This window comes from Medicago sativa, chromosome 5 (assembly GCF_051527215.1).
Source record: "Medicago sativa cultivar Bolivia chromosome 5, Bolivia_mono, whole genome shotgun sequence".
Taxonomy (NCBI): Eukaryota; Viridiplantae; Streptophyta; class Magnoliopsida; order Fabales; family Fabaceae; genus Medicago; species Medicago sativa.
Window position 1 is genome coordinate 12726760 of NC_140753.1, and position 65491 is coordinate 12792250.

The 65491-nt window shown below is 33.4% G+C and overlaps 7 protein-coding genes and 3 pseudogenes across 11 annotated transcripts in view; 5 read left to right on the forward strand and 5 right to left on the reverse strand.

Moving 5' to 3' along the window:
• LOC146920144 (uncharacterized) overlaps positions 1-1010 on the reverse strand; it is a 3265-nt pseudogene extending 2255 nt beyond the window's left edge. The window contains exon 1 of the transcript XR_015011692.1: positions 1-1010. This exon is cut by the window's left edge and continues 366 nt beyond it. The product of XR_015011692.1 is annotated as an uncharacterized LOC146920144 (transcript).
• A 4782-nt stretch (positions 1011-5792) lies between these two features.
• LOC146920145 (protein NUCLEAR FUSION DEFECTIVE 4-like) lies at positions 5793-9860 on the reverse strand. Of its 2 annotated transcripts, XM_085713569.1 has the most exons (4): positions 9472-9860; positions 7970-8784; positions 6754-7255; positions 5793-6243 (listed from the first exon to the last, which is right to left on the reverse strand). In XM_085713569.1, the coding sequence occupies exons 1-3, from the start codon at positions 9799-9801 to the stop codon at positions 6787-6789; spliced, it is 1614 nt and encodes a 537-aa protein (XP_085569695.1). In that variant the 5' UTR covers positions 9802-9860; the 3' UTR covers positions 5793-6243; positions 6754-6786. The 2 variants fall into 2 exon arrangements, with proteins under 2 accessions (XP_085569695.1, XP_085569694.1); XM_085713568.1 differs by lacking the exon at positions 5793-6243 and having other exon boundaries at positions 6685-7255.
• A 1832-nt stretch (positions 9861-11692) lies between these two features.
• LOC146920146 (thiosulfate sulfurtransferase 18-like) lies at positions 11693-13174 on the forward strand. The gene is made up of 5 exons (XM_085713570.1): positions 11693-11952; positions 12413-12492; positions 12621-12691; positions 12770-12823; positions 12955-13174. Exons 1-5 carry the CDS (start codon positions 11801-11803, stop codon positions 13030-13032), a joined length of 435 nt encoding a protein of 144 aa, XP_085569696.1. The 5' UTR covers positions 11693-11800; the 3' UTR covers positions 13033-13174.
• Positions 13175-14220: 1046 nt separating this feature from the next.
• On the forward strand, positions 14221-17805 carry LOC146920147 (MLO-like protein 4). The gene is made up of 15 exons (XM_085713571.1): positions 14221-14477; positions 14563-14620; positions 14712-14938; positions 15280-15396; positions 15509-15569; positions 15684-15793; positions 15887-15961; positions 16048-16133; positions 16337-16386; positions 16513-16553; positions 16656-16826; positions 16929-16964; positions 17039-17106; positions 17226-17286; positions 17388-17805. Exons 1-15 carry the CDS (start codon positions 14349-14351, stop codon positions 17733-17735), a joined length of 1638 nt encoding a protein of 545 aa, XP_085569697.1. The 5' UTR covers positions 14221-14348; the 3' UTR covers positions 17736-17805.
• Positions 17806-19776: 1971 nt separating this feature from the next.
• Positions 19777-21107, reverse strand: LOC146920148 (F-box/kelch-repeat protein At3g23880-like; annotated as a pseudogene).
• Positions 21108-27336: 6229 nt separating this feature from the next.
• On the reverse strand, positions 27337-28096 carry LOC146920149 (F-box/kelch-repeat protein At3g23880-like; annotated as a pseudogene).
• Positions 28097-33715: 5619 nt separating this feature from the next.
• On the forward strand, positions 33716-37134 carry LOC146920150 (protein FAR1-RELATED SEQUENCE 5-like). The gene is made up of 2 exons (XM_085713573.1): positions 33716-35087; positions 35522-37134. Exons 1-2 carry the CDS (start codon positions 34205-34207, stop codon positions 37039-37041), a joined length of 2403 nt encoding a protein of 800 aa, XP_085569699.1. The 5' UTR covers positions 33716-34204; the 3' UTR covers positions 37042-37134.
• A 2391-nt stretch (positions 37135-39525) lies between these two features.
• LOC146920151 (uncharacterized) lies at positions 39526-43874 on the reverse strand. Its single transcript, XM_085713574.1, has 9 exons — positions 42749-43874; positions 42429-42656; positions 41924-42183; positions 41661-41837; positions 41297-41554; positions 40967-41209; positions 40496-40682; positions 40280-40405; positions 39526-40188 (listed from the first exon to the last, which is right to left on the reverse strand). Exons 1-9 carry the CDS (start codon positions 43763-43765, stop codon positions 39652-39654), a joined length of 3033 nt encoding a protein of 1010 aa, XP_085569700.1. The 5' UTR covers positions 43766-43874; the 3' UTR covers positions 39526-39651.
• A 1031-nt stretch (positions 43875-44905) lies between these two features.
• Positions 44906-50987, forward strand: LOC146920152 (26S proteasome non-ATPase regulatory subunit 4 homolog). 3 transcript variants are annotated; one of them, XM_085713575.1, is made up of 10 exons: positions 44906-45016; positions 45106-45219; positions 45570-45675; positions 46781-46895; positions 46981-47190; positions 47301-47598; positions 48523-48646; positions 49762-49865; positions 49949-50017; positions 50615-50987. In XM_085713575.1, exons 1-10 carry the CDS (start codon positions 45005-45007, stop codon positions 50657-50659), a joined length of 1197 nt encoding a protein of 398 aa, XP_085569701.1. In that variant the 5' UTR covers positions 44906-45004; the 3' UTR covers positions 50660-50987. The 3 variants fall into 3 exon arrangements, with proteins under 3 accessions (XP_085569701.1, XP_085569702.1, XP_085569703.1); XM_085713576.1 differs by having other exon boundaries at positions 50618-50987; XM_085713577.1 differs by lacking the exon at positions 50615-50987 and adding an exon at positions 50079-50120.
• A 4209-nt stretch (positions 50988-55196) lies between these two features.
• Positions 55197-60701, forward strand: LOC146920153 (protein EARLY-RESPONSIVE TO DEHYDRATION 7, chloroplastic-like). Its single transcript, XM_085713578.1, has 5 exons — positions 55197-55648; positions 55728-56224; positions 57549-57715; positions 59123-59207; positions 60179-60701. Exons 1-5 carry the CDS (start codon positions 55232-55234, stop codon positions 60384-60386), a joined length of 1374 nt encoding a protein of 457 aa, XP_085569704.1. The 5' UTR covers positions 55197-55231; the 3' UTR covers positions 60387-60701.
• Positions 60702-65491: the final 4790 nt, after the last annotated feature.

Genomic DNA, 65491 nt, shown 5'->3' on the forward strand with positions numbered 1-65491 from the left:
GCCAACAAAGGTTCATGAATCTGTTTTTCATTATCAAGACTAGGTCTAGTTTTGAACATGAAGAAATATAAAGGAACAAGAAGCGGCGCAACTAATAGCATCAAAAGTCCTATTGTGAAAACCAATGAAAGAACATGTTTATGTGGTCCAGAGATATCAAATGCCAAGAGATAAACAACTATAGTAACTGCACTCACGTTGAACACATTGAAAAACTGTGTCTCTAGATTTTCTTTTGTAGAAGTGGAAGCTGGTGGAGTTTCATGAAGGAAAGTAGCAGCAAAGAGGCAAATTATAGCAGGAACATAGATGGGTCTGAGGGAAATAGAGCAGTGCATATGTCGGTGAAGATTGCTGTGATAAGTCCTACATTACCCTTTAGAATGCCAGAAATTGGACCACGATTTTTTGGAAAGTTTCTCATGCAAGTTACAAGTCTTGTTGTGTTCATCCATGTTATGTTGTTTCCTCCCATACGTAAGAATACACACATGTGTAAAATAGTTCCAAAGTAATCAAACAAATTGTTTTTTGAAGTCCTGGAAATGTTGTATTTATCTAAGGCTCTGTTTGGATAAACAACTTAACTAAGTGCTTATTATATTAATGCTTATGTATAATGCTATTTTTATAATAAAAAATAAAATAAAGTCAAATTGCTTCCATGTAAACTATAAGTTATTTTCATACACTGTCATAGAGCTTATGGAAATTAGTTGAAAACATCTAAATAGACATGTCATAAAGTGTTTCCATAACATCTCCCCAAACTGTCTCAAAAGTATTTTGCCAGTAGGTATAGAAGGCCATTCAAATAGGCCTATATCAACTACAAATTTTATTCATCTGCAATAAAACAAATCGATTAATGAATTTTAGTTAAGATCGAATCAAATAAGAGCACTCGAGTTCGATCTCTTACCAGAATACTCATTAGCTGAATTTTACATGTCTCCCGTAAAACTCAAGATTTGAGACACTAAAAAAACTACTTAGTCATTACCCTTTTACCCAAGAAGTAATGGAAAGTTGAGACAAAAAAAAAAAGGTCAAATGCATCTAAAAGTCCTTTTAAGTTTTTCGTTTTTCCTAAAGTGGTCTTTAAGTTTCAAAAGTCCCAAACAAGTCCTTTTAGTTTTTGAATCTTTTCAAACAAGTCCTATTATAGATAGCATAGTTGGTAATTGCTTCCTTGAACTCATCTTTGGTACCAAATCTGGCTCTTAACACCCACTTAAAATTATTCATCTTTTTAGGCATGGCAAATGGTGGATAATGCTCTTTGTTGCTATCATCTGAATCATCACCATCATCCTCTAAAAGGACTTGTTTGAAACGATTCAAAAACTAAAAGGACTTGTTTGGGACTTTTGAAATTTAAAGGACTTGTTTGAGACTTTTGAAACTTAAAGGACCACTTTAGGAAAAACTAAAAACTTAAAGACCTTTAGATGCATTTGACCAAAAAACAATATACAATCGACTTTTGGCTTAAAATTAACCACCTACTAGCTTATAATATTGTATATATTTCTCATATCTATACCATTCTACACAATACTACATACATAGTGGAAGAAAAAAAAATTGCCGTTTTGGCTGGATGGACCACATCAATCGCATAAAGAAACCTAGTAAACTAGTGGACGAGTCGCCTCCGTCACTGGTATCATGATCGTCACTAACATCGTGGTCCATTCACAAATCACGAAGTCAAGTTTGCAAAGTGCACGTTGTTGGCATGGATATTCTTAGATGTGAGATCATGCCTTAGCCAAAAGCCAAAATGTAATCGAACAAATCTATAAGAAAAAATTCATCTTTTATCTATCAGAAGAAAACCTTTATTCATCAACTTTTCCACGAATTCTCTTTTCTTTCCACTAAAACACATTCTATGCAACACATTTGAATACATGTTAACCAATGCATTCAATGCCTCACGGCTATCTTCAAACTCAAAAATATAATAAGAAGAAATCCATCTTTTGTCTATTAGAAAAAAAAAAAACTACATTGATAAATTTTTCTTCTTACAACAAACTCAAAGAAATCTAATATGAAAAAATTCATCTTTTATCTGGTAGAAAAAAACTTCATATATCAACTTTTCCACCTTCATTTATCAACTTTTTCCACGAATTCTCTTTTCTTCCCTTAAAAGACATTTTATCCGACATATAGAAACTTTGTAACCACAGCTTTTAATCAAAGGAATCACAGACGAACTTAGAAAAACATCAATGCGACCCAGCCAGCCAAGAAAGCCCGTAGCAAATGACGAAGACATTTACTGCATATGTTAGAAGAACGCATACAATTAAAATTAATATAAGAAAATGTTAGAAGAAAATATAAGCCGGAGAAGATGACCGGAAACTCACCCGTCGTGTCTCTCCGGTGAAGGTGCTTGGAATGAAAGAACAAGCAGTTCACCAGAGAGAGCTCCCAACGAATAACACAACACAGATCTGGTGTTTGTTTTCCTTGAGATAAGTACAAGGTTGCCGGAAACGGCGCTGGTGGGTTTTTGTAGATGAGGAAGAGATAAAGTGATTTCTAGTTCAAGGGCTGATGAGAGAATGCGGTGGTGGTGGTTAAGTGATCGAGATTTGAGAGAGAAGCAGGGTTGGGTGATGAAGTGTTGGAGTGTAGCAAAAGAGTGAGAGTGAACAATCTTACATATTTCTCGAGGAAATGAGGGATAACAAGAGAGTGAAAGCGAGCGAGGGAATTTAGGGTTGATTTTTGCTCTCCACCCAGCACATTTTGCTCGCACCCTGCACTGCTTCCAAATATACCCTTGCGTTAGTTAAGTCACGCAGCGTGACTTAACTATCGCACGTTGTAAGCCATGCGTGACTTAACTAACGCAAGTTGTAAGCCATGCGTGACTTAAGTCACGCACCACTGGCCTATGCGCGAGTTAACTCACGCACGTTGGCCGGTGGTCTGTGCTCAAGAACACAGGTTTTTGTGGATGGTGGTCACATTTTCAACCTTCAATCTACACGTTTTTTGCAACCTTTACACGTTTTTTTTTACCACATTTATGGTAGTTACAACCTAGGCTCCCATTTCTACCTATAAATACCTCTCCATACTTCCCTAATTCCTCACACCATCTCACTTTCTCCCCCTCCTCACTCTCTCCCTCTATTTCTCTTCTTTCCTTTTTTTTTCAATATTCTCTTTGGGGTAAAAAGTGATCAATTTTTGTGGGGTAAAATAGTGAGTAGCCGACTTGGGGAAGTGATCGACCCTTGGGATAATTTTAAACCTGTTTTTTTTAACCGCAGAAACTTTTTACCTTGGGTAAAAAGAACTTCTTGTGGTAAAAAAAAAACAGATTTAAATTTAGCCCAATGGTTGATGATGTATTTTCCCCAAGAAGGCTGCTCACTATTTTACCCCACGAAGATTGTTCACTTTTTACCCCAAGGAGAAAATAAGTAGATTTAGTGAATAAGTTCAAACTTATTTTATGAATTATTGTAATGTAATGTATGAATTATTAATAAAATGAGATATTATTTAGGAAAATGCTACTTCTCAAGAAAAATAGCTTCAAGAATTTTTCAAGACACGGTTGGCAAATTTTAATTGGATGATTTATTTGTCCACTTCCTATTTTTCAGCCACACCTCCTTGAATTGTGGCAAATAGTGCATTGTGATTGGCTACTCTTTATTCTTGAAGAATTCTTGATGTTATTTTTCTAGAGATATAACATTGCTCTATTATTTATGCCTCAATTTTGTTCCTTTGTTTTATATTTGCTTTTAGTTTCTAATGTTGTATTTACCTTTATTTATATTTGTATTAATTTAAAGAATAATATCGAATCAATAATTTAAAATAAAATTAAGAAAATAATTTAGATTAATGTAAACAAAATAATTTCAAAATAAAGTTAATAAAATAATTTAGAATAAAGTTAATAAAGTTATGAAAATAAAATAATTTGAATAAAGTTAATATAAACAAAATAATTTTGAATAAAGTTAATAACATAATTTGAAAATAGTAAATAAATTTAAAAAAAAGTAGCTTTGCGTCACTTAACTTGCGCAGCGTTACATAACATGCGCATTAATTTACACTTGCGCAAGTTAACTAGCGCAGGGGCCTTTTGGGCATGGCTGCAGGGTGCGAGCAAAATGTGTTGGGTGGAGAGCAAAATTCTTTAGGGTTTAATATGTTGCTGGGCCATTTTTTACCGGGCCTGCATTGTAATTGTAATGGAGACTTTCTTTGAAAATTTTACCATATACCCCTACAATTATATTATATTCACCTCTACAAATTATGTAAATACCATCCTTTCATTTTTATCATTTGACTTCACCCCACGGAATATTCATAGTAATAGTAAGTAAAAGTCATCAAGAATTGAATGTGTTGTATATCTTGCAAACTCAACGATACTTAATCTTAGTTCTCCAAAGAATTGGGTAGCAAGCAAATTACTTGCCTCACGATGTTTTTTTTTGTGGTGTGCCTTGAAAATTAATTAAAAAGGTGACAATGGAGTATATGAAAAAATATAAAAAAATATTTAAATACTAAAAATAAATAAAAGATAAAAGGCTTGCTCAAATTTATGTAAAAAATTATTATCATTAATTTTTTTTTTAATTTGTTTTAATGCTAAGACACACCTAGTGAGGTTAGTGAAATAGACAAGGTGTTTGGAATTTCAGGAAGAGAATTGGTTTGGTGAATGCATGGGGGAAAGGAGAGTTAGTGCAACAATTAATTGAAAATGATCAAGAAGGTTGATAATACAACTAGGGAAGGAGGAGGAGGTCAAGAATGCAGTGGTCCAAGAAAAGGGGCATTAAATGTTGTCATGAAGCTTATTAGTTTTATTCCAATTGATCAGGAAAATTAATCCAGACATGTTGTGTGTGCAAGAAACCAATTAATTGAGTTAGACAGGAAACAATGTGAAGGTTTATATGAGGGTTAAGTGAAATGGATTTTGCAGCCAAGGCATCATATGGAAGGTCAGGTGGGCTATTAGCAATTTGGAACTCAAGAATTCAGAGTGCAGCAAACTAAATTGGTTTAGCTCATAAATTTTGTCATGGTCACATGGAGTTTATGGATGAGTAGAAATTTGAAGGTTCAATGCAAATATATGTAATAAATAAGTGCGCATGTTTGTGCTATACTCAGAGACCATCGGAGTATAGCGCAAATGGTTGGTGAACAGTTTGCATGTCGGTGTTGTAAACCTTAGTACCTAGTTCAATTTTTATTCATAAAAAAACTATAATTATGGACAAGTTTTTGTTTGGCATGCTGTTGTTATGTATAATCAAATATGAAATATGTAAGGTACTATGCTTGTACTAAAGTAGGTCAATTCAATTCAATTCATCTCATGAACTATGTGCCACTGTTCGATTCTTTTCGGTTGTTTTTCATTATTGATAAAAAGTCCTAATATTGTAATTGGTTAGCTTTGTGTTTTTCTTGACAGTCATAATTATCAGTTAATAATAGCAATTTGGCACAGTCCGGTTCACAAAGAATCAATTCAATTTTAAAAAGTACATTTCAATTTTTTGCGATAGTAGTATCAGTTCGGTATGAAGCCACATAACCAGTGCACTAAACCTTTATACCAGTTCATTTTCAGTTTTATCAAAAGGTTGTAATGGTTCATTTTGGTTGGTTTTCCTTCCTAAACCAAACCATGAGAAGTCCTAGCAGTCGCAATCCTTGATAGTGCAAACAATCAATGTTATATGCAGCTAATGTGACCTAATCTACAGCTGCAGAGATATCAAAAACCTTAAATCGCTGTCACATACTTTTTCTTTTTGCTTTCAAACTTTGGTTATAATGACAAAACAAATAATATATGAGAATCGAGGAAACTGTAGTGAATAGCGAGCAAATCTGAAAGTAGTATTCAGAGAGTGCACCAGAAAGAATGCATCCAACATCTTTGCCTCAACTTCATTTTCAAGATGATTGCTCTATCTGTCCATTGCTTTGTGCCTAGTACCTTCGTTGCAAGATCACACTCCAGCTCTCTCTCCATCTTATGTGGCATAACCTTTCCCCTATTTTTTAAAAAACTTCAATCCTGTCACGACCCTCCAATAGGCCTGCACCCCAACCATCACTTCAATCTTGTATCCTGCCTAGGATGACTACTTTGCCGCATCCGCACGTAGTTTTAGTTCTGATTTCCAACCATTTTTGTAGCGGTCGACAAGTGTTCAATTTCTGAAACTTAAATTACTTAAAAGGGCAACCCGGTGCACTGAAGCTCCCGCATACGCAGGGTCCGGGAAGGGGTCCCACCATTTGGTGTATTGTACGCAGCCTTACCCTGAAACTTAAATTACTTAAAAGGGCAATCCGGTGCACTGAAGCTCCCGCATACGCAGGGTCCGCGAAGGGGTCCCACCATTTGGTGTATTGTACGCAGCCTTACCCTGTTTTTAATGTACGCATCCTTACCCTGTTTTTAAACAAGAGGCTGTTTCCAGGACTTGAACATGTGACCTTACAGTCACATGACAACAACTTTACCAGTTGCGCCATGGTTACCCCTCTGAAACTTAAATTACTTCTCATTATAAAAATCAAACATCATAAAAATATGGTGAAACTACGTTTGCCATTGCAAACTCAAGTTTGAGCTTCCCACAATAGAGCCAAACAAGCAGAAAAACAACTCATCTATTACTTCTTATATACTACATATTAACAATACATACACATTGACAATACCTATGCGGAAAAAATTCCAGAAACACCATGATCTCAGTGTTGAACTTGAGAATTGACAAGATTTCTGTCTATATGTATCTTGGAATATACATTCTTTGTTCTAAATGCAAGAAATAGGTCCAATCCACACCCCAATACACAAGCGAAAGCCATAATCACATACACAAGCATGAAACAATGTGCTCCACTGCAAGTGTTTCCGCCTCCTGGTACACTAGTGGCTTCAATATCATAAAGGTATCCGGCAATGAGACCAGAAAAGATGAATGAACCAATAGGAAGGTTAAGAATGAGGATGTTGTATAATAAACCATAGTATTTGAGACCAAATAGTTCTGAAGCTGCTGCTGGTGTTATTGTAAGACGAACTCCATAACATATTCCTACTAAGATTGAACCAATATATAGTGATCCTGGTAAGGCCATTGCCAATGCAATGTAACCAAAGAACATCAGAATCTGAGATGCTGCATTCCAAACTAACCTTGGCATGCCTGATTTTCTGCCATATAAAATTAAACATTCAAGGTCAATAAATTTGAACTTCTAAAGAGATATGAGTAATGAGATATACCCTTCCTAGTTATAAACTTACAATCAAGATTTTAAAATGTGGTCGCCTAGGACTATTAAAAAAACCAAAAATAGAACTTAACCAAATAGAAAGAAGAAGAAAAACTGTGACCGAGAGTTCAAGACAATTCAATTCGGATCGTTCAATTCATGAACTATCCATCACAGTTTGGTTCTTCCGGTTTGGTTTTTTTAAACAGTTCTAATTTACAATTTTTTTTTTCAACTGACCTAATTATATGTTAATAACAGCAATTCAATACAGTTCGATTTGAAAAAATAGAGTTTTTTTTTTTTTTTTTGCAAATGTAGTTTTAGTTCGATTCTGAACTATAGGATTCATGCACAAAACCTTTAACACAAGTTAGGTTCAGTTTTATCAACTCTTATAACAGTTTAGTTTGCGTCGATTTTCCTTCTTGAACCGAACCATAAACAGTCCTAGTGGTCGCGATCCTTTACATTGCAAATAATCAATGTCAAATGCAGCTAATGTGACCTAAACTGTCATTGCATTGACATCAAAAATCTTAACTCATAGATCAGGGCGTGCATACCTTTTTCTTAAAACTATGTTTATATTAACAAATCAAATAGTCATGTATATGGGAATTGAACAAACAGCAATGACTAGGGAGCAAACCTGATGTAGTATTCAGAGAGTGATCCAGAAAGAATGCGTCCAAAGAAACCCCAAATGCTTATGAATGAAATGAACAAAGAAACATCATGGTAACCAAGTGCCTGTCCCATTTGTCCCAAGTTATTCATCACACATAGTCCTGTTCCAACACCACAGAGAAATGACACAAACAAAACCCAAAAATCAACAGTTTTCACCATTTCAATGATAGTATGCTCTTCACCTATCACCGGTTTTCTTTTAATCTCAACTTCTTCTACCTTGGTGCATGTCTCTTCCTTTTCTTCTGAAACCTTTTGTGCCAACAAAGGTTCATGAACCTGTTTTTCTTTGTCAACACTAGGACTAGTTTTGAATACGACCAAATATAAAGGAACAAGAAGTGGCATAGCTAATAGGATCAAAAGTCCTACTGTGAAAACCAATGAAATAACATGTTTATGAGGTCCAGAGATATCAAATGCCAAGAGATAAACTGCTACTGTAACGGCAATCAAGTTAAACACATTAAAGAACTTTGTCTCTTTATGTTCTTCAGTAGAAGTTGAAGCTGGTGGAGTTTCATGAAGGAAAATAGCAGCAATGAGACAAATGATAGCAGGAACAATTGTGAGCATTAGTAGAAACTTGGATGGGTCTGAGGAAAATAGAGCTGTGCATATGTCAGTGAAGATTGCTGTGCTGAGTCCTACATAACCCTTTAGAATGCCGGAAATTGGACCGCGGTTTTTTGGAAAGTTTCTCATGCAAGTTACAAGTACTGCTGTGTTCATCCATGTTGTGCTGTTTCCACCCATACACAAGAATATACACATCTGCAAAATAGTTCCGAAGTAATCAAATAAATTGGTTTTTTCCTTCTCAAAATGTTGTATTCATCCAACACCCTGTCTAAATATACAACTTAATTAAACATATCTATAACAAAAGATATTATAAAGTACTTATGTATAGAGATATTTCTATAGCAAAAGATAATATAAAGTGAAATTCTTGGAGAGTTTATGGAAATGAACTGAAAACAGCTTATGGACGAGTCATAAGTTTTTTCCGTAAGCTCTCCCAAACAGTTTCACAATCTTTTATGCTAGTAGATAAGATCAAATAAGTAAATCCAAACAAGCCTAAAAATTATCAGGGTTCGTTTTCCTTAGGAACTAGAGAGTTAAACAAAAAAGAACTACACATAGTTGACTTTTGGCTTGAAATTATAGATTTAACTTGTATGTACTATTGTTAGTATATAGTTTCTTTACACTACTATAATCTTTGGTTCATGAAAAATGTTCAAGTGTATGCAACTCTGCCTTTAAATGGGGCCCCTCACAAGTGGACGGTGGGATTGGTCCCTTCGGATTAATCGATTCTTGAATCAAATACCGAGTTTTAAAAAAAAAAAATTAGTAATACACAACATGATTTGTGAATGGCAGGTTGAAAATGTAACTTTTTATAAGAATGCATCAAATTAAACTCTAAATAAGGAACAATGTTATGTTTACCAGCCAATAAGGAAGAGGGGATATTCTTTGGCTAACAACAAGCCATTGAGCTCCATAACCAATGAATCCCATAATAGCACCAATCATAAGAATAACTGAAGTTGGCCAACGATCAGAAACAAGACCTGATAAAATACCAAAAGCTTTACCAACATCTTTAGCAACAGAGAGATCATTAAGCTGCATCTGAGTCAAAGCCATTAGAGACTTTAACACATCTGAATAGTTTGCAAATGTATAATTGTTTCCACATATTGCTTGTACCCATATGGCTGTCACAAATCCTAGCCATTTTTCAGCTGCAAAATTATTATTAGAGAATAACAACATAGTGATTAATTTGAACAAAGAAATTACTATTTGAAGGTTTAGAGAACATATATGACTTTGCTTGGTGTTACGTACTTAGTTGCTATTTATATGTTCTCTTTCTTTATGATATGAATTATTTGACACATGGTGTTGTTACTATCACCAATGACAAATGTTATGCCACTTAGGCATATTGTTTTTTGGAGTGAATTGATGGTGATTGGTGGCGTGATTTCTCTTGAAATTAATTAATTAATGTGACAAGTCAGATATAATATAATGAACATGGTTTTTGCAATTCTATGTGGTACATAACATTTGCTCAAAAAAAAAAAAAAATGTGGTACATAACATACGCAAGTGGATTGTTTTCTTTTTAGGCAAATTTCCAAATTAAAATATTTAACACTTGTTGCATGATTAGAGAGGATCAATGAATTATATATAAAGTGTTTTAATTATTGGGTCCATTTGAGAGTTGGATGTATAAACTTAGAGAATATAAAATAATAAAGGTCGTTATTTGCAAGTATAATATTTAAAATGTCGTTATTAACCGTTTCAACTCCACGCGTAGAGTCAAACAAGCTACAAAGTTGCCATGTATTAATAATAAAGTGTTTTCGGCACAAACCAGTTATCTAAATAAAAAGAAAAAAAATATATAAAACCAGACATTGATGGTATATATAATACCAAGATCAAAACAGGGTGAACTCCTGAATGAAGGATCCTGTGTCCTAAATCAGACGTTGGTCCATATCGATTAATATTGAGATAAATAAATACTCCTTCGGTCACTTTTCATAATCATCCATTTTGGGAATGAAAAATGAAAAATTATGTTTATAAAATGGGAAGAAGGGAGTAGTATAAAATAAAAATAAAAAACATAACACATAAATTCAATATTGTGGAGATTTTATTTCAATGTCTCTTACAGTTAGCCTTTGTTTCGTAACATTATGAGAAATTGTTTGTGTGCATAAAAGGGGTTAGTTTTCACAACATAGCCAATGAATGTATGAATTTTGACTAAAAAAGTGGTCATATTTAGTTTTGGACCTATCTCAAACATGATTAAAAAGTGTTTATATGGTCTTTTAATGCTAAGTTGATAAGTTCAGATTTACCGCTCTAAAAATTATGATTCATAAGGGTATTATTCAGTCTTGATTAGAAATTAAATTGATCGATTATTTGATTTGTAATAATGTTGATGAAATACTTATTTGTAAAATTAAGTTTGAATTAGAAAACAAAAAATAAGAAAACACGCATAAGTAGTTATGTTTGATGTTGTACGCCAAAAAAAAGTTATGTTTGATGTCATAAATACTTGTTAAACATGTTACCTCAATCTTAAGCGGTCACATAAATACTTTTTCAACAAAATTGGATGAAAAAAAAGGACAACAATTAATGTAAGCATTTGATGACTCAATCAACCAATTTGCTACAATTTTTTTAAAAGATTAAAAAAGGTGTGAAGAAACAATAATCAACACCAAAAGAAAATTAAAATATAAACTTAACCCTCCAAAATTCAACTCACTAATACACCCTTAAAGTCCAACAAAGTATATTCGATCTTTTTTTATCCTGTTATAGGATATGTCTTGCCCATTATGTGCAACTTACTGTTTGTTAAAATGTTATTAACTTTTTTATATTTATAGTATAACCAAACTAATACTAGTAGGGAAATCGTAATCAACAAACCGTGCACGTCCTTCTCAAACAGCTAGCTGCAGCAGCACACCATAATACCATACCATTTATTCATTCTGTTTTTTATATTCTAAGGAGATCATTTTCGAGTCATAAACCAAGCAACAGAGACACCAGATTTCAAACCAAACCAACATGCTTCTTACATATAAATAAACTTACATTTATTGTGTTTTTCATATAGTTCAATTGAACTTGAATGCTTTAGTCAAAATCACTTTTCATTTTTCAACATTAATTTGCATTTAGGATTAACTAGCTTGCAAGTTACAAACCATAAACAATAATGGCTGTTTCAGCGAACTTGTTACCTCGTTGTTTGGCTTTTTTTCTTCTTCTTGTTTTTGTCTTGTGTAGCTCAGGAGCAAAGGTTGTCACCATTGATGTACATGCAGCCAAGAATCTCATCCAGACCGGTCACATTTATCTTGATGTTAGGTAAACCTACAATTGTTTGTCTCTTTGAGATTTGTTAATTTTTTTGTTTGATAAGAAAATTATATTTAGTAGAGTACAAGGGTACTCAAAACCCACTACAAAAGGACAATCTCAAACACTTTGGATACATGAAAGTGGGTTAGTCTACCAAATCGAAAAAAAATAAAACTTTTATCACAATTTTTTATGTAGATAAATGTTTGATACGGTCCACCACCTCTAAAATATTGGTCATTTTTCATTAAGCAAAATGAGGCTTCGTTCCAACCAAATATACCATGTTATGGTTAGTCAAATTAGATGAGACATTTTCTTGTCTTTCTTCCCTTTGGATAAAGAATTAAAAACTGCATATTTCTATAAATAAAAATGGCGCATAGATTAAAACAAAATTCTAGTTAATTAAAGACTAAAAACATATTAACCTCAAAGCTTAATCTAAATTTTTGGTGATTTGTAGGACGGTAGAAGAGTTTGAGAAAGGGCATGTAGATGCAACTAAGATCATTAATATTCCATATCTGTTGGATACACCCAAGGGTAACAAACTTTTCAATCTCTCATAGTTATAATAAGATAATTATAAATATGTCTTTATTTATCAATATGTTAAGAATATTACAAATTTTATGGTAAAAAGATTAAGATATTGTGTTTTTGTAAACCAGGTAGAGTGAAGAACCTAAATTTTGTAAAGCAGGTTTCATCATCTTGCAACAAAGAAGATTGTCTCGTTGTGGTAACTATCATCGACTTTTTTGTTGGGTTATTTAAATTTTCTTATTATTTTGCTTACAAATAAAAAATACAATTTCAGGGTTGCCAAAGTGGGAAGAGATCTTTTTCTGCAACTTCTGAACTTCTAGCTGATGTAAGTCATGTTTCAAGAAATTGAAACAAATTTAATCCCTCGTTTAATAAAGTTTTTTCATACATGAAATTTTAGTCATTGGTTTCAAATATATGTAATGGTTTATTGTGCTTCCTTTATTGAATTGATAGGGTTTTAAGAATGTGCACAACATGGGAGGAGGTTATATGGAATGGGTTAGTAACAAGCTTCCAGTGATACAACAGTAGCCAAAGAAGAACAATAATAAGTTCTTATTGATATGATCATCCATTTTTTTATATTCTAAATGGTTTCATCATGGAGAATGAGATACCACATTTGTAATAATGTAACAACTTTAAGAGAGTTTATAGATTTTATTTTATTAAATACATGTTTTAAAACAGGGCAACATGTTGCTATTTATAACCTATTCACACCAGTGATGTGATCAGTTAAATATTGTTCTTCATGTGTGCATAAAAAACACCAGTGATCTTTATAGTTAATAATTCTGTCTAACGTGAATAAAAGATGGTTTAATGTCACAGTTTGTTTGTACTAATAGAGCCAATAAAAGTTTATATAAAGTTGGATAACTAGTTTTAGGCCACAGATATGTTATTGTGCATCATTAGTTGAAATTGCCTAATCATCACTTTAATTGAATTGAAATAATTAGATCATGGCTATCCCAAGTTATCGAACAACTTATCCTTTCATGTATCAAGCAATAGTATTCTGATGCTGTTAGAAATCAAATCACAGATCATATAGCTACTGGATGGATTAAATTATACAATTATACAGTTGTACACAACCTGCGTGTCTAAAAAAAACTGGTACGATATGATTAATTTCTAACATTGGGTCAATGTGTCTAATTCTTCTTCAATCAATATCAAAGCAACAGATGAGCTTTACATTTTTTTTTTTTTTAAAGATTTAGGGATGTTATAAAAATACATTGTTTGTAATTATTAACTTAACTCGAAAAAAAAAAGATAAAATAATGAAATTGTATCTAATAAATATGGTGTTTGCACTTGAAAAAAAAAAAATTAAAAATATAGTGTGTGATACCTTTTCTATACGTGATTGAGATTGTATAAACTAAACATATGTTTAGTATCACGGTGTTACATCAAAATCACAGTGATTTTTCAAAAGCTACATTGTGTAACTTCTGTATAATCATGGTGAGTCATCATAATTTTTACATAACGTACATTTAAGAAAATGTCTACTGAAACAAAAAAGAGAGTTAGCCAAGCCAATGGTGAATAGCCAAGCCAATGGTGAATAAGTGACATGTCATGCAACAGATCCAACTTGAAAATGACAACTCAACCTAAACTGAGACAAGTAGTTGGGAAAATCAGTTAATAGAATCAACTAGTTCGTGACAACAATATTAATTCTCTTATGACACGGTCTCAACATTTTGTCACAACACAAATCCACCACCAACCACATTAATGCCCAATGTTCTTAATTCATGAGACCATAGCTAATTTTGATCTAACATTTTTTCATGATAGTGGTGTGTTGTTTTTGATCAAACATGGTGGAAGAAAATAGAGAAGAAGGTAGATCCTTAGCTGAGACCCCTACTTGGGCTGTTGCAACTGTCATCACTCTTTTGGTTTCTCTTAGTTTCTTGTCTAATGGCACATTGAAAAAACTGGTTAAGGTACATACATACATTATCCTTTCTTTCGAATTTCTCACATTCATACATAAGTTTCTTATACATTGAATAATAATTAATGTCACAGTGGTTGGATAGAACTAAGAGAAAATCCCTTCTCTCCGCTTTGGAAAAAATGCAAGAAGGTAATGTAGTTTTCACATTACTAGAAAAAGTTGATTATAAATGGAAATTATAAATTGAAAAATTGCTGATTTTGATATCTATTTCAAGCAGAATTGATGCTTTTTGGACTTTTGTCATTGCTGATGGGCCATTGGATTATTTTTGTGGCAAAGATTTGTGTCAAGTCATCAGTATTAAGCAGCAGATTTTTTCCATGTGCATTGGAAGAGAGTTTTGGAATTGTCAAACATAATGTATGGTCCAATTTAGAATATTCAAATAAAACAATTCTCAAAGAGCAAGTGAACAATGATGGTCTGCATAATTTTTGTCCTAAGGTAGTTTTTCTACTTTTCTATTCCTTTCAGATCACATTTAGGATTTTTTTTTTTTTAATTGGAAATTTGTAACGCAAGCAAACTAATATTATCTCAGTGATTCAGTTCTGATCAATAGTCCAATTCTAAAGTGGATTTAACGCTGAAACTTCAGATTGAAGACGTATCTGGTGTTCGACACTGATACGATACGACACTAACACATGTAGCTCCACTCAATCACTTTAGTTTCTAAAAATTATAACTAATGTCTACATGTTAGTGTTTATGTGCGGTGTTTGTATCCGTATCTGTGCTTCATAAGGTTCACAATGAACTGAAAACTCTCATTTGCTTCACAGGGTCATGAATCATTTGCTTCTTATGAAAGCCTTGAGCAGCTTCATCGCTTTGTGTTTGTTCTTGGGATCACTCATGTTTCCTATAGCTTTGTTGCTGTTGCACTAGCCATGATCAAGGTTAAAATAGTCATGATATCAAACCTTCTTCCTATTCTATTTTCTATGGGTTTTCAGACCAGTAATTTCTATGGTTACACACACAAACTTTCTTATTTTCGAGTTTATTCAGATATATAGCTGGAGAACTTGGGAAAATGAAGCAAAGACTATGGCTATACAAAGCTTACAAGGTTCTGAGAATCTTGTAACTACAATGAATCAATAATTAGTTTATTTTGCAGTACATTAGTTTTGTGATTGAATAATAATAATAATTCTGTTTTGATCAAATTGTCTTAGTTTAGATACTTCACAAAGTACTTCAACTTCAAGCATAAGACTGAAGCGGCTTAACACGTTCATTTTTCACCACACATCTCATCCTTGGAGTCATCACAAAATTCTTGTTTGGCTGGTACATCCCATCCTTAAAGTTTCTTTGTCAACTTTTCCAACATTTTCATATCGTTATTAGAATACTGATATGGTTGATGAAAATATGCTGCAGCTATGTTTCAGTCGCCAATTCTGGAGTTCCATTAGTCGCACTGATTACATGGCATTGCGCTTAGGCTTCATTACTGTGAGTATTATTTTTTATCACAACATAAGTATAAGATACATAAAAATGGATATATGCCTTTTATAATTTTTTCTGGTGTTTTACAGACTCATGACCTTCCTCTAACATACGATTTCCACAACTACATGCTTCGAAGCATGGATGAGGAATTTCGTGACATCGTAGGTGTTAGGTATATTTTATTTCTTCAAATGAATTTGTTGGCTTTCTTAATATTCTAATTGAGATAATAAATTTGTTACAATAGTACTAATTAGACTGCTAATTAAATTGAATAATGGCGAGTCGATGCAGTCTTAGTTTGCTACTTTTTCGTTGCACGTTACTTTATTATGTTCTGATTAATTTGATAGTTTATCTGATTTTTTTTTACAGTGTGCTTCTCTGGATATATGCCATATGCTGTATTTTTCTAAATTTTCATGGTAAGTTGCTGCTTGTTTTTAAATTAAGTTCATTAGTATGTTGGTAAGAACTTCAGATACAGTCTTAAGCAAAGCAACTTGAGCAAACTTAACATTCAAAAAACTAAACTTATAATTTTCATTCAGGAAACAACTTTTACTTTTGGCTTTCCTTTGTCCCTGCGATTGTAAGTCCTAATGACGATATTTACTATGACTTCTTTACATACCATTTTTTACCGGTAGTTACACTTCACTAATGATTTTTCATGTACTCACTTGCCTTTTAGTTGATCCTCATAATCGGTACTAAATTGCATCGAGTCGTGGTAAAATTGGCTGTTGAAGTAATAGATCATAGTCCGTATATGAAGCCTCATCGGTTTAACTTAAGAGATGAACTCTTTTGGTTTGGAAAACCAAGGCTTCTATTGAGATTGATACAATTGATATCCTTCTTGGTAAGCAACATATTGGATTTCCATTTTACTTTTTCTTTCTTTCTTTCTTTCTTTTCTGATACACTTGTTTTGACTTCTTCGTCGTCTTTTGATATCTTGCAGAACGCATTTGAAATGTCAACATTCTTATGGTCCTTGGTAAGAAACTAGAATTGTATCCATGTTACTTTACCAAACTCATGCTATAATCATTGTCCTTATTTTGAGTACAGTGGGAAATTGATGATCCTTCTTGCTTCATGGACAACCGAACATTCATTGCGATCCGCTTGTCGTTTGGGTATACATTTGTTTTTGTTTTTGTTTTTTTTAGTGTTATTTCTAAAAAAAATACCTGAAACACAATTCCACAAAAAAAAAAAAAAAAAATCAGTTTTTTCGCGTATTTTATCGCTGCAGGGTCATCTCGCAAGTTTGGTGCAGCTTCATAACTTTTCCTCTGTATGTTATCGTCACACAGGTGAAGTTTCTTCATCAATATGTTCGAACATTAACTACTTTATTCATCGACAGTTAAAATATGTGAGTTTTGCACTCAGAATCATGGTTATATAAATGCAGATGGGATCAAGATTCAAAAAAACTGTGATATCTGAGAGTGTAAGGAAATCATTATCTAAATGGCAGAGAAGAGTGAAGGAGAAACAAAGTTCCTCTTATGAACTCCTTAATACATCAACAACAACATCATTGGAGTCTTTGCTGCATGGAATGGACAATTCAAATCACTCTGCCTTAATCAGTGAGATTGAGGAAGGAAGTTCCTCAGGAACAAAAGATATTTGTGATTCTAACTTTGATGATGTGTCAATGATTCAAAGCAATGCAAAAATTCCAAGTTATGATGAAGATTACCATGACCATGATCATAATGTAAAACATGATTTGCCTCCCCCTCCACTGTCTTGAGAGAATGCTTTGCTTGTATTGTAGACAACATGATGAATTGATTTGGAATATTTATTATGACTTCCTCTCATACTATTTATAGTTTATAGTAAACTAATTGTTGCATGGTTAAAAGATAAACTATTTATAACAATAAATTCAATTTGTATGCATGCACTACAGTAAGACCTCGTTATTTAGATATTTGTACAAACCACGCCAAATGTTAGCGCAACTCGGACAAGACAATTGTTTTAATTGAACTTTCAAGTTTCAACAATACTGATAAATAACAATGCAAGAGATGGCAAGGGTGAGGCTTCACCAAAAGACTCGCACCACATATTCTATGTTACTAATGTTGATCCCAAAAGTTCCGAGGCAAAAGACAGAGACATACTGGGTAGTAATGCAAGCAAAACTTGAAAGACTCCTCAAATGCCATATTGTTAGATACCAGACTCTCATGGTAAACATGTAGATGCCTAAAATCCTAGGATAATCAAGCATTCCATTATTAGCATCATATTGAGCTAAATTGGAATGCAAATTTTTCTGCAAAAATAACACCATTATCCGCAACACATTAGGGTTTAAATGAAGGCCGCAATCAAGGATTATCCGTTAATTGAGTATTTTTCTTTCAATGAGCCATATCAAAAAATTAATAGGAGAAAAAGTTACACTTGAGTACACCCACTGTACAAGATGAGCTACTAATAATTGTTGCATCAACAAAAATTTGATTTATATTGCTGGAGCCAAATTTGGAGTGGTAGCAGCTTGTTAACTTATCTTAACAATGTATGAGGATCCCCTTCCCAGATATGACAATAACACCCTTGTCATCTGTTGGGTCCTTCAATACCAAATTTGCAGCCTACTACTAATTGAGGTGTGTAACAGATCGGTTCAGTTTGATTTTTTACGAGATAAAAAATCCAAATGAATGAAAAGTGTTCGGTTTGGTTCAGTTCTTGATAAATTGTCAGAAGACCCGAATCAAACAAACTTGATGATAATTACGAGTTGGTTCGGGTGATCAGTTCAACTTAAATTATTTTTTGAACAAGCAGTTCAACTTAAATTATTAAAATAAAAATTGAACAAAACAACAACAAATTATGAAAAAAACAAACAACAAATTATGAAGGAGAATGTGTGTGAAAGAGCAGAAGCAGCATAGAAGGAGTGGACGGCATAGACACAGTGAAGTAGAAGGTGTGGGATGACATGATTGTGGTTCGAAGAAGGAGGAGGAGAAGCCTGTGAAATGTGAGGATTTTGTTTTTGTTAAGACACATATTACTTACATTAGGCAGTACCTTTTAAGGAAACGAATCTCCTCAGGTGGGTGGGTTCATGAGTAAAACCTGTCACACGTACCTATTGTGTTTGGTTCTTGACAATTTCAATCTGGTTTTGACCCGAACCAATAAACAACGGGTAATTTACGGTTGGTTTGGTTTGTCGGGTACAATGGATTTATCCGGGCCACTTACACCCCTAATTACCAGCGAGTAATTATGCAGCAGTCTATTACAAAAGGCAGCAGCCAGCAGTCTTTGTAGACACAAGAAGTCAATAACTAACCAAAAGCAGCTAGTCTAACTAGTGCCAACGCAAAAACACAGGAAAAGTAACATCGCGGACCCAATTTGTTCTTTGGCTGCAAGATTAAAGCAAATCCACTGCCTAGCATCTCATTATTAACTTAGCTACATTGTTGAATATCAATTTAATCATAGTAGATCTCTCCTCAGTAATTTCATTGAGCATTGTTTGGGAGCTCATATAGTCATGTATAAATTTTTATCTACGATATCCTTTATCCACTAAATAATATGTCAAAAAGGAAAAGAGTTATGCGACACTTTTGTCAAACACATCAACCATTGTCATTGTGATTACATGTATGAAGCAACGCAAAAAGACTTGATTTTTCCAACAAAGTGATTGTGATGTTGATAATTTGTAATAGTAACGAGAAAGGCATGCGGATAGCATTAAGCATGCATATATTGTTAAACTTATATAGACAAACAAACTACTCTTGCAAGTGTAGATGGAAATTGCGAGTCTATTGTTTCTGCATGTAAAGTAAAAGCACCACTAATTAATATCATATAAGTCTTCTGAATAGAATAAAATGAAGATCACAACAAACATTAATTCAATTCCTTCTAAGCAGTGACGTTAATCTAACCATCAATGTCACTGAAAATTAACAATACAAGTTATGATTTACATAGCAGACTCTCATGGTAAATATGTAGATCCGCTTTAACTTTGCCCACTTTGCCAAGAATTCTAGGATAATTCAACTCACCACTATTTAAGTTATAAAGAATAAATCGGGAAGATGATGTGTTCAGTAGAAGAACAACACCATTTTCTGAAATGAACAACGGCATAACATAATAGCGCATTCTATTCAAATTTAACAACTTTTCATGAGGGATGGTGATCAACTTTGTCCATGACTCAACAACTCCGTATTCTTTCATCATCCACAGAGCCCAACAACATTCTTCAGAGTTATTAAAACAAACGGCAAGGCAGTTACTTAAAATATACTATACAGGTCACACTCACTGTAACCATCATGTTGGGGAAGCAACACTTGTTGATAAGTCTCCTTTACAATATCAAAGGAAACAATCAGATCATCTTCATCAACCATCCAATTCAAAGTGCCTCCCGGGAAACGTACAAGGAATTTCCGGGAAATCTTCAACAGTTTTCAAAAAATTATCACCAAAGGTATAAATTACAGTCTTAGTTTCCCAATCACCACCAGGAATAATAAGTTGTGTAAGAAACTTGTACTTGTCATTAACATGATCGTAGCCAAACCCATACCAACAGATACGCTCATCAAAGGTTGGAGATCTTTTGGACTTCAGATTGATAGAAGGATTCCACAACCTGACATAAGTGTGGTCGAAATTAGAAAGACACAAAAATCCATTGCATGAACCTAAAATCTTATACTGCTGATGTCCCGTTCTGAAGGTAACGGGTATAACAGTTGTTGATGAGTTTTGTAACAGTGACTCGATAGGATAAGATTTGACTTCCCAGCTTCGAGAAGTGGTAACAGAAGTGACCAATCGTGGATACGCAGTTGAGCTCAGAAGGTTGTTATTTGCGAACTCGGTATCTGAGATTAGGGTTTTCCATAATTTGCAAACACACTTGAATTGAAGGAGGGATTTTACGGGAAGCTTCAAAAGGATTTTAAGGATGAGTTCTTCTGGTAAGAACGGTGATGGATTGTTGGCGATGGTTTCTGGAATGGATAGATGCATCCTGGAACGGCAGCGTGTGAGTGTGCGTTTAGCATCACCCATTCGAAAGTGACTTGCAAAGACACGATAATTAATTTGAGAGCAAATGCTCACTTTAGTCCTACTCTCTTGCACCTAGTTGTCCTATCACATATGCCCCGACTCAGGATTAAATACAAAGAAGTGTCTGATTCTGCACTTCCGTTATCACTTTAGTCCATGACGTTACATAATAGGCTTAATTGCAGTTTTAGCCCCCTAACTTTCCCAAAGTTGCGATTTTGGCCCCCTAAGAAAAAAAAACAACAAACCGCCTCCTAAGTTTTGCAACTGTAGTAGTTTTGGCCCCCCAAGGCAAAAAAAAAAAATATAAAAATGACACGTGGCACCTCACTTAGGGTGCCACGTCAGCGTAGACCGAGTCAAAATTGGCATTCGGGGCCAAAACTGCCATAATTGCAAAACATAGGGGGCGGTTTTGTAGTTTTTTTAGGGGGCCAAAATCACAACTTTTGAAAAGTTAGGGGGCTAAAACTGCAATTAAGGCTAATAATAAGTAGAAAATGGTTACTTTGATCCTTAAACCAAAAATCAATATCTCCAACTTGAATCTCAAATCTCTAAATCCCTAAATGCCATCTCTAAATCCCTTAAAATCAATATCTCCAACCTGGCATTAGGGATTTACATATGACATTTAGGGATTTAGGGATTTGAGATTTAAGTTGGATATATTGATTTTTGGTTTAGGGACTAAAGTGATCATTTTTTACTTTCACTTTAGTCCCTGTGACACACTTAACATAATTATTTAACGGCATGACTATTGGATTAGGATTTTAAAGGACAGTTTTTGCTTAAAAAAGTCACAGATTTTAAAAGATTTTGTAGGATTTTAATGACTTTCATGATTTTAAAAGACTGTCAGGATTTTCAATTTGGATTTCAATGGATTTACACCATAAGATTTCAAAAAATTTTATGAATTTTAAGGACTCATTGAAAAGAAATGATTACAACACATTCTCTATCATATTTCTCAATAGAGACTCCTATTTTTTATTTTTTTTATGAGATAGAGAGAGGGGAGAGGGGGGAAGAGAGGAGAGAGAGAGAGAGAGAGAGAGAGAGAGAGAGAGAGAGAGAGAGAGAGGGAGAGAGAGAGAGAGAGAGAGAGAGAGAGAAGGGAGAAAAGAGAGAAGAGAGAGAGAGAGAGAGAGAGAGAGAGAGAGAGAGAGAGAAAAAGAGAGAGAGAGAGAGAGAGAGAGAGAAGGGGTAAGAAAGAGATAGTAAACTTTTAAAAGAAAAACAATCCCAAGAAATCTCATGTCTTCATGAAAGACTTTTTCTTGTTAAAATTTCACTAGAAAATCCCACAAATTCTATCAAACTCCAATTTATTAAACAATCCTTCGAAATTTGAATGATTTTGAATACCATAAGACTTTTTTAAGTGATGAAAAGTCTTGATTGAATAATATCTCAAGACTTTTTTAAAATGACAAGGAGTCTTGATTGAATACCACAAGACTTTTTTAAATTGCAAAGAGTCTTGATTGAATACCACAAGATTTTTTCATAATTAAAAAGTCTTTTAAAATCCCTTAGAATCTTAATCCAATACATCCCCTAAAAGTGATAACGGAAGTGCAGAGTCGGGGACTTCTTTGTATTTAATCATGAGTCAGGGACCTATGTGACAGCGAGGTGCAGAGTCAGGGACTAAAGTGACCATTTACTCATTAATTTGATGGTTTTTTTTTGTGGTGGTCGGGGTTTGAACCTCGGACCTTGCATATTTTATGTATTATCCATACCAACTGAGTTAAGCTTACGAGGACATAAAAAATAATATATTTAATTCATATTTATTAATTAAAAATACATAGGTAAATTGGGCTTGATAAGATATACGTATTTGAATTATTTTATAAAATAGCATGTTTCGACGTTGACTTTTTTGTTATTCCAGTTATATCTTTAAACATATTTTCCTATAATAATGTTATATTGTTGTTGTTATTAAAAAAGATCTGAACTTTTATTATATTTTTTATATTATTGTTGTCAATATGAAAAGATAAACATGGTTTGTTGAATTTGTTACATTTAAAAGTTACAAATATCCATACTTATAATTTTAGTCTATATAAAGAAAAGTATAAAAAAAATATTATTTGTAATTTTCACGCAAATTTTTATAATATAAACGTGTTAGCGTAATAAAAAAAGCAGAGAGACGGACACGTGATAGCCCTCGCTGATAAAATAAGTACAAGGTCATGTGAAAGTGATGGTTATCAAACAAGTCTTTTTTAGTCAAATAAATTTATATGACATATAAGCTACTTAGATAATGACAATTGCTCGATATCTCTATAGAATAGGCCCACCAAAAAATAGTATATATATGTATTTCATCATTCTAATTATCTTTTTGAGGAAAAAATCATATGTATTTAATTAGTTTCACTGCAAGTATGAGGACTATAGTTCCGAAAAGTTTCGCTTTAAAAAGTGAGTTTGAACTTTGAAGTAACTGGAATTGTCGCTTTTCATTTGCAGATATTTTCTATACCTATAATCTTGAATAGACTTATATCCATCTTCATTATCACTTATCACATATAACACTAGATGACATCTCCCATGAGAATGACTATTTTATATGAGAATGACTATTTTTGCTAAGGCCAAAGAAACGTAAATTAAACCACAAAATGTGCAAGAATGGAACAATTGTTTTAATTAAATCAAAGGTTACATCATGAATTTGGGAATTTGGATGAAGACTGGAATCAAAGGTTTCGATGTCAACATGTTTGGAGATCCCGAAGATATAAAATAAATGGATGGATGCAATGGTAGCAGGCTAAAGGAAGTTATGGATTGTTGGATTTCAGGTGAATTTAATGGTGTAAACATGGCAATGGAGGCACGGTAGACAAGATGATCTATTTAGACTGGTTCTAAAGTTGTAAAGCAAAATCAGATTTGCAATCATCCAAACATTAAAATTGAACTAGGGCTGAACGTGATTTAGTATTGATGGTCAAGAAGGTAAATATAAGTTTTGCTTTCTTGGGATAATTATGATGAATTTTATAATGCTCTAGCAAAGTATACAAGCAATATATTTCAGCATTGTTGAGGAGTTACTGCTGGAGTTTTTTCCTAAGTGTCAGCATTGTTGATGACTGGTGTTAGAATACAGTCTTGGGTGAACAAAAATGTTGTAATGATTCCATTAATTGAATATTTCTTCTTGCCCACTGCTTGTGCTTGCTCTACTAGAACAAAAAGAATATCCGCTCAAATTCATACAAATCACTTTAAATCACTCAAACATAATTTCTTAATATCTGCCTCCACCTCTATCACTTTGATAATCACTTAAAGTACAAACCAAACTAATCACACACAAAAAAAATACAGACCAAATCAACTATCAAACATGAAATCATCTTAAACATAATATCTTCTCTTAGAATATAAATCAATTTTTTTTAGCAGCTTAGAAATAAACTTAGCAAGGCACATAGTGGTGAGTGGTGACTATGGACTATCATCATTTAGCTTGCTTTTACATCTTTCAGGAATGGTGTTGTAGCTTGATGTCCTTCTTGTGTGGGATAAGTTACTTGTAAAGGAGCACTTCCTATAATACTTTGATTTGTCATTGTCATTTTTCTCAAATTGAAACCACCAGTAGAAACAACAATAAAGTAAGCAAAACAATTAGTCAGTGGCTTGATTTGTTCAGACAAAACAGTGAAGAAATAGCCAAATCAAGCAGCAAAAACAGCCAAATCAAGCAACAAACTAGCCAACTCAAAGCACAAAACAGTGAATAAAGACAAATCAAGTAACAAAAACAGCATATCTAGATATAATAAAGCAACAAACTTGCCAAATCAAGAAAAAACAAACACCAAAACTAAAGAACGAATATGAAGGACGGCGCAGACACAATGATTGTTGTGGATGATTGCGAAGGAGAACATGTTGGACGGAGAAAGAGAAGGTGTGGTCGTCGAACAAAGAAGTCAGAGAAGGCGTGGGACGACATGATCGTGGATCAGAGAAGGAGGAGGAGACGGCTGTGAATGTGAGGTTTTGTTTTCGCTAAGACACAGGTTACTTACATTAGGCAGTACCTGTTAAAGAAATGCATCTCCTTAGGCGGGTGGGTTCACCTGATAGTCCGTTTTCAAAAGTAAAACCCGTCACCCGTACTGTTTGGTTCTTGACAATTTAAATCTGGTTTTGAATGGATTTATCTGAACCACTTACACCCCTAACTATGACTATGAGCAAGTAACTATGCAGCAGTCTATTACAAAAGGCATTGGTCAATAGTCTTTGCAAACACAAGAAGTCAATCCCTAACCTAAAGCAAAAACACACAGCAAAAAAGTAACATCACAGACCCAATTTTTCCTTCAGCTACCAGATCAAAGCTAATCTACTGCCTAGCATCTCATTATTAACTTAGCTACAGTGTCATTGATCACTTTAATCATAGTAGATCTCTCCTCAATAATTTGATTGAGCGTTGTTTCGGAGCTCATATAGTCATATTCAAATGGAGGCCGATAAAACTTTATCTAGGGTAAGGCACCAAATATCATTTTTTATCTAGATATTCTTTAACCACAAAATAATATCAGCCTATAAAAAAAGAAAAAGGAACTATGTGATACTTTTGTCAAACACATCATTCATTGTAACGCAAAAAGATTCAATTGTTTCAACAAATTGATTGTGATGTTGATCATTAGTAATAGTAACGAGAAAGGCATGCATATAGCGTTAAGCATACATAGATTGTTAAGCTAATATCGACAAACAAACTACTCTTGCAAGTTTAGAAGCAAATTGTGAGTAAGTCTTTTGAATAGAATAAAATGAAGATCACAACAAATATTAATTAAACATCTTCTAAGCACTGACTTTAGGGCCCGTTTGTTACAGATTAAAATAAAAGTGATTTTCACATAAAATAATTTAGAGATTATATTTTAGAGATTTTGTGAAAAATCAGAATCTATTTTATGTTTGTTTACCGTAAAAAAAAATCATTTTTTTAAACGAATAATCTAGTTTGTTTGGATACAACTATATAAAAGGGATTTTTTGTTACAAAATTAGTTCAATCTTTTAAATCGTATTTTCTCTCTCCTCTAAAAAAAATCTATTTTTTAAAAAGCTGCTCATAACAGCTTCTCATTTGAAGCTGTTTTTAGATTTTTTTTAGATTCTGATTTTTTTAAAAATCTGTAACAAACGGATGCAAAACTCTTAAAAGTGATTATTTGTTTAAAAAAAGTGATTTTTTTTCTTAAAAAAGCTATAACAAACGGGCTCTTAATCTAACCATCAATGTTATTGAAAAATAACAATACAAGATATGATTTAGCATTGCGGTGATAGAAGACTCTCATGGTAGATATGTAGATCCAATTTAGGTTCGCCGTAGTAGATATGTAGATCCGATGGAAGAATTCTAGGAAAATACAACCCACGACTGTTTAAGTCATACAGAATAAGTTGGAATGATGATGTGTTCATGAGAAGAACAATGCCATTTTCTGAAATGAATAAAGGTTCAACACGATACCACAACCATATATTTGAAATTAACAAGTATTCATGACGGATGGACATCAATTTTGTCCATGACTCTGCAACTCCATACTCTTTCATCATCCACAGCTGCCAATGAGAGTCAGTAACGGTGTGTTTGGTTTAGAAGAGAAGTTCTGAGGAGAGAAATTGGTAAGAGAGAGTATAAGAAGGGAGAAATAGATGAGAAATAGAGTAGATTTGATGTATAGTTTGGTATAAAAGAAAGAGTGAAGAAATTGAGAAGAGAGAAAGATAGTATTTTTTTGAAATGACAAATAAGCCCTTGTTTAAAAACATATCTAATCAAAAATATATTTCAACTTAAATAATAGGTCTTTTGTCAAATTTAATTTACTTTTTGGTAAATATATTATTATCTTTGTTTTAATAAACGTAAGTATATTATTTTCTTGCTTATAAAAAAACACAACGTGAAGCAGCTTGTGAATTGCAACAATTCATTCTTTCATTTCCATGTTGAAAAAAAAACTGAAAACATCATTATTTTCCAATTGAAAGCAGGGGCAAAATTGTATTTGTCATAATTAATCAGCTTTGTCCACCCTTTCTTCGCTGCATAGGAGAGAAAGCAAAAAGGTGATATTTGATCTCTCCAATTTCTCTCTCCTTAACTTCTCTCCTCCACCAAACAAAAGAAAAACACTATCTCTTCCCTATTTCTCTCTCCCCTATTTCTCTCTTCCTTATTTCTCTGCAAACAAACATAGTGTAAAAGAAGTACAAACACAAATGCAGTTACTCAAAACATACAGGCCAGGACTGTAGACGGGGTAACCGTGTAGAGGAAGCAGCAGTTGTCGATAAGTCTCCTTCTCAATATCAAAGGAAAGAATTGTCGCTCTAGCATCACTTTCATCAACTATCCAATTCAAAGTGCCACTCACAAATTTCCCTAGGCGCTTAAGATTATCAAGATAATAGGTTTTTACAAGAATTTTCACCAAAGGTATAAATTATAGTCTGATTTTTACGCTGAAAATCATTAAATACTGCAAGCAACTTGTACTTGTGATTAACTTGATCATAGCCAAAACCATAATATGCCATAAACCCGTAAAAGGTTGGAGAGCTCTTAGATTTCAAGTTGATTGAAGGATTCCACAACTTGACACAAAATTGATCGGCATCATAAAGACACAAGAATCCATTGCATGAACCTAGAATAGTATACTGCTGATGTCCCGTGCTGCTCAAGGGTTTAACAGGAGTTGATGAGTTTTTTAACGGTGACTCAATAGGATAAGTTTTGATTGTCGAGGTTCCATAAGCGATACCAGATTCAACGGCCAATTGTGGATACGCTGTTGAGATCAAAAAGTGGTTGTTTGCAAACTGCGTATCTGAAATTAGGGTTTTCCATGATTTGCAAACACACTTGAATCGAAGGAGTGATCTTACCGGAAGCCTAAGAAGTATTATGACGATGAGTTCTTCTGGCAAGAATCGCAGTGGTTAAGCCTGGCCCTGAGGGGGTGCAAACAGCTCAACAGAGCTGGGCCTCAAAGAAAAATTTAATACTCACTAGTACTACTGCCCTCCAATTTTTTTTAATACCCCCAGCCATTTTCTGTCCCCTTGTTTTAGCCTTTTAGGCCTATTAGAATTAGATCCTCTTGCTTATGGTGTTAGGTGGGGGTTCCTCATGTATACGGTAGTCATTTTCACCTTTGGGTGTACCGCATATATACGGCACCTTATATTTATCTTTTAAAAAATATAAATAAAACATTGCTCTTTTAAAAAAAATACGTTTTGATTTTATCCCTGGCCTCTTTCCATTCCCAGAGCCGAGCCTCCGAATTCTTAGGGACGGCCCTTCTTGGCGGTGGTTTCAGCAACGGGAAGAGTCTTATAGGTGGTGTTAAAATCTTCACCACCCATAATGCGATGTGTAGCCTTTTACTATCTCTGAGTCCGGTTAGGGAAGGAGAGAGAAAAGAGAAATTATATTATTCTATTGCATTATACAATTATTTTAGATATTTATATTTACAGAGAAATACAATTTATATCTTAAGTGTTAAGTATTTAATTAATTTAATAGATTCTTTCAAAAAAAAATTAATAGATAAATTTAAAAAGATGTCATTTAAAAGATAATTAAAAAAAATAAGGAGGGTGTATTGAGTTAAGATTTGAAGGGGTTTAAAGGACTTCTTTTTTTTTTTCTTTCGCACCGGTTTCCGACCCACCAATGGTGGACGACTAATCCGGCTCGTGCGTAGAGGCATGCGCACTGGCCAAGCGTTGTTCCCCTGAGAATCGAACCCGGTATTCCCCGGGTACGTCCTATTTTAAAAGACTTTTTAATGATAAAAAAATCTTGTGGTATTCATTTAAGACTTTTATAAAACATAAATAAATCTCATGGTATACAATCAAGACAATCAAAAATTTTTATTCAAAGCAACCAAATCACATGGTATTCAATTGAGATTTGTACCAACTTATAAAATGTCTATTGGTATTCAAAAATCTTCAGATTTTAATGGATTCTTTTGTAGAGTGGATTTTGTGAGACTTTTTAGTTAAAAATACACATGACATGTTCATTCAACAATCTCACAAAACCTTGACACTTATTGAGACATTCACAACTTTTGTTTCATCGTTGTCTCATAGCCTCTACTTATTCCTTCAACCTAATTATTCCAAGTTCACACCTTACACTTTTTAACTTTTTATATTATTGCTACTCATTGTTGATGTGCACGTTCCAGTTAAAAAAATAAAAAATAATGTTGTTGTCCATGTTACCTTTTTTTTTTTACAAAAATAAACGATATTCATTCATTCAAATTGAAAAAGTACATCGATACAATACAAATCCAAATTCGCTAAAAACAAAAAGGATAAATCTGTGAACAAACTCACAACATCCATGTTAATAGTATAAAACGGCAAAGTACCTATGCCTACAAATATGACTAATAAGACTATATTCAAGTCTCCGGAATACTCATGTCTCCGGATCTGCAACGTTGACGATGCCAAAGTCATTGTCATTGATCGGATCTGCACTTGCTCAAAGCTAATCTTTCAACCTGAATCAAATAAACACCGCACTAAAACGGGAAATCAAAAACACACCGCACAAAGACGGGAAATCAAAACAAACAGAGTCGTTCAGAGACGACGAAATCACAAAAGCAAACGAAAGAAAACAGAAAATATGTGATATCACTTATTCAATTAGGATAGAAGGAAAAATAACTCGGAGGGGTGATCACCCCTCTAACAAGAAGAAGAAGAAGAAGAAGAAGAAGAAAGGGGTGACGGCTAGGGTTTGAGAAAGAGAGAAGAGAGAGAGGAAGCCTATTCATGTTACTTGTATTTTACTATTGCAAATTCATAAGTGTAATTTTTTTAAGTCAATTTGTTTTTCAAATTTATTATAGTTATTTGATTTTGTAACAGATAATTTTTGTTGACATGTTTTTTTTTTTGAACAGACAATTTTTGTTGACATGTTATTTTGTTTAACCAACAATTATTATTTTTTTTTTGACAAAATAAAAGATATTCATTCATTCATTCAAATTGAAAGAGTACATCGATATAATGCAAATTCGCTAAAAATAAAAAGGATGAATCTGCGAACAGGCTCACAACATCCATGTTAATAGCATAAAACGGCAAAGTACAAATGCCTACACATATGACTATATTTAAATCTCCGGAATAACCATGTTTCCGGATGTGCAACGTGGATGGCGCCAAAGTCATTGATTGGATCAGCACTGGATCGAAGCTGATCTGACAATTTGAAGCGATCAAATACCTGGGAGAAACAAGAAAAACAAACAACGTCGCACAAAGACGACGAACAACCAACGTCGCACGAAGACGACGAAATCACAAAATAAAACAAAATAGATGTGAAAATCACTTATTTCAATAAAAGGGAAATAGAAAAACGAGTTAGAGGGGTGATTTTGGGTCAAAAATTGACCCTAAATCACCCCTCTTTGGTGGATGAAGGAGAAGAAACTAGGGTTTTTGTGACGGCTCACAAGAGAGAAAGGGGAGAGAGAGAGAGAGAGAGAGAGAGAGAGAGAGAGAGAGAGAGAATGAATTAATTAACAATTATTATTATTATCATCACCATCATCAGCTTCATCATCATTCAATTTCATATTACAATTTCATAAAAAAATTCATTCACTCATAATATTGAATTTTTCTTAAGAATCATATAATTCTTTCAAATCTTAAAATCTCCTAAAATCCTTTAAAATCTTAAAAGTTTATGTTACAAATCCATTCAAATCCTGATTGTGAAAAGTCTTTTAAATAAAATCTTTTAAAATCCCACAAAATCAATACAGTCACACAAAGTCTTTTAAAATCTTTAAGATTTTTTTTGCCAAAACAATATTTCAAAATCTCAATTCAATACATCCCCCTAAATATAAAAGTTAGTGGACATCTACTTATGATATTCGTAACTTTCTCTTATATGTTTATGTCTCGTTAAAGCCTCATTAGAGAAAACCATAGCGGAAATAAGTTCTAGTGAGTGAGAAATAGTATAACATTCTTTTGTCTTATAATTTGTTTCGTTAAAAATCTTATCATAAAAACTCAATATGATATATCATTGTTAATGGGGAAAAAAGTGCATAACACATATTTGTTTTAATTTTAAATTGAAGAGTCAAAATCAATTTATATGACCAAAATCACACAATTTTAAAACTTGGAGGGAAAAAAATTAAGCCTTAATTTTCACTAGTGTTTATGTTGTTTATCTAAGATTAGCATTGTGTATGACCCCTCTTTTTATTGTGTTAATGCATATGAATTACGAATAATATTTTTTATGAATATTTGATTGAAATTATTTTATTTTGATTTAATATATAGGTATATATAATAGATATTTTACAATTTCATATTGTAACAAACTATGCTTATCTTTTTCAATGACATCAACAATATAACATCATCCACCCTCCTTATGTCTCTATGGTTGAGTTGACGGTTGATTTGACCTAACTGATCCTTCAACCTAGAGAGCGTGACATCAGTCCGAATCTTGAACAAATGGGGCGATTTTCCCATGTTGTCGTAAACTGCAGCTAGTTTGATGTTCAGATCAATGACAGAAATCTCCATGGTTTGTTTGGTGTGGTTTACTGCTTATAAAAACAAGCACACGCTTATTTGTATAAGTTTTTGGGCGTCATGGACCATAGAAACTGTCGGTCCAACGTGGACCACAAAAAAAAATCATGTACATAAGATTTTCGGATTGTATAATTCAAAATACCCCTCACCATACAAGGTGTGAAGTTTCACTCATTTTCACCCATTGAAGCATTTCAGATTCTATAATCCAAAAAGTTTGGAACGATTTGAGACTATATAATCCAAAAAAGTCAGAGTTCTGGACGATTACTTACTCAACAAGAGTAACTCATCAAACACGTTTTTCAAAGGGTCTTATTAGCTTTAATGGCTGGTAGAACCCTTTGAACACATTTTTTGACACTTAATTAAGAGTCGTTACACTTAATGCAACAAAATCTTCACAAATATTCCTTATAAATACTGTTTAAACATTCAAAAAATTTCATCCCTTCATCTCACACTCTCTCCTCCTTTCCTGCTCATTTCCTTCTACAAAGTGTTTTCATCGTTGGTCTTTTATACAAAAATGTTACTTTGGAAATTCAGGGATTGTATGAACGGTTAATGGGGGTGTGAGGTTGGTCTGTCTGGATGCAAGGTTGACCATCAATGCATCTTTCGCTCTAAAAAGGAAACAAACCTTACCCTAACCCCCTTCCCCCCACCCCACCCCATCCTTTTCTCCATCCCCCTCCATCTTCTTGCACCATAGTCCACAACTTTACCTTTAGGTTTTTAATTGATTACCACTAGGTTTGAATATTTTATATAATAAGCTATAAACTTAAGCTTTGTTTTATTGTCTCTTGGTGCCGGGTCTCGAACCGAGTTCCTCTAGGTTGTAGGGCAGACCTTCCAACCAAGTGACTTCTCGGGAGACAGGTAGCTTTATTTTATTGTAAATGTATTAGTATATTAATAAAATGAGACTTTGTTTGTATCATTCTGTTCTTTTAATTTTGTTTATATTTATATTTATTTTTTGTTTTTGTCATTTATATTTATGTCATTAAAATAATATAAATCACTATCGCTTTAAAAATTTAGACAAATAATATTTGAGATTCTAAAATACAAATATCCTAACAATTTAATTCGGATTCTAAAATCCGAACAAAATGTATTAAAAAATATATATAACGCGTGAGAATATGATATGTGAGAAAAGTAATATTCCAAATTACTAAAAAAACAATCCGGATTCCGGATTTTATTTTGTCAAAAAAAAAATTACTAAAAAAAAAATTACAAATAAATTTAAATAAAAGCCCAAAAACTCGGCAAAAGTTATTATGCATAAGGATTTCCTTATGCATGGTGCATAAGCAAATCAGAACCGTTAGATCAAGGACAGGTGTTATAATCTGGTGCTTCAGCTCAAACATATCACAACCGTCCGATATTGCACACGTGTTCTAATCTTGAGCTTCAGATGCCACAGTGTTTCGTCCCTAACAAGATCGCTTTTCTCACCGTTTCCGTCGCCGGCGCCGGTTCACGATCACGATTCTCACCGTTTCTTGCCGTTCCGACGTGATTCTTAGCCTTGCTCGCTTCTCCGACGTTATTTTCAGCCTTCTCTCCGACGTGATTCACCCTTGATTCGTGCGATTCAGAAATTCATCTTGATTCATCTTGATTCGTGTGATTCAGAAATTCATCGCCGGCACCTCGATTCTCACCGTTTCTCGCTGCTGCAACTTGATTCTTCTCCGACGTGATTCTCACATTTCTCTCCGACGTGTTTCTCACCTTCCTTCGACGTTATTCACTCCGACGTATTTCTCCGGCGAGTTATTCATTTATATGATTCAGTCTGTTAATTCGATGCAATCTGTGATATGAATCGTTGAAAATTATTGTTAATTATATAAAATTACTGTTGAATCATTGAATTGAAAATTGATGCTTTAAAATTGAAGTTAAGGATCATTGAATTGAAAACTGATGATATAAAAGTGATGCTATAAAACTGAAGTAAACTGAATCATTGCAAATTATTGTTGTAGTAAGAATTTTACTTGATTGAATCATTGCAATGATTGAATCATTGCAATATGTGATATTTTAGTTCAGTTGATTACATCAGTTGATTACATCAGTTAATTTGATTCAATCTGTGATGTTTTTAACTCAATGTGAATATTCAACTGTGATTTTTTAACTCAATGCTATAAAACTGATGATTGAATCATTTAAAATAACTGTTGGAGTATGAGTGTTAGGGATAATTTGATAGCAATTTAGCTTATTACTCACCAAAACCATTTCCACAGGCCAATGGTTTTGGATTACAACTCACCAAAACCATATCCACAGGCCAATGGTTTTAGCATAGTTTTTTAGAGTTTTTCAGTAGTTTCAATTTATCATATCTAATGGTTTTTTTGTTCTTAATAGTGTTTGTTGCTGTTTTCAATGGATTTGATATTAACTTCATCTGAGAGTGGACAATTGACGGTTGAAAATTCAGTTATTGATGCGGATAGTTCTCAATGTTACTCATTTAGTGATAAAGAATCATGGAAGTCTTTGGTCTTTAAATCTATAAAAGAGATTGAAGATTTTTATTTTAATTATGCATATAACACTGGATTCTCTGTTAGGAGTATGTTGAAGTCCAAGAACAATTCACAAAATAAGAAATCGGATAAGGTACATTATGTGCGTTATGTTTGTAACAAAGAAGGTTTCAAGAAGGGAAGTCTGCTTAATCCTAAAAACAGGCCAACATGTGACAGTCCAGTTCTTGTTGAGTATGAGAAAGCTAAAGAAAAACCAGAGGAAAGGGTTGGTTGTAAAGCTGGAATATATTTGAAGTTGGATGAAGCGTTGAATGTCTATAAGATATATAAGTGGGAAGTTGATCACTGTCATCCATTACATAAACCAGAGCATTTGTGCTACTTGAGATCATTTCGAGAAGTAAATGAAGTTCAAGGACAACTTGCTTTAATAAATTCTAAAGCTGGAATGTCGATGAGAACATCATATGAAGTGATGGGTCAAGGAGTTGGAGGCACGGAGAATCTTCCTTTTCGATTTTCGGACTTAAAGAACTATCTAATGACAACTCGTCAAAAGGAGATGGTGGCTGGTGAAGCAACTGTTATTCAAGAATTCTTTAGAAATGAAGCTCTCTCGAAACCAGGTTTTTACTATGATATCCAAGTTGATGCTGCAGAAGACATAGCCAGTATTTTTTGGGCAGATGGAATTATGCAACAAGATTATGCTCTATTTGGTGATGTTGTCAGTTTTGATACAACTTACCGAACAAACAATAAATATCGGCCATTAGGTTAGTATTTTGTACTTCTCACAGTTTTTAATTCTTATATTCTTGAAATTTGAATGAATGTTCTGGTTTAGAATTGAAGGTTCTGGTATATGTGTGTTAATTTGGCTCTTGTGTGTGTTTAGAATTGAATGTTTATATTGATTGAAGGTTTAGAATTTAATGTTCTGGTTTATGGGTGATCCTATCTTGCCTTGGAATTTATGCTCTGTACAGCCATGGAAAGATCATATGTGTTTTTTTATCGATGATAAATAGCTCTGTCTGTGTTTGCGAGTTTAGACATCTCGCTTGAGAAGTTGTGCTATGTCCAGCTATGCAAAGATCATAGGTGTTTTTTTACAGTTGTTAAATAAATAGCTTTTTCTATTTACACAGCACAATGGTTTTATATTTTTTAAATATGTTGTATTTTGTTCTGATTTGGTTCATTTCAGCTGCCTTTCTTGGTTTTGACAATCATCGTAAGAGTGTGTTATTTGGTGCTGCGCTACTGTATGATGAGACATCAGCTACTTTTGATTGGTTGTTTACAACTTTTTTGAAGTGTATGTCCAATAAGAAACCTCAAACCATATACACAGACCAGGCTGGTGCGTTGTTGAAGTCAATTCCGAATGTTTTTCAAGGTGTTTTTCATGGTCTTTGCTCATGGCACATGGGAGAGAATGCAAAGAAAAATCTCGGCTCTCGTGCAAACAGTGCATTTTTCGATGAGTTAACTAATTTGGTTTCAAATGTCGAAGATGAATCAGATTTCGACTACAATTGGGATCAGATGATGAAAAACTGTTTTAATGGAAGGCCTACTTCGGACTTTAAGTGGCTTGTTCAAACTCATTCAAATCGTATGCATTGGTCTTCAGTTTGGGTGAGGTCACATTTTACAGCTGGTTTGAAAACGACACAGTTAAGTGAGTCTTTCAATGCTTTTCTTCGTGGATTTTTGCAGCCAGACCATTCACTTGTTCGATTCTTTAGTCATTTCAACATTATGGTTCAGAGAATGAGGGATAATCATGCTGAGTTGGACTTTAAGGCTGCAAACACTAGAACAAAAAATAATTATCCCAACAGTCAGCTTATGCGGTCCGTAGTAAACAAGTATACACCATCTTGCTTTTCATTTATTCACAGTCAGTATGACCTTTCCTTCAAATACTATTATGAGGAGGACACAACAAAAGGGTCAGAATTGAACAAGTTCTTCAAAGTTTTCACAATTGAGAAGGTTGATTATAATTACGATGATGTTGATAATGATAATGAGAGGGTTTCGAATGTTGATGTTTTGGATGCAGAATTTGAAGAAAACCTTTCCCCAAGGTTTGAAGATCATAATCGACTTGATGAAAGGGTTGTCACAGTCGACATTGGGAGCAAAAGTTTTACTTGTTCATGTCGTATGTTTGAGAACCGGGGTTTCTTATGTCGACATGTTTTCAAGATTTTGGAGGTCTTAGGTGGTCATGTGCAATATCATTTTTTGAAGACTATACCTGCACAATATGTTTTAAAGCGGTGGACTAGAGATGTGCGTCCGTCTGTCGATAAGCTGAAATCCACCATGAATGTTGGCACTAAAGACACCACTGAAGCGCAACGATATCAACAAATTTGTGCTGTTACAGTTCAGCTTTCTACACGTGTTTGCGCAGATGCGGAGGCATCTGAAATATTTCTCAACGGTGTTCTTGAGGCAGGGAAAAAGGCAGAGGAGTTTCTTATTTCTAAAGGTATTCATACAGATCGATCATCCGTTACGCCTTCTAAGTCTTCAAAAGCAGTTGCTGTCTGTGAACCATCTGTTGGGACTGCACCAAAGTTCAAAGAAAGACCAAATCCAATTAGGTCAAAGAAGCGACTTAAAAGTGATTATGAAAAAGCTAGAGCAAGACAGAAATTCCTTATAGCTCGGAAGAAGCAAAAGAAAGATGATGAGGCTTTAACAAATTAAGCGGGCACTGATTGTTTTTTATGTTATAAGTTAGGAAAGATGATGATGCTTTAACTAAAAAAGCGGTCACTTATGTTATATGTGATAAGTTTGTACTAGATTTTATATCAAATTCTTGATTGTTATGCATTGGTTTGAATATTATCTTCTGGAAACTATACATTTTCACATTTTTTGGTTTTAACGCATTTATTACTATATTTTGGTACAAATCCATTAGACTGTTAATTTGGATTCATATAGTACACTTTCAAAACCATTAAACTATAATTATGGTTTAGTTAAGATTTTCAATTACTGAGTTAAGTGGATAAATTACTGAGTTTTGCAATTTGCTTCAATCTATTCAAGTGATAAAATTAATATTAAATGATGTCAATTCTGATGTAATGCGCGGTGACAATATTACTATGTTTTTGAAATTGAAACCACTCATTGAATTGAAAACTGATGCTATAAAACTGAAGTAAACTGAATCATTGCAAATTATTGTTGTAGTAAGAATTTTACTTGATTGAATCATTGCAATGATTGAATCATTGCAATATGTGATATTTTAGTTCAGTTGTTTACATCAGTTGATTACATCGGTTAATTTGATTCAATCTGTGATGTTTTTAACTCAATGTGAATATTCAACTGTGATTTTTTAACCTAATGATTGAATCATTTAAAATAACTGTTGGAGTATGAGTGTTAGGGATAATTTGATAGCAATTTAGCTTATTACTCACCAAAACCATTTCCACAGGCCAATGGTTTTGGAGTACAACTCACCAAAACCATATGCACAAGCCAATGGTTTTAGCATAGTTTTTCAGAGTTTTTCAGTAGTTTCAATTTATCATATCTAATGGTTTTTTTGTTCTTAATAGTGTTTGTTGCTGTTTTCAATGGATTTGATATCAAAGTCATAATAAAACAAGGCATTTTTAAACAATGTAGGCATTATTGGAAAAACATACTAATATTATAGTTCCAAACATTACAAACCATACTAACATTATAAATCCAAACATAACAAAATTAAAAATACTTATACAGAAATATTATGAAAACATAAATATGATTACTAATAAATACTAAGATTACTTTTTTCTTCATCCATAGAACGCCCTGATTTTTGTCCAGCAATCCAACACTTTCTCTCTCCATACCACAAGTTGATTGTACTTCTGCTCCCATTGCTCAACCGCATTCTGCAACGTTGTGTGTAATTCAGTTCCAGCCATAATCCTCCCTGCCAGCTGCGAGTGATGAACCCTTGATGCCTCAAATTCTGTCCCGATCAATATCCCTTTTTCTTTTTCTTCTGCAAGTGCCTTCTCCAATACTTCGATTCGAGTATCAGAGGCATGCTTTTGCAATGATAGTTCTGTCATTGCTTTTTCAGCAGCGACAAAATCATCATTGAGCACCTTCCATTGTCGTTCGAACACAGCAAGTTCCTGTCTTGCGATGTTTGCATTTAGGGTATCAGTTTCAATGATTGGTAAACCTGCAGCGAACATGTTTTGCAACTGAAGACATGAACAGACTAATCCTGAATGAACAGGATTGAGGAGGTGTCTTAGTGGACGGATTTGGCTTAAAAGTTGGGATAATTGGTTTCTAATATTGGCATCGGAATAGATTGCTTCAAATGTGTTGTTTACGATGATTTCTCTTACTTCATTTGCAAGATTTGTTGCCGTTGCGATGTCTCCGTTTACAGCAACTGGAGCGGAATTTGCAGTAGTGACGTCTGACATTTTTTGTTTTGGAAATGTAAGTGACACAAGACCTTATTATGGTACTAATTCTGAAACATTCTCTAAAGCAACCTCATTATATATAGTAATATGTTAATCCTTATGTTTCAACTTCCCATCCTAAGCAGTTTAATAACCATACTAGGCAGTTTCATTTAGTTTCAACTTCCCTACAAAACCATAGTTAACTCCTTTATTTAAATTAATTGCATTTTTCAACTGTCCATGACTCTGACTCTTCCATTCTAACCGTTATTATACCTTTTCCCGTATTTATCTTGGTGGGGCGTGGAAATTTATGTGTCTCTAATTAGGCAGTTACAAAACCATTAGGCAGTTATATTGGTTTCACATAGAATACTTTCAAAACCATTAAATTGTACTATTGGTTTCAGTAAAGGTCATTATTTAAAATTGTTTGTCAATAATAATTTTTATTATTCTTTTATTTTATAAACCATTAAACCACAATTTTACTTAGACAAATGCAGAAATTTGTTTTACAACGGAAGAAACAAAAGAGAGATGATGAAGCTTAATAAATAAAAAAGTGGTTACTGATTGATTAATTCGTATTAAGTAATTCTTTTCTATGTTATAAGTTTGCACTATAACACCAAAAATAATTAAACCAAACTTATTGTTTCAGTAATAATTCCATCATTTAAAACCTTTTGACAATGATTTTGGTTTCACAATTAAAGCTATCAAAACCATTAAAACAGACATATGGTTTCAGTAATAGTCTCATCATTTAAAACTCCATAAACTTGACAGAAATATATAAATTCATCAACATCTGTGTACAAACTCCTTAAAAAACATTAAAACTCCAAAAAAAAACATTAAAACTAATTCATTATTTAATCGGAGATGCTAGCTTTTCAAGCACTTGTTTGTAGTTTGAAGTTGCTGCCTTCTCCACATGTTGTCTTTTGCTATTGCTGGAGTCAGTTAATATTGTTGAACAGATTTCAATTCTCATATCCATAATTCTTGTAACCTTTCCATTCTCCCCACGCTTTTTCAGTTTGGTCCAACCTTTGAAAGATTCCATTTCTGGATTGCCATCCTCCCATTCAGCAAGAAACTTCATGCAAAACACTCCACAACTGTCTTTATCAGTTTGAATAGGCACCTTTGGTGTTTCCCATTTAAATTTGCTAAACTGGAAAGGCATTGTGATGTTGCTTTTCTTATACAATTCTTTCACGAATGCTTCCACCTCCTTCAGCCATACATCAAACATTCTTTTGTACACAGTTGGGTCTCCATTCTTCATGTGCAGTGGATCTCCTGCCAAGCTGTTCAGGAATTGTAACTTTTGGCTCTTGAGATTCACTACGAAGGATACATAATGACTACCCGGATTTCCAATTATTGCTGGTGTCATTATCTATTTCATCAGTAAAAAAACAATCAACATCATATAATTCAAACAATTAATGTGTAGAAATCTTTCAAAAATAAAATGAACGTAGTCTCACATATTCTAGACATGAAGGGTCAATAGTTTTCCAATCCATGTATTTGAACTTTTTCAGCTTTTCGATGAATCGTTCAAATGCAACCTTTTCTGTTATATTCAGGGCATCAGGTCTTTCCAAGTCAACCTGTTTATATAAAATGAGTCAAAATCAATTTCAAAAAGAACTAAACATTATGTATTTAAAATTTTAACATTCATGAAATGTAATGCATACAAAATTCATGAATGGTGTGACCAGTCTTGTCATTTTGTCAGCTGGTTGTTGATTCCAGTTCAAGCAATTGACCCAGGCATTTATAACGAAGCAATTGACCCATTCATCTTTTTTAAGTGTGCACAAGTCTCTTCTTTGTAGAGCGTAAGCATGAGCGCCGTTTTCCGAGCAGTACAAAAACTCCTCCCTACATTATTATAAATCATTTAGCGTTTGTACTAATACGATATTATATGATATTAGAAACTCTAGTATAGCCAAATAAGCATTAACAGTTTGACTCATCATCATCATTATCACCTGGATGATCAAATAAAACCATTAAATACAGTCAATGGTTTTGGAGGACAACTAACCAAAACCATTTACACAGCACAATGGTTTTAGCATAGTTTTCAGAGTTTACCAAAGTGCTAACAAAGTACTAATTCATATAATATTCCAATAAATATTTAAAATGGTTTTCCTTACTCATCAAGTGAATTGCTCCATGCAAATGTTGATATGTCCTTTTGCATCTTATTGCATTTTGACTCGTAGACAGCTTCATCATAAGGGCTTTCAAGGTATTTCGATTTCTTTACAGCTCTTCTTTCACGCTCAGGGGCTTTTCCAGATATGTCATGCTTGGTCTTTCTTTTCCTTGCCTTCACACTTTTGTCATTGTCCAAGTCAATTACCTCATCTGCTAACACTGACCTTAACGGAGTTGCCCTGTCAAATAAATTACGTAATTGTTACTTTCCAGAATTTATATTTTGCAGAATTTAATGAAGCAATGTCACATTGGTCGATACTTACTTTACAATAATGTCATTACAAAATTCCAAATTCTTATCCTCCTCTGCATTCTCCTGCTTCGTGTCCTTCTCTGGGTTATCCTCCTCCATCACCCTTTCTTGATTCACATTGCTTGCTTCAGATTTTGTCTTAACTGATGTGTTTTTCTCCAGGTTCTCCTGCTCCGTGTCCTTCTCCTGGTTTTCCTCCTCCATCACCCTTTCTTGATTCACATTGCTTGCTTCAGATGTTGTCTCAGATTTTGTCTTAACTGATTTACTATTGACAAACACATCATATATAGAAAAGCATTAGTTAGTTCATATAGTTGTACATATCACAAATTAAGAACCATTGAAACACATCATTTGTATTCATTTCTTACCCTGCATTTGAAGCTTCTCCCCCATCAAAAAACTCTGGAAACCTCAAGATTGTTTCCTGTGTAACGGAAATATTGCATGCGTTCCTCACTGAATCATCAAGGATTTTGGCATCAATCTCATTTTCTCCATCATCATCATCAATCTCATCTGATACATCTTTGTCATGATTTTCTTCACTGAATTATACATTTGCTTATATGTGTCAATCTTATGCAGATATCAAACATTAAATCGTCTTAAGACTTAAAATTAGATGCAGTACCTTTTTTCCCTTCCAGTGCTTCCATCCCCTCTATTTTCTTCACTATCAGGTGCTTCCATACTTTTTTCATGACTTGAACTGTTATTCTTGTCGTGTTCAGGTTGACCTTCAGTTGGACTGTCGTTGGTTGTATCTTTTGGAACATCATCATTTTCCCCAGAAGTTTCAACTTTTGCCTCAGCTATTCTTCTTTCCAAGGTTTCAGCAGTTTTAGTGTAGATTTGTATGCAAGACCTACAATGATTAAGATGCATCTGTGCCTGCAAAATTTTTATGTATATGTACTATTACTATTTTGAAAAACATATGTCTGTTTCAATGGTTCTGAGCTTTAATTGTGAAACCAAAATCATTTTCAAATGGTTTTAAATGATGGAATTATTACTGAAACAATAAGTTTGGTTTAATTATTTTTAGTTTTATATGTACTATTATTATTTTGAAAACCATAAAAACACAATATTATGCCATTCATGTAATACATCTTTTGACAGTTTTATCTCACCTTAGAGAGTGGGCAAGTATCTGCATCAAAACACAATACAAGGGGACCTTCAATTGTGTTGTGCAGTCTGGTTACGCCGGCTGTCAGTCCATGCTCGAGTCCCATAATGTCATAGACCTTCTGAAGTTCTTGGTTTGCCGCCATGACATCCCAATCACGAAGTGATGGCCGCTTGTATTGTCCTGTCAGAAAAGGACTTCTCTTCCCCATTTTGTCCATGTAATTAATCTGCACAATAAAATCATGCATATACATAATTTAAAAATCTAACACTTATTTGTTTAAAAAATACAAATATACAGAATATATAATATGATCACCATTAGGAAGTGGAAGTCCGCTAATGGATTTGCAACTTCCGGATTTTGCAGGCCTTCTTTCATATATTCAAGAACATGGGAGCACCAGTTATAAGAAGATACCCCAGCTGGATCTTCAAATATGTGTGCATATTGGAGAGATACAAAGCTACTATTAGTGGGGCACAAAATATTGTGAATGATATAACAGATTGCACCTTTCACCCACGCATTTGGTTTCTCGAGTGTCTTCTGTATTCTCTCCAATTCTGTCACCCTCACAGAAGCCGAATAAGTTCCAGTCAGACCTAATTCTTTCCTTAATTTCTTTATTGCTTCCTCAGAACATAGATCCACGTTAATCTTCTTCCCTGCCACTGGAAGCTCATACACCCTATGTACATCTTCCTCTTTCAATGGAAGTACCTCATTCTTGCCTAATACAATCCACATGTTATCTTTGTCAAAGTTTTTAACAACCCAATCCACAAAGAAAGTGTGGATTCTTTTCCAGTTGCAGATATGCAACATTCCACCAATGCCAGACTTATTCAAAACCTCAATGATCTCTGTTTTGTTTCTCTTTCGATATATTGAATTCATAATTTCATATACCTTAGGTATACTCAGCTTGTGCCTCAGTCTGTGCTTTGCATTTTCCTCATTCAAACTTCCTTCATCAGAATCTTCACCATCATTTTGTTGTTTCCTTTTCTTATTCCTCTTTTCCTTACTTCTAGCATCTTCTTTCTGCTCCTTATGTTTATCACCACCAGATGATGAACCAGTGACCTTTTTCTTTGCCCTTAGCCTCTCTTGTTCATCCTCCAATTGTTCTTCATTCTCTTGTTTCCTTTTTTTACTCCTGGTTATGTGCTCCTTATTTTCTTTGCCCTTAGCCTCTCTTTTTTTATGCTCCTTAGCCTCTATTGGTTTATGCTTCTTCTTTTTGCCCTTAGCCTCTCTTTTTTTATGATCCTTATTTGTATCACCAGCAGATGATGAGTCATTGATATTCTTTTCATCCTCCTCCTCCATTTGTGTAAGTCCTAAACTGAATGATGGCAATGTACCTTGCTCTGTAGTTTTTTCCACCTGGATGATCAAATAAAACCATTAAATACAGCCAATGGTTTTGGAGTACAACTCACCAAAACCATTTGCTCAGCACAATGGTTTTAGCATATTTTTCAGAGTTTACCAAAACCATTTGCTCAGCACAAGTGCTTACAAAGTACAACAACAATACTATAATTGAACCAACTTATATCATGAACAAGATGTACATGATCAATTTACATCATGAACAAACAAACAACAACAACACTATAATTGAACCAACTTAACACTTTGAAACCATTTCCACAGCAAAATGGTTTCATAATGAAACTCGCAGAAACCATTTACACAGGCAAATGGTTTTGGCATAATTTTTAAACAAAACATTCTGTAATAAGCACATTTAATCACTCTGAAACCATTAATTTGACTTCATTTTCCCCAATTCAAAATTAGAATGTCAATTTAGGGTTACACAGATGCAGTTACTTTCCAACTAAACAAAAATGGTTACACAGATGCAGTTACATAATTGTAATTATTTCAAAGCACAAGATAAGTTCAAACCTGTTTAAACCTCATTTTTGATGAGTTTTGTTGAGTTTTGTTGAGTTTTAAAGTTCAGTTTCAAACAACCGTAATGATGAAGAAGATGCTTGCGTGAAGTTGAGAATGCTTGCACGAAGGTGATGTTGACGATGATGAAATGCGGTGGTGATGATTATCGTGAAAGACGGTTACGGTGGCGGTTATGGTGAAGAAAGTTGGAAATGCGAACGATGATGACGAAATCGGCAGAAAACGACGACGGTGATGATTATTGTGAACTACGACGGTGATTTTGACGGTGGAAAAGGACGACGGTGATGAAGTTGGTGAACGCCGGTGCCGGAAACTGTTACAGGCGACGGCGAGGTTGTTACAGGCGAGAATGTTATAAATATTTCCGTTGCAATTTGGTTTTGTTTTGCTCTTAGGTGAAGAAAGCAATTTCAGTGGTGTAGAAAGCAATTTTCGCTTGGGCTTGGTTTAGTGGGCCGGATCCGGTTTAGGCTTATGCATGGTGCATAAGTTTTGCTTATGCACCATAACCACTCCCCAAAAACTCATCACTTAACCATCGTCCCTTTTCTCTTCTTATTGAACAAGTTTATTTTTCTTCATCTCCTTCATCTTCATCATCATCATCATCACACGCTCGCTTCTAAATCTTCAACCATGGTGCTCGAGGTAATTTATGATTATACCCCCTCTCGATTTCAATCTACCCTATCATGCGAATTTCTAGGGTTTTCTTACCGAATTCTTTTCTTCAACAGGCGACAATGATCTGTATTGACAATTCTGAATGGATGCGTAACGGAGATTATTCTCCTTCTCGATTTCAAGCTCAAGCTGATGCTGTTAATCTCATTTGCGGTGCCAAGACTCAGGTTAACCTAAATCTTACATCATATTAATATCTATTGCATATTTTTTCGCCCTTTATTTAATCATTATTGTTGTTTTTATGGAAAAATTAATTGGAGATATTGGAATTCTGGATTGAGATAGGGTAAATTTAGGTTAAGTGTTTTAATTGTTGATTTTGTAGTTTTTAGAATAGGTGTTTAAATCTAATTAGTTTATGATAATTACATAGGGTTCACATTCACATTCTGTGCAGCACTCAACTATGTCATTTTTCTCAAATTGTGTCATTGTTGTGTCCGGTGTTTGTGTTTGTGCTTAATAGTTCACTTGTGCTGATGAATATATTTTGCCTTTGATTTGAATAATACAGTCGAATCCGGAAAATACAGTTGGAGTTCTTATAATGGCCGGAAAGGGTGTTCGTGTTTTGGTCACGCCTACAAGCGATCTAGGCAAGATATTGGCTTGCATGCATGGTATGTATTTTTTATTTTTTTTAAGTTTTTGCTGTTCTGAATTTATTATTCTTATGATAGATAGAATTTGTTACGAAGCATTTATGCGACAGAATGCAATAATTAATAAGTCGATGGCTTTAAAAGGCTATGCGCTAAATCCACTATTTTCTGGAAAACAAGGGTGGCATTGATGGAATCAACCATTCAAAATCTTTATGGAATTTTCTTGTAGTTATCTTTAGTAAAAACAAGCATTTTCCTATTATTATTATTATTTGGGCCACGAGTATTTCACATAAGTGATAATTGAATCTTTTTTTTTTTTTGAAAGAATAAGTGATAATTGAATCTAACTGCCTTATGAAACTGTTATATTTCACATTTTGGTTTTATTATTCGTCTAGCATTTTGTAAACGCTCTCCCTTAAATGATAGGTTGAATAAAAATAGAAACTGAAATGAAAAGTAAATATCTTGAACATCCAAAAACCTTTAAATGCTTTTTTCTTCAAATAATTAACAAGATTAATAGGTGTATTTTTTTATGCCTAAAAATTTGGCCTTGAACATTAACAAAACCCTAAAAGTTGTTATGAGAAGATTGCACTTAACTGCCAATGATTCTTAATTCTGATGCATATGTATTCTTCTTGAAGTCCTTTCTAAAGATTTTAAGGGAAGTAGGGATTGAGATGATGCTGAAATTACTGATCATAATTTGCTTGGTTTTGGAAATTGAATTCAAGTTTGTTCCGCGCCTTCTCATTGAGATTATGTTATGTAGTGCAAAATTTATCAAATACTATAGCAGCTATTTGATAACATTTTGCACTACACAGCATATCCCAGAACAATAGTGTTTTGTCCAAATTCTGCCGAAGTTATAGTGGTATAGTGCCGCTATAGCTGCTATTTAACAACACTGTTTTGGATATTGGCAGCAGCTATATAAGATCACTTTTTATAAGGCATATCTATTGGCCAGGTTGAACTTTTATGAACTCATTACCGAAACAATGAAAAAGAACTCATAAGTTGCAGCATTTTGTTATTGCCATATTGTGCAAATAGTGTACTATTCTGTTTATAAAAAACGATTTATTTTTTCTTGTTACTGATTCAGGACTAGAAATAGGCGGTGAGATGAACCTAGCTGCTGGTATTCAGGTGGCACAATTGGCTCTTAAGCATCGTCAAAATAAAAAGCAACATCAAAGGATTATTGTCTTTGCTGGAAGGTATGCTTAACAATATTTCATGCTAATTTTAAACTGTATCATTTGTAGTTATTCATTCTGAACTATCTCAATCAATGTTTTGTAGTCATGTGAAGCATGAAAAGAAAATGTTGGAGATGATAGGGAGAAAGTTGAAAAAGAATAGCGTAGCGCTTGATGTAGTTAATTTTGGTGAAGAAGATGAAGCAAAGACTGAGAAGCTGGAAGCACTTGTTGCAGCTGTGAACAATAATGATACGAGCCATATCGTTCATGTTCCAGCTGGTCCAAATGCTCTTTCTGATGTACTTATAAGGTCTGTGGGTTCTGTACTCTTTCTTTCTTAACTCTTGTTAATATCTTATGTTCAACAAAATAATGGTTTATCTACCATCATGATATTTATATGATGATGTGCCGTGACAGTACACCAATTTTCACTGGCGATGGGGAAGGTGGAAGCGGTTTTGCCGCTGCTGCAGCTGCAGCTGCAGCTGGGGGTGGAACTGGATATGATTTTGGTGTGGATCCAAACTTGGATCCTGAATTGGCTCTTGCCTTAAGAGTTTCAATGGAAGAGGAAAGAGCTAGGCAGGAAGCTGCAGCAAAAAAGGCCGCAGAGGATGCTGCCAAACAGGAGAAAGGAGGCTCACAAGATGCGACAATGACTGAGGGTGCCAGTGCATCAACTTCTGAAGCAAACAATAAGACAACTGATTTGATGGTTGGTGTCTTTGTTGTATATATCTATGTCTTTTGCATTCTTTGCTCCTTGCTTGACCCACTAATTTTCATGGATGTTTATCTAACGATTTGGTGATTTTGTGAAAATTTTCATAATTTTTTGTCCATGAAAACACCAAATTGGGGATTAAGCATCAATGACACTTTTTGTAATGACTAAAGTTGACAAGAGAGTATTCTACGTTGACCAAAAACATACTTAATACCAAAACATAATTATCTAAAATCATATATTAGTTTGTAAGACTACTGTTAGATTTTCTTTCAATTGTAGAGTAAGTTACAACGAAACTTGAAATTTCCCAACAAAAATAGTGTGTCCTGGTAGATCACCTCCTTTCAGTGAAGATTTAGTTGAAACTTTTGAAATAATATATATTATAGGATCCAATTTTGGGTACAATTTGGACTGAACTCTTGTCGTTACTGTCCTTTTTAATTATTATTTTCATACTTCTGTACTTGCACCAAATTGATTGTAACTTTCCCATGCAATGGTTTTAAAATCTGAGATGGAATATCATCATCAGTTCAATTTCTATCTCCTTCAAAGCTTCATCATTTCAATATTTTTCCGCTTTATTTATTTTATCATCATTAGCTCTACTAAGTCACTTGGCAGTTGGCACTTATTACTTATTTTCAGTTTGCCATTCTTTGAGACACATCTAGAGTTATATGTAGTCCAGTCAGCTTAGAAACTGTTGCTTTAACATTTGGCTTTTGCAAGTGCATCCTGTCATCATTGCCTCTTTCTTGCCTGATATGATCTACATCAAATTTATTTTTCATGAAAACAAATTTGTTTCTTCATGCTAGGCTTTTCTTCAATTAGTTCTCGTGTTTTGTTTGATTGTTTTCATAAATTGACACCAAACAGTAGATGACCTTCAATTGAAATCAGGATGATGAGAATGCCCTACTGCAGCAAGCGCTTGCAATGTCAATGGATGACCCTGCAGTTGGCCATGATTTAAGAGATACAGATATGTCAGAAGCATCTGCAGATGACCCTGAGCTGGCACTAGGTGAGATTTTGTGTTTTTTATGTATTCTTTATCTAGGAAGCATGGGTACGCAGACATGAGACACTACATAGACATATACACTGCAAAGCAGCACAATTCAATTGTCCCTTTAGACATTGAAGTTCCATGTGGTGTTTTATGTGATCAACATAGAAACACAACACAGCTCCTTTTTGAGGTATCCACTTTTTAATGGTTCACAGTTCTTAAACATGGATGGGTGGGTGTTTGCGTCTAGTCTTTTCCATCAATGAGAAGTGCCTCGATTACAGTCACATTTCGTTTGATGATGGAGCTAGTTACGAAGTTGAATAAAAATCAACATTTTTATATTTCAACATGAATCCGAGATGTTTTTTCTTCATGTTTTTCTTTTTAGTGAGCTAGAGTTATTATTATATTGGTATTCACTAATGATTCTAATTTTCAATTCATAGGCCTTGATTAGTAGAATTCTATTAAGAGGAGTGCTAGCAACACTCTCTCTAGCACTCAGTCTTTTATTGGGTGAAATCAATGTAGGACCTACACTTCGAAAATGGAACCCACATAAAGTGGTGGGACATACATTGATTTCACCCAATAAAGGAGTGAGTGCTAGAGAGAGTGCTCAAAAAAGAGTGTTGCTAGCATTCTTCTTCTATTAATGGTGAGAAAGTAGGGGTAAGTCTTTGTCAGGAAAAGAGAAAATCTGAGGGAAGAGAATTTATAGAAATTGTAACTGGAAGATTCTGAAATTTGTTATTGGAAATTACTAGATGAGCGGTAATGACTGCACCTCTGTACTTATATGTGCAGGAATAGAAATACTATCAGCTCTCAAAGAACTTAACAATAACTATCATGAACCGTTAGTTGCTATGGAAAACTAACTGTCTCTGACCCTAACAGAAAACAAATCCAGTACAACAGGCTACATTGCTACACATTAACCAATTATACATTCACATATTTATTCAACTAGCTACTTGCTTTGATTAATGGGGTTATAGATTGGTAGTGTTCGATGCTTTGAGAAATGACCTGAATGTGGGATTCTATATTTTCTATAGAGAAGGGAAAGCCATGGTGGTTGTTTTAACTTTTGTTGGTTTCTGGTCATTTATTGCTTGTAGCTCTCCAATTGTCAGTAGCGGATAGTACAGGGGATCAGGCAAGCCAGTCAGACGTGACTAGATTGTTGGCAGATCAATCCCGTGTATCTGATATTCTTGCGTCGGTATGTCATAGATTATCTGTTTTGTTCTTTTAACATCATAGATTGATGTCCTTTTTTGCACTAATAATTAATTCCTTTGGCAGCTTCCCGGGGTTGACATAAATGACCCTTCTATCAAAGATTTGCTGGCATCCATTCCAAATCAATCTGAGGTTAGTCTTTCCATGGAAAAACATACTACATTGAATTTGAAACTAATTTTGCAGAAAATTTCAGCAGAAGAATAATTGGATTACTTGATTTGCAATAGCATTAAACTCCTTTGCTTCTCTCCCCTCTTTTAAATTATATTTGTTTTATTCAGCAATAGTTGGATTTGTGTGGCATTTCTTACTAATCTTGAATATGCTTTTTGAAGTTTGAATGTTGCCTGGCCATTTAGTGGCTTTTGAGTACAATAGTTGCCTTTATGAATATGGAAACATAATCAGAAGGCACATCTTGATTATCATGTTGAGTAGGAAAGTTTTTGTTAACAAATTTAGTAATTATTCCAATCTTATTACTGATGCCTGTTATATTTATTTCCAATTTTTTTTAAGGGTTAATATAGTGTTTGAAGGATAATAATGAACAGTTCTTGAATTCTTGCTGCTAACGTATTTTAATGTGCTAGTGTAAATTTGCTATATCATCTTTTGTGCCTAATGCACTGTCAACTCTGTAGTGTTCTTTTGTCTTCCTTAATGATACCCTTTTCCATTTTCTGTGCTGCTATCAGTTTTCTGATCGTATTGTTTATTCTGCAGCAGCAGAAGAATGATGACAAGCCATCAAATGAGGAGAAGAAATAATCTTTTAAAACCACTTTGGTTGTGTAGTTTTTATTTTTTGCCTTTGAGACATACTGGTAGCATTTTAGATGGCTGTTCCGATCGGGTTACTATTTTCATGTAATCAATCATTGTCTCCGCGTCTGCTTGGAACCCAGTGATGCCTATCGATTGAGCTTGGACTTTTAGCTTAAAAATGCTCTTGCTGTGATATCATACTATACTGTTGGTCAGGATAATGCTTTATCATAAGGAGGGGTTTAAAGGAATTGGTTATTTGAATGTATTTAAATGGCATCTTGTTATCTATGATAATCTGTTTAATATAAGATTTTTTTGTTTTTGTTTTTGCTATTGGCTCAATGACCAACACATGCTGCTGGTTACCCTAGAATCAGTTGTTTGAAAATTTGCTCTTTAACTTTGGTGACACCGACACATACTCAAATAAACGGATTTGGATCATCACCCACGAATTTTTCTCTGTCTCCATCTTATTTAGTTTTCTCTTAATTACTTCCACAATTTTTTCTATTTTCTGCTTTGCTTTTCCTAACATTTATTTTGTTGGAGAGATATGCTTGTAGGAGAGAGGATCTAAACACTAAACAATCACACAGTGAGAGATAGCGTGTTGACCTGAGAGAATCTAGTTAACTACCAAGAATATTCATTTCCATGCCTAAGGGTGTGTTTTTTTGGTGGTGGTTGGGGTTTGAACCCCAGACCTTGCATATATTATGTATTGTTCATACCAATTAAGCTAAGCTCATAAGGATTTTAAGCGTGTGTTTGTTACACGAGAGACGAAGACAAATTCTCTCCTTTGGCACATTGAGAGAACTAATAGGCCTGTGTCCCAAAATGGTAGGAGCATTTTCCGTTTTCCTTCAAAAAAGAAAAGAAGGAACATTTTTCAATTCAAGACTCTCCAACCTTCACTCTCTTATCAAGTGAAAGAATTCTCCTCTTCTTCCAACAAGTTTTGCTCGCGCCCAACTGAAATGCTGAAAATACCCTTACGTTAGTTAAGCAACGCAAGTGTTAAATTTATTCTAATTAATTTGTTCACTTTTATTCAAATTTATTTATTTACTTTATTCTAATTAATTTGTTCACTTTTATTCAAATTTATTTATTTACTTTATTCTTATTTATTTGTTCACTTCATTCTAATTTATTTATTTATGGCTTAACTGTACTTTTGCCCCCCTAACTTTTGAAATGTTGCGATTTTGGCCCCTTATTAAAAAAAATGACAAATTTAGTCCCCTATGAATTAGCCCCTTTGCAATAGTAGTACTTTTGGTCAATTTTGACTCATTCAATGCCTATGTGGCAGGCCGTGTGTAATTATTTAATTTTTAAAAATTAAAAAATTGACTATTATTGCAAAGGGGCTAATTCATAGTGGACTAAATTTGTCATTTTTTTAATAAGGGGCCAAAATCGCAACATTCCAAAAGTTAAGGGGGCAAAAGTACAATTAATCCTTTATTTATTTATTCACATAAAATAAATATTTATTTAAATTTATTCATTAAATAAATGCAAATATAAAATAAATAAAAAGAAATGGACTAAATTAATATTTATTCGAATTTATTCATTAAATACAAAATCATAAAATAAAAGCAAATATAAATAAAATGAAATGAACAAAATTAATACATATAACAACATCTCATTTTATTAATAGAATTCATACAATAATTGATACATTTATTCGAATTCACTAAATTTACTTATTTTCTTTTTACCCTCTTGGGGTAAAAAGTGATCAGCCTTGGGGTAAATAGTGAGCAGCCTTCTTGGAAAAAATACATCATCAACCCTTGGGCTAAATCTAAATCTCGTTCTTTTTATACCCCAAGAATATTCTTTTCACCCACGGTAAAAAGTTTTGGGGTAAAAAGAAGCAAATTTAATTTTATCCCAAGGGTTAATCACTTCCCCAAGTCGGCTACTCGTTATTTACCTCAGAACTGACTACTTTATATCTCAAAGGGGTAAAAAGTGACTAGAGACTATTGAAGGAAAAAAAAAAAAAATAGAGGGAGAGAGTGAGGAGGGAGATAAAGTGATATGGTGTGAGAAAATAGAGAAGTATGGAGGGGTATTTATAGGTGGGAATGGTATTATAGGTTATAACAACCATAAATGTGGTCAAAAAACATGTAAACTTGGTAAAAAAAACTTGTAGATTGAAGGTTGAAAAGCTCACCAAAGTCTAAAAAACGTGTTCTTTTAAGCTCTAACCAACCGACCAACCTGCGTGAGTTAACTCGCGCCCAAGCCAGTGGTGCGTGACTTAAGTCACGCAGAGCTATAAGGTGCGTGAGTTAAGTCACGCGACGTGACTTAACTAATGTAGGGGTATTTTCGGAAGTTGAGCTGGGTGCGAGTGAATTTTGTTGGGAGAAGAGCAGAATTCTAAGTGAAATCAATGTGGATCTCACATTTTGAAAATGGATCTTACATAAAGTGATGAGACCCACCAAATTTCATCAAATGAGATAGTGAATATTGAAGTGAGTGTTACTAGCACTTCTCAAATAATAAACTCCAAGCTTCATTATCATATACCCACTATATGATTAATTGATATACACTAAAAAAGTTTTTCATATGTATCAAATAATGTAAATGTATTTCCACATCATTTAATGAAATTTTTGAAGGCACTTAATGATTTATAAATATACTCCATCCGTTTCAAAATGAGTGTCGTTTTAGGTGTTTACACACATATTAAGGAATGTAATGATTAAAAGAAAGAGAATGGTTATTTTACCAAATTATCCTTATTAACTATTGGTTAGTTTTAAAAGTAATACTTTGGAAGTAGTATGCAGAGTATTAATTGGAGAGTACAATTGAAAAGAAAAAGTTATTATTGCATTGGAAACTGAAAGTGACATTCATTTTGAAACAAATTTTTTTGGCTAAAGCGACACTCATTTTGAAACGGAGGGAGTATGATATATCACATGTCATTACTTTATGTGACCACACATCATTTAATACATACGTAAGAACTTTGTATATTGATAGTATATATCAATTAAACTCTAATTAAATTGGTAGTTAAATTAATTAACTTAAATAATTATAATTCAAATTAATAAAAATTTAGAAAGTTAACAAAAAATTATTTTAAAGGAAAGTTTTTATATCAAGAGTGATATTTTTTTTTTGTGCTTTTATCAACAAACAACGTTTATATTAAATATAGTATCATTATTATGAATTATATTTTTAGTGTGTGTTTCTTTTAGAAAAGAACTTGTGGAAAGAGAAGTGTGTAAGAAAAAATACGAAGAAAACAAAAAACATGAGAAATAGAGTTGATTTTATATAATATTTAATATAAAAAAATAGAAGATAGAAAAATACTACATCAAATCAACTCTATTTCACACGTTTTTTGATTTCTTCACAATTTCTCTTGCGCAATTCTCTTTCCACAAGTCCACAAGTTCTTTTCTAAAACATACACACACTAAAAATAATAATGATACTCTCTTTCTAGTGAGAAACTATAAAAATACCAGTTTCTAATAGAAAGTAATTTATCTAAGAGAAACATTTTTTTTTATTCATAGCAGGGGTGGCCCTGAGCATGGACCTGGGGGCGGCAGCCCAAGACACCTTATTCTAAGGGTCATCATAATTTTACATTTTATCTATATATATAATTTAAATTATATAAAATACCTGTATAGGTTCATCACAACGTCAAAATTAATAAATGCATCTGATTAAATAAAATATTGAATAAAATCAATTAATTACATCCACACTTGGGGCAGTAAAAATCTAACTCTTAAATTTTTCATACTCCATATCATTATTCTAATTTTAGTGTTCCAATTGTGGATGTAATAATTGATTTTATTCAATATTTTATAGTGGTTTATGAATATAAACATTAAATTATGATCCATGTGTGCTATCATGTAAAACATGTTCTCTTCAGTTACTAAACTCTCAAGTGTCGAATGTAGATTTTGCACAATATCAAATGAAAATGTGCAATAATCATCCCGTTCAATTCTTTTATTCTTATTTGTTTTTTCCTAAATTTTTTTTTATAGGAACACCATCTCATGATTCGCTCAAAGCATCGAAATTTGAAGGACCGACCTGAATCATAGACAAAAATAACAAATAGTACCATATGAGTCTCACATACCCAAACGATATTTTTGTCCGCTCACAATTTAAGTTTTTTTTGGTAGAATATGTTAAAGTTTTTTAATCGATAACATATTTTTTGCCCACACATAAATAGTTTGTCGACACACAATTTTTGTATCTTGTACGAGCCAAAAAAAACAGTGACTTTGACTCAGACACGTCTTGGACGCGTTGTCGAGTACTTTAGTGACAGTTTACAGTTAAACTAAATTAAATATCTTACGGAAATTCACGCGGGAATCTTAAAGATTAAGTCACAACCAACAAAACTTGTCCCACACGCCACGCGTCATCTCTTAATTCGTCCGTACCCTTCCCTCCCTCTTCGAAAAAAAACACCATTTCCATTTCCATCACCAAACCCAAACCACCACCCATTCACGTTCCAATCCAATGGCTACTCAAAACCCTAATCAAAGAAATACACTCTACCCTCAAGTAATCTCTTCCATCCCAACCGCTCCTCCCTCTTCCCAATCAAATCTCTACCCTTCAATCGATCACGACTTCAACGACCTCGTTGAAAATCTCTTCCCGGACACCACCACCGCCACTTCGCCTTCTGCACCGCCGGAAACTACTGAACAGATTCTTATCAAAATCCCCGGAGTCATTCTCAACCTCATCGATCAACAATACAGCGTTGAACTTGCTTCCGGTGACTTCACCGTCGTCCGTCTCCGCCAAGGTGAAAATTCCATCGCCGTTTATGCTCGGATCGCCGATGAAATCCAATGGCCTCTTGCAAAAGACGAAACAGCAGTTAAAGTTGATGATTCTCACTACTTCTTCTCCTTCTCCGCTCCCAAGGTATTAATACAATATAACTTAACTGACTAACTAGTAAGTAACTAATGATTATAACTAACTATTACATTTAATTATACAGGGTTATGATTCTGACGAAGACGAACCGGATCGGAGTAAAAGCAACAAAACCGAATCCGATTTGTTGAGCTATGGATTGACAATTGCGTCAAAAGGACAAGAACATTTATTGAAGGAGCTGGATGTTATTTTGGAGAATTGTAGTAACTTTTCTATACAAAAGGTTTCGGAGAAGGCGAAGAAAGGGGAGGTTTTGGATGGAAATTTGGCAAAGGAGGTATCGCCGAAGGATTTGGAGTCATCAAAGATGAAGAAGGAGATGATGGAGGGGCAATGTGCTGCGTATTGGACTACATTGGCTCCGAATGTGGAGGACTATAGTGGGACAGCTGCGAGGATGATTGCTTCGGGGTCTGGACATGTGATTAAGGGGATTTTGTGGTGTGGGGATGTTACTATGGATAGGTTGCAATGGGGGAATCAGGTTATGAAGAAACGGATGGCAGCTGGTGACCGTGATGCTCAGATTAGTCCTGAAACTTTGAAGCGAATTAGAAGGTATATTGTTCTGCTTTGCTTTCTGTCCCCAAATCTATTTAAATCTCAATCATGTCAGCCTATGTGAAATTTCAGAAATTAATAATAAACTATTTTATTCATCGTATCCTTTTATTTTATTTAAACACCCTGGTGGTGAAGGCTTGAGACCTTAGGAGTGTGCTCCACTCTAGGTCTTAGGCTCTGCTGGTAGACGGTGGGATCGGTCAGCTATATAAGTCAGTCTTAGGGTCCAGATTTTGTTACATTTTTAGTAGGATATGAATTAAAAAAAATCTGTTGATTTTAAGATGATAATGTGTTTCAAATATCAGATAAGTTAGAGAATCATATGTAGAATCTCATTATCAACAGTTACTCTTATAGTAGTATGTTCAAATGAAATTGTTTGACAAAGTATCCATCTAATCTTAAATAGTATGAAATTTTTTAGACTTGATCTCTTGATTAAGAACTTTTAATTCGATACTTAGACTTTGTTAAGTCAATATTTTACATAAAGTTATTAAACGAAATAAGATTTTGATGACTTACCCCTAGGGCGAGGATCCACTTACTCTAGTGTACGTATTTACAAACCAACTCTGCTTAATTATTTTTGACGAGTTGTGAATTTCATCAATCTAGATTGGATGCTTTCAGAAGTAGATTAGTAATTTTACAAAAATTAAAATAATCTGATACCATTTTCTGAAGTAGATTATTAATTTTCCAATTTAGATCTAGAATAGACTTCTATACATTTTAGAATTTAGTCTAGTTCTAAATCAAACCCAAGAGCTAGCTCAAAGGGTGGGAGTTGCCCAAGTTTATGAGGGCTACGTTAGACATATCTCTAGTTGATGTGGAATCTCAACATTGTTAATATCAGATTATTCAACATTTGAATCTATAAGTCCATAGTCATAAAAAGTTAGGCGGAGGAAATTTAACAAAAAATTGTCATAAAAGTAGTTTACAGGGTTCTTGTTTTTTCTTTTTAAAAGACAAACTTCATCCCTGTAATGTAAACTGCTACATACATTATGTTGTGTATCCAATGTTTATTGGACCAGGAGCTAGAGGCTAATACTTTATTTTTTTATTTTTTTATTTTTTAAGTTTTTACACATTGTTTTTTGTATTAACTCTTTGGTTCCGGAGAAAGGGTCCTGGTAAGGGAAAGGACCCTGGTAATCCGAAGTTTGGTGAGAGGTAAGTAAAGTCTAGCTAATGATTGTTCTAGCTAGGGTTTAGGATGTTTTAGTTGCCTTTTATGTTTGATGACTTTGATCTGTTTAACCCCTTTGTCTGATATATTTTTGTATATATGATTTTTAAATAGGGTCAAGAGAGTGACTAAAATGACACAGAAAGTTGCAAATGGATTGCTCTCTGGGGTTGTGAAAGTGTCCGGATTTTTTACCAGTTCAGTGGTAAACTCAAAGGCTGGAAAGAAATTTTTCAGCCTTTTACCAGGGGAAATTGTGCTTGCATCGTTGGATGGATTCAGTAAGTCAGTGATATTACTCCTTGTATTAACATGCTGAAATGTTGTTTGAGTCCCTAGTTGTAATCAGTAGCCAAATATGAAATATCTTCCAACTAAGAAAGGAAGAAGTAGATGACCCTCTATCTTTGTCCGACAAAGAAAAGAAAAGAAAATAAGATATTTATTAATTAATTGAGAAAAAAAAGGATGATGGATCTTTTACCTTTAATAATTTTCTTCTGTGAAATTTAAAGTATTTTGCTCTTTTTGGTGCTTCAGATGGACTTCTGTGTTCAGGGTGTGATATTTCTAGTCAGAGTTTTCTATCTTCTACTGTAGCTTCATTATTTACTAATATGCTTAGTCCTGTTTTGGTGTCTCTTGTATGTAGTATTGATTTTATTGTATAATTGTACAATAACATGTTCTTCTAAATGATAGAAATCTAATGTACTTGGTTTGGCATTTTCACACACCTGTAAGGATTTGGCATGTTTAGTGTATTGATAACAGGTGGATATAGTAAATTTCCATAACAAACTATTTTGCATTGGAACTAAATATTTTATGGTGAACATCTGAATTGTCCATTTATTGGTTTAACTTTAGTATTGAAAATGTTATCCGATTTCATTACAATATGTTGCATGAATTTCATACGCTTTCATATAGCCCATATGAATTATCCATTAATTTTCTAATGAAATTTCATTATTTTCAGTTTCTGGTCCAGTTTCCATCAAAGTTAATCAAAAGTCAAATTGATTTCCTAAATTTCACAATTTGTTTGGCCTGGTTGTCATAATATCAGCTCTTCAAATCAGACTTTCACCCATATCTGTTTTCATTATAGTATGTTGTATCATTTGAACAAGTTTTTAACTGTGGTCAAAAGTTGTGTTTGTTTATTTTGTTGCTTATATCTTAACTTTAATGATTCTGAAATTTAATATAGGATTCTAGAATATTTAAGTGCAGGCGGAAAGTGGTGTGTTTGTATCGTTAGACATTAGATATATGAATCAACAAATGATGATTGTATTGGATTTTCACCCAGATGATTTATACTTGTGCTCAGTCATTCCTTTTTCATTTAGATTTTTTATTTTTTTTTGTAATAATAAGATCATTATCTGATTTGCGATTAGGAGTCGAATTTAGTCATTCAAGATCAGTTGCATTTCACCAAACCTCCTTGATAAATTAATGTGAATTTTGTTGGCCTTTTCAAAAATCAATCTTTAGACATTTATTCATTTGCACAGGTATCTTATATTTGAACTTTTTAACATCGGCTGGATATGATTAAGATTTAAGATGATACTGCTTTTATTGTTTACCAATCTAATTTTTTTTTTTTTTTTTTGATAAATCTATCCTAGAAAATTCTGAACTGTTTAATTAATTTTGGATTTTCTTGTTATCAGGTAAAGTGTTCGATGCAGTTGAAATAGCTGGAAAAAATGTCATGTCAACGTCATCCACTGTGACAACTGAACTTGTCGACCACAGGTAAGATCAATCGATACATTATCTAAAGCATAAAATGTGTTTAGATTAGGGGTTGAATCTGACGATAGTAAGCTCTGTCTTTCCTAAATTAGTAAATAGTAATTAAATTTTAAAGTTCATGCTCCCTTGCTGCTATATTAATATTGTTGATGCTTATTGCACACTTGTAATTTCACACTGGTTAGTAAAAAGGAGCCTCAAATACCCAGAATCCAGGATCTGCTTGCTTAAAATAGGAATTGAATTATTCTGAATGTGGTACTAAAGAATGGGGTATATCTTGAAATCACTGGTCTAGTATATAATATCCTTAAGTTGCCATCCAAATTACACGCTCAATAAAGAGGTGTATGCTTTGTCTTATTTGGTTTTGGCTTTTGTCAAGGGAAAAAAATTAAAATGAACAGGTCTTGTATAAAGGTGAAAGGTTTTTAGAATAAAATACACTTCGCTTCCATGAGTGAAGTTTGAATTTCACTTCTATTTTTCTCTTATATCAAAATTCCATGTTAGGATGAATCTTATCTTAGGTGAAAAAAGCTTTCATAATCATAAGTCATTTTATGTTACTTGAAATGTAAATATACGCTTACATGTTAGTTTACTTTAACATAAAGATCCTATATATCTCTTTTCAATTTCATAACTAATTTTGAAATTTAATCATTAATTTAAGGCTTTGAAAGACAGCATAAAGTTTCAAATATTCATTTTATTAGCTTTGAAGCATTTCTCATAAAGTTTTTATTTATTTATTTATTTATTATTACAATTGTAACTTGATGTGAACCTAAGATGAGGGTTCAAGAACAAGGATCTTTTCCACGATTCAATTCAATTCATGGAAGCGAGTCCTAATGAACTTTCTTTTATAACTCATGACGTAACGAAATCTGCTTTCCATAGTTTGCTATATTTCACTGTACTTCTCAACAAGTTCAGAAGTGAATTTGGTAATTTGTATACTACAGATACGGAGAAGAAGCTGCTCACGCAACAAATGAAGGGCTTAATGCTGCTGGTCATGCTTTGGGCACTGCATGGGCTGCATTTAAGATTAGGAAGGCTATTAACCCTAAGAGTGTTTTTAAACCTACCACCCTGGCCAAATCTGCTGCTAAAGCTGCAGCTTCTGATTTGAAGTCTAGCAAGTCCAAGTCCAAGTCCAAGTCCAAGTAATTTGTGGAAGGAGTTCTTGTAATTTAGTTTAGGTTTGGCCATCCTCCCATCAGAAGCTGTTGCTTTCAGCTTTAAATTAACCACTTTTTTCTTAGGAAAGAAGATGAGGAGCATAGTAGCATGATTTGTTATTTTTATGGTTTGCTTTTCTGTGCATGTGTAATATTTGGATTTACTCCTGATTTTTATAACAGGATATAATCTTATATATCTTTAAAAGAAGATCATATTTATCATGTAAAGATCAACAATGTCTGGTTGTAACTTGTACGTTGCACTCATTAAATTGAACAGTAACTATATCCTCTTTAATCATGGTCTGCTTGCCCGTATGCTTTGTCTGTTTGTGGGAACTTTATTTGTTGCTTAGGTAGCAAGAACATCACTACTAGTAAAATGTTTAGTGATGAATAATGGGAATTGATAAATTTCACTTGTGGTTGTTCCTAAAGTACGTTTATAATCACATATCACTTCTTACACTTTGTGGAACGAGGAAATTTTAATTGCGCCAGTTTTAAGTTAGTTAGATACATCCAAAATTTGAATTCCTGCTTGAAAAATATTGGAGGCTTTTATGAAATAAGAGAAAAATAAACTGATGAAATTTGTAAATTTATTTATTGTCATAATAATTGGATATAAATAAGTTTCTTAAGATGTTATTTTCACTCTGCACCAATTCGTTTCTTTTAACATTTTCTTGTCTGGAAGTAATAGGAAAATGTTTGATGGACACCAAAATACCCCAATAACACCATGAGAAAAAAGAAATAAAATATGTGATAGGTTAGTGATGTGATAGGAAGAGAGATAGAAGAAACATAAGGCGATGAATTTAGTATATAAAATTTAGGAATGTCTAAATATAAGAGTTTTAATAAGCTTTACCGATTCAAACGTTGATCGCATGCTGCTTATGGGCATTTTTGGGGTACAAAAACATGCTATTTTCTTCTCTTGAAGTTGGCTTAGTGGGGGTCAAATAGATTAATATTAGAGCTATGTGACATTTCACCATTCATATGATATATCATCTATTGTTAGATCGTTTAGTGTATAAACCGAAAGGGACTGATTGTGCCAACAGCCTAACCTTGTATTCTTTTTCACCTTGGAATGTTTAAAAAATAATGGCGGAAAGTGAAAGTTTAAATGAGGTGAGAAGTAAGTATCCTAACTCTAACTGATTACTCCAATGCATGATGAAGGATGTAAAGTGAATAAATAAAAAATCATAATTTTCAACTCACTTTTGTTCATAAGAGAGGCTTAAAATAGTTAAAACTGAATGAAAATAATATGTATTCTATTTCTAATAGTCTTACATTGTTGTTATATTAAATGATCAAAAAATAATGTATTTTAATATTGTTTTAGCCTTAAATTTCAAGACCGGTTGTATGGTACACAAGTGAGATAAATCTTGTAACATGTACAAGTTATTTTCCATCATTGAATTAATAAGTTTTACCATTAAATCAAATGAGATATGATGAGACTTATAGATCAAACAATGAAAAATACATTTGACATATTTCAATTGTGTATTTATATTTAATTGAACCATACATTTCCATCATCTATCACATTTTTCAAAGGTAAATTCAGAGAGCATAAAAGTAGCTTAAAGAATCATGAGCTGTTGACGCATAAGCTTCATACATATTTTTTTTTCTCTTTGGAGAGCGTGGGAAGGTACGGCATTATTGGAGCACCAACCAACATATCTTAAGATGGTGATGTTTTTTATTTTAAATATGTTCTCAAATTTTCAATGGTCATCCAAGTTTTGGTAGCGAATCAAATGCTACTTTTATGCGCATACTATTCCACTCTTATGATGATAAATTCTTTAACCTAAAATGGTGTGTAGAATTTTGTCAGCGAGTCCGTTAATTTTTTGATAAATTGTGGTGAGTGGTGATACCTATATTTTCATCAGAAGACAAGAGCAAGGAACTCTATATTAAGAATGCTATAGAGACTTGAGCTTTACAAAATCAAAACATTATTGTAATTTTTGCAAAATCATGATCACTATAATATCAAATATATCAATGTTATTATAAGACACATTCCCTCCAGAAACTTGTGCTTTACAAAATCATCTAGAATAAATTAAATGGAAAGGAAAACGTACCGTCCAATTAATTAGCACATATATTAGACAAAAAGGTATGGATTTCACTTGATTCTTTTCATTGAACATAATCTCAATGATTTGATTGCTATTTTGAGATTCTAATCTTCCCATTAAAGACGACTTCCAGCCTTTTCTACATACTTTTGAAATACTTGTTACCAAACATCAAAACTTTTGAAATATTTACGTCCCTTTTTAAATCTTAGGTGGTCCGTAGGAATTCTTTTTGACCAAAAAAATAGGTATCGGCCTCTGGAATGGAACTTCTAAATTTGCTATGAAAATATGAAAGGGCTCCAAATTTATGCACTCTTTTGTTAGTGCCCAAAGAATTTGCATATCTACCTCTTGCTTAATGGCTGCCGGCGTGTTTGGCCAACAATAGTAAACGAGTAGAGATTTTTAGAAATTGAGATTTTTTTCCTAGGAAAAAGAAGTTAGTTACAATAATACCTATTCTTGAGCACTGGTTTATAATACAAGTGAAAATCACACATGAATGGATGATAAACGAACAATCAATCATCGTAAACACTAAGTTCATGGATCTAGGAGACTTTAAATTGTTATGCATGATTATTTGAACACTATGTAGAAGGTCAACAACGTCCGAAACTTGAAAGTCAAAAGTGTTAAATGCAAATGGTATAAAAACATGTTGATTGTCGGAACATGTTTTCTCATGTTTGACTACTTTCCTTGACGCAGCTTTGAGGGTTCCGTAAAAGCCCTGGTCCCTAATCCCAGAAGTAATGAAACCTCAGTCAAGTCCACACATTCATGTTTTTCTCCTACCCGCTCGTACATCATAAAATCTGCTGGCAAGTGTCGATCTTCCATCTAGCGGGTGAGACAAAAAATTCACAAACGCCTTATTTTTCACAGATACTCCCGTCGTCATAATATATCAAAAGGGACATCCTTAACAAAGTCATCTGGAAAAAAAATAGAAACACATACATTAGTTTGAGTAATTATTGTTTTAGTGTTGTTATTATCAACTTAATTGATGTGATTAGGTTTGATATCAAGTTTGTTTCTTGGAAATTTATATGGCGATCTTCAATATTTCTCTTCATGTCAACCACTATATAGGGGCCTCTTTTCCAACTATCCATGAATTTGCGATTCTTAAGGTCTTTTATGTTTTAATCCATGCTCCTTAGATTAAAGATGTCATAAGATCCCCTCTTATTGTTTCTTGGATCAAATGCAACATAGATGGCACAACAAAAGGTTGCTCAATACCAACTTTTTGTGGTGATATTTTCAGAGATAACAAGGTTGTTGTAGACTGTAACATATCTTCTGTTTTTTGTACAAAGCTCATTGAGGTTATGCATGCAATTGAGATAGCTTAAAAAAATGGTTGAATCTCTCTTTGGTTTGAAACAAATTCTCAATTGGTTACTCTTGCTTTTAAGAATTATGGTTTTGTTCCTTTGAGGTTAAGAAACAGGTGGCTAAATTCTACGCAGTTAACTAAGAATGTGTGTTTCATTATTTCTCATATCTTAAGAGAATGCAATCGTTGTGCAAACAAGATTGCTTACTTAGGTTCCGTGATAACAACTTTGTGTGGTGGGATTCTATCTTTCTCGAGTTTCAGATTTATTTAACCAAAATATGTTATGACTTCCTGATTATCGTTTCTGCAAGTGTTTCACTTTTTTTTTCTTTCATGGTTTTGAACTTTTATTTACTTTGCATCTATTTTTCTTCACCAAAGATTTATTCCAATGAATTTTTTGGTAAGATTTTTAACGAGACAAGTGTTGTTTATGTCACTGACTGTTTACTAAAATTAAAGTTTTGGCCTAGTCCCTTTAATATTTGTAATTTTTCTTCTTTTTTTTTTGATTAAATAAAAAAACAAAAGATATCCAATTTTGAAACTTGTGGTTCATATATACTCGAATTTTAACTAGTCCCTTTTTTCCTCAAAAAAAAAAAAAAAAAAAAACTTGTCCCTTTTGTAAAAGGAAGAGAAAGAGACAAATTAATGAATACCTTGATAAAATCACGGTACTCTTTGAGGGAAGAAACAAGGACAAAAGAGTTTATTAGGACAATGTTTATGTAAGTGCACTACTTGTTTGTATTTTAACAACAAGAATACGCATATAATATTGTTTCTTTTTAGGTCATCTTTTAGCCATGCAATTGAAACAGAATATTGTGGACAATTTTTGGCACCAAGCAGTAGTTCAATCTTTTCTCCACTATTTTTACAATTAAAACTGTCTTAATCCTCAGCTTAATTAGTGCTCATTTCGTCTTCAAAAGGCTCAGCAAGGAGGATAAATATACCACCAAAGGGGTTAATATGGATTAATGAGTTGGAGCACAAAACTTGTGTTCTAGAGGTTTAATTTCAGCCAAGTCAATAACCTGGTGCACGCCTAATAGATCCACATTCATCAACTAAGATTTCTTTAACAACAACATGCTTATAAATATTATGAGATCAGAATTAGATAACGTATTCATTAAGAAATAAAAGTTCTAAGAAGAGAATATAAGAAATAAAAGTTTAAATATACGCTTGATCATCTCTTGAGAAGTGAATATAAGAAATAAAAGTTTAAATATGTTTTTAGTCATTGAAATTATAACGATTTTTTTTTTGTTTGGGTTGCAAATTTTAAAAATGTTTCGTTTAGTCTCTATCATCAGCTTATTGGTTCATGTGCATGGTTATATTGGATCACATATGACATCAGAGACTAAAAGTAGATTTTGAATTTGCAAATCATGAAACCAAACAAAAAATTTACCACGACCAAAACTAAAAGACACTACTTGCAAGGACTAAAATTATATTTAAACCCTAAAGTAAATAATAATCATATTTTGTACAATCTTCTTAATTAAAAGTTATGTATGTATTACACTTTCCTTCAAAAAAAAAAATGTATGTATTACACTTTAATGTATTTTAACATAAATAAATATTTTT

What these genes read in the sequence shown, in the direction of transcription:
- LOC146920145 (XM_085713569.1), bottom strand. Translation starts at nt 9,801, where the DNA reads ATGTTGTTATTCTCTAATAATAATTTTGCAGCTGAAAAATGGCTAGGA. An exon ending in CCCCTCTTCCTTATTGGCTG is followed by an intron (nt 8,785 to 9,471) that starts GTAAACATAACA and finishes ACTATTTTGCAG; the next exon opens with ATGTGTATATTCTTGTGTAT. An exon ending in CTCTCTGAATACTACATCAG is followed by an intron (nt 7,256 to 7,969) that starts GTTTGCTCCCTA and finishes TTTATATGGCAG; the next exon opens with AAAATCAGGCATGCCAAGGT.
- LOC146920146 (XM_085713570.1), top strand. Translation starts at nt 11,801, where the DNA reads ATGGCTGTTTCAGCGAACTTGTTACCTCGTTGTTTGGCTTTTTTTCTT. An exon ending in CACATTTATCTTGATGTTAG is followed by an intron (nt 11,953 to 12,412) that starts GTAAACCTACAA and finishes GGTGATTTGTAG; the next exon opens with GACGGTAGAAGAGTTTGAGA. An exon ending in TCTGTTGGATACACCCAAGG is followed by an intron (nt 12,493 to 12,620) that starts GTAACAAACTTT and finishes TTTGTAAACCAG; the next exon opens with GTAGAGTGAAGAACCTAAAT.
- LOC146920147 (XM_085713571.1), top strand. Translation starts at nt 14,349, where the DNA reads ATGGTGGAAGAAAATAGAGAAGAAGGTAGATCCTTAGCTGAGACCCCT. An exon ending in TTGCACTAGCCATGATCAAG is followed by an intron (nt 15,397 to 15,508) that starts GTTAAAATAGTC and finishes GAGTTTATTCAG; the next exon opens with ATATATAGCTGGAGAACTTG. An exon ending in TTTCCTTTGTCCCTGCGATT is followed by an intron (nt 16,554 to 16,655) that starts GTAAGTCCTAAT and finishes CTTGCCTTTTAG; the next exon opens with TTGATCCTCATAATCGGTAC.
- LOC146920150 (XM_085713573.1), top strand. Translation starts at nt 34,205, where the DNA reads ATGGATTTGATATTAACTTCATCTGAGAGTGGACAATTGACGGTTGAA. An exon ending in CAATAAATATCGGCCATTAG is followed by an intron (nt 35,088 to 35,521) that starts GTTAGTATTTTG and finishes GGTTCATTTCAG; the next exon opens with CTGCCTTTCTTGGTTTTGAC.
- LOC146920151 (XM_085713574.1), bottom strand. Translation starts at nt 43,765, where the DNA reads ATGGAGGAGGAGGATGAAAAGAATATCAATGACTCATCATCTGCTGGT. An exon ending in TCACACCATTCATGAATTTT is followed by an intron (nt 40,406 to 40,495) that starts GTATGCATTACA and finishes TTATATAAACAG; the next exon opens with GTTGACTTGGAAAGACCTGA. An exon ending in ACCCTTCATGTCTAGAATAT is followed by an intron (nt 40,189 to 40,279) that starts GTGAGACTACGT and finishes CTGATGAAATAG; the next exon opens with ATAATGACACCAGCAATAAT.
- LOC146920152 (XM_085713575.1), top strand. An exon ending in TTTGCGGTGCCAAGACTCAG is followed by an intron (nt 45,220 to 45,569) that starts GTTAACCTAAAT and finishes TGAATAATACAG; the next exon opens with TCGAATCCGGAAAATACAGT. An exon ending in ATAAGACAACTGATTTGATG is followed by an intron (nt 47,599 to 48,522) that starts GTTGGTGTCTTT and finishes AATTGAAATCAG; the next exon opens with GATGATGAGAATGCCCTACT.
- LOC146920153 (XM_085713578.1), top strand. Translation starts at nt 55,232, where the DNA reads ATGGCTACTCAAAACCCTAATCAAAGAAATACACTCTACCCTCAAGTA. An exon ending in ACTTTGAAGCGAATTAGAAG is followed by an intron (nt 56,225 to 57,548) that starts GTATATTGTTCT and finishes ATTTTTAAATAG; the next exon opens with GGTCAAGAGAGTGACTAAAA. An exon ending in ACTGAACTTGTCGACCACAG is followed by an intron (nt 59,208 to 60,178) that starts GTAAGATCAATC and finishes TGTATACTACAG; the next exon opens with ATACGGAGAAGAAGCTGCTC.